The sequence below is a fragment of the Bos mutus genome, chromosome 3, assembly GCF_027580195.1.
Source record: "Bos mutus isolate GX-2022 chromosome 3, NWIPB_WYAK_1.1, whole genome shotgun sequence".
NCBI lineage: Eukaryota > Metazoa > Chordata > Mammalia > Artiodactyla > Bovidae > Bos > Bos mutus.
Window position 1 is genome coordinate 21,063,958 of NC_091619.1, and position 72,089 is coordinate 21,136,046.

The following is a 72,089-nucleotide window of genomic DNA, read 5'->3' on the forward strand; positions in this document are numbered from 1 at the left end:
GGGATCCTGAGTGGGAGGGCAGCTTGGGGAGGTGTCATAGGTCATGACAGGACCATGTGTGCGTGGAGACTTGAGGGCAGGAGGGTCACAGTAATGTAGACTAGGGGCAGTTCAGCTCAGTTCAGTTGCTCAGTCGTGTCCAACTTTTGTGACCCCATGGACTGCAGCATGCTGGGCCTTCCTGTCCATCACCAGCTCCTGGAGCTTGCTCAAATTCATGTCTATAGAGCAGGTGATGCCATCCAACCATCTCATCCTCTGTTGTCCCCTTTTCCTCCTGCCTTCAATCTTTCCCAGCATCAGGGTCTTTTCCAATAAGTCAGTTCTTTGCATCATGTGGCCCAAGTATTGGAGCTTCAGCTTCAGCATCAGTCCTTCCAATGAACACTCAGGAATGATCTCCTTTAGGATGGACTGGTTGGATCTCCTTGCAGTCCAAGGGACTCTCAAGAGTCTTCTCCAATACCACAGTTCAAAAGCATCAATTCTTCACTGCTCAACTTTCTTTATGGTCCAACTCTCACATCCATACATGACTACTGAAAAAAACCATAGCTTTGACTAGATGGACTTTTGTCAGCAAAGTAATGTCTCTGCCTTTTAATATTCTGGGTTGGTTATAGCTTTTCTTCCAAGGAGCAAGCGTCTTTTAATTTCATGGCTGCCAATTGTGTTTTATCTAAAAATGACCCCACCTTCCTTACAGGGAGGATGCCAGGGTTTCAGTGAGATAATGGATAAGAAAGCAAGAACTGGAATGCTCTCCAGTCATGTGAGGGTCCTTTCTTTTATCTCATCTGTCCCAGAGCCTGTGCCCAATCCTAGATCCTGTTCAAGTCATCATATGTCACACCACACTGGTGTGATGTCATCCTGGAGTGCAGGGCCTCAGAGAACAGAGAGGACCTGAAGGTGACCTGGGAGAGCCAGGGCAGGGGCAGCTGGAGCTGAACCTGAGCTGAGAGAGGCAGGTGTCTGCAAGAATCAAGCTTCAAATGGAGGTGTCCTAGTAGTTCTGATTCTTCTGCTTTCTCCAGTTAAATTATCTTTATGGCCTGTCTTCCTGGCTCGTGAGCCTCACTGTACACAGTAGTGAGAGGCTTCTTTTCTTCTAGATGTTGTTCACCCATTCCCTAGGGATGTAAGACAGAAGGTTCCCGCAATAGCTGGGAGACAGAGAGGCCCCAGCATGACTCACATGGGACCGATGATACTGACATGAACTGCATGGTCATTCTCCCAAAGTGCCCAGCACTACACTGGCCCCAGTTATAAATTTCCTTAGTAGGTATCATTGACCGCCTGGAAAGAGTTAAAGAGACAGCTGGGCCAGGAAAGGCAGAGGACTGGGTGTGATAGACCCAGACTTGGGGGAGGGCAGACCCAGGAGAACCAGGGCTGTGCCCAGCTCCCAGCTCCCATCTCTCATGGGTCTCTGTCCTCTCAAGACTCCTGCTGGCTCAGCTTTGCACAGTGAGTGGCTCTGTCATGGTCCCTGCGGTCCTCTTGCACTCTGTATCTGAGTCATACACAGAGTAGGGCTGGAACCTGGAGTTTGAAAACCCGTACCTTCCCCCAAAGACTGTGAACTAAGGGCCAAGACCACACCCATTATCCCCAGTGCAGAGATGTTCCTTGAGCAGCAAAATGCAGGAGAAAGTGAGCCAAGGGTTCAGTGGGGAAGGGGAGGGATCTGGGGCAGGAAGAAGTACAGCCTGCTTTTTTTCAGTCTCCATCTTCTTTCCTCTTCCACATGCCTTTCAATGGCACAGTCCACCTCCCGGGATCCACAGCACAGCCACAAGGCCCACTACGATGGCTGTCACAAGGTCAACACTGGCCTGTCCATGTGAACCTGTTTCCCTCCCACCAAGAGAATGAAGAAGCTTAAGGCAAGACAGCACTTGAGATACCCATTGCCAAGGAGAGACAGAGAGGGAATAGGTGAAAGGGTCTAAAGGGTCCTGAAGCTGAGGAGGGAGGAGGGTGGCAGGTTCATTCACTCAACCAGGTCCCAAGCTTCTGGTGCCAGGGGTACTGAGATGAACAAGACTGATCACCCATGGGAAGGCTGAGAAAACACCAAAATCTGCCAGCCAGAGAGATGGCAGTGCATAGAGGTTTGCACCTTGTACACAGGTCTTCATAGAGGGCTTTCCAGAGGAGGTGATGCATAAACCGAGCCTTGAGGGAGGAGTAGGAGTTGTTATTCAGGTGGGCACAGCCTTCCGGAAAGGACAAGCATCATGTTCAGGGAATGTCTGTGTCAGATCGTCAGCCCTGGGGGTTGCCATCACCCTGCTGCAGTGATCAGGAGAGGGACAGGGCGGGGAGGAGCCAGGCGAGGAGGATCAGAGGGAGGAAGGAGTCTTCATCCATGTCTCACTGGGTCATGCTGAGTTGAATTTTATCTGAGAGTCCAGGATGGAGCTGAGGGGAGGGTAACAGGTAACTTTAAGTGACGCTGATACGTTAGATTCTCCCAGCAAGTCTACCCAGTGGAGGATGGGTCAGAAGGGCAAGACTGTACACAGGGTACCAGGCCGTTCACTCACTTAGGGAACACTGACCATGAGCAAACTCTGCCAGAAGCTCTGCTTGGGCCACAGATTTAAAGAAGACAAGACGTGGCCTCTACCTTTAAGGGGCTCCAGGCTATGGAGGAGACAAACGCATAAACAGCATTGCTTCTCAGTGTGGGGTGGTCATGGACAGCTCCTTAAAATAGGTATGCTGAGGGCAGGATGGCTACAGAACCTGCAGGGCTGTGCAAAAAATGAGACTGAGGTTCTCTTTGTTCCAACTCTAGTAGAAGCAGAATCGTAACCAAGCCCAGGGTCCTGTGTGACTGTACTGGCCCACGTCTATGTCTCAGCTGTGACCAAGGGAAATCTTTCAACAGAAGTAAGGACGTGAAAAACTCTTGACTTGGGAGTGCTGATGGTAGAGGAAGAGCATTTATGGGGGCTCAGAAGCTTGCAATTGCAGGACACATTCAGGGAGGCCAAGCAAACAATTCAGTGTGAAGGGTGTGCGGTAAAGAATATGAGCAGAGGAGCTTCTGAGCTCTGTGTGCTAAGAGATTCCCTCAGATGATGCAGACAATTGACACAATCCAATTCACTTTTCCTAAAGACCACTCTAGACACACAACGAATGATGAATGAGTGTGGAGAGAGGTACGGGAAGGCTGCTGCCTGGACCAGCAGGGGCAAGGGGTGGAGAGGAGAGCGTGGCTGTGAGGGATGTTTAAAAGCAGAAGCAAACTGGTTGTGCTTCTCAAGATCCTCTATGGGGTGACCTGGTGGAAGGTGCTGTTAATAACGCACTGGGGAGAAAAGCCCGGAACCCATACTTCAGTGCACTGGAGCTCTGAGTGCTGCTTCCCTCTGGCAGGGGCCCTCACCATGGGAACAGACTTCCCCAAGGTCAGATGTGGCAGTTTTCTGGTCCACCAGGTTGCTGACCACCCAGGTGATGCTGGCACTGGGCTGGTTCAGGGCTGGGCTCACAGGCAGGCTCCAGGCAGCTGGTCCCAATGTCCTTCTGCACTCCAGCTCCCTGGGGTGGCCCTTGCTTTCCCAGGTCACCTTCAGGTCCTCTCTGTTCTCTGAGGCCTTGCACTCCAGGGTGACATCACACCAGTTTGGTGTGACAGATGATGACTTGGACAGGATCTGGGGAAGGGTCATGGGCTCTGGGACCAATGAGATAAAAGAAAGTAGCCTCACATGAGTGGCGAACATTCCAGTTCTTGCTTTCTTATCTATTATCTCATTGAAACTCTGGCATCCACCCTCTAAGGAAGGTGGGGTCACTTTTAGGGGAAAAAAACCCCACAATTTGCCAAAGCTAAATATATAGCAGTGACAATAAGGAAGGGAGTCACTGAGTTAAGTCCTACAAAATTTTACTAGTTTGAGCAAATCTTAAAAATATCTCACAAGAAAATAAAGCCTGGAGATCACCTATCCAAGTCTTGTTATATTTTGAAATTGGAGTCTTTCCTAGAAGGAGAAGAAGTCCAGAACAGAAGGGCTGGCCCTTGTGCTGAGATGATGCCTAGGATGTCCATTGAGAGACAGGGTGTCAGGCCAGCTCTGGGAAACCAGAGAAAGCCCATGCTTCTCAAAGTAGAGACATGTGTGGGAGATATAGTGGTAGTGACTAGGAATGACAACTCCAGGTCTGGTTAGAACTTGCCACTGAAGTTTAGGCACAGACAGGAAGAGAAGGAACAGGTTGAAAAGTTAGTCTTAGAAGTCACATGGGGACCTGAGGCTGTCAAAGTCACTTTCTTATAGCTGATATTTCCCTATGTAATAGGAGCTTTAGGGATAGAAAGAGTTGCCAAATGAAAGTCTTAAGAAGTGTTGCAGTATAAACTTTCTCCTACATCTATTCATAATTTCAGAGCTGGATCTGGGGAGTATGTGAGTGAGGCAGGTGCTGAGTGAGAGGAGAGGGGGTAGGTGAACTAACTTCACACAGATTTGAAAATATGGTAGGTGAATGCGTGCATGTGTGCTTAGCAGCTTCAGTCGTGTCTGACTCTGTGACCCTATGAAGTAGGGTCCTCCAGGCTCCTCTATCCCTGGAATTCTCTAGGCATGAATACTGGAGTGAGTTGCCATGTCCTTCTCCAGGGGATCTTCCCCACCCAGAGATTGAACCCACATCTCCGGTGCAGGCAAATTCTTTATCACTGAGCCACCAGGGAAGCCCATGATAGGTGAACACTGCTGCTGCTGCTGCTAAGTCGCTTCAGTCGTGTCCGACCCTGTGCGACCCCATAGACGGCAGCCCACCAGGCTCCCCCGTCCCTGGGATTCTCCAGGCAAGCACACTGGAGTGGGTTGCCATTTCCTTCTCCAATGCATGAAAGTGAAAAGTGAAAGTGAAGTCGCTCAGTCGTGTCCGACTCTTAGCGACCCCATGGACTGCAGCCCACCAGGCTCCTCCGTCCATGGGATTCTCCAGGCAAGAGTACTGGAGTGGGTGCCATAGGTGAATAGAGACCTCCAAATAGGTCCACGACCAATCCTCAGAAGCTGTGAATAGGTTAGGTTATATGGCAAAGGGGAATGAAGGTAACAGATGGAATGAAGTTTGCTAATCAGCTGACCTTAAAAAAGGTTTGAGCCACATTGTTCTGGGTCACCTGGATGGAACTAATGTAATCACATGAGTGCTTGGAAGTAGAAGAAGGAAGAAGAGGAGTAGGTCAGAGAGCTCCAGTGTGAGAAGGATTGATTCCACTACTGCAGGCTTTGAAGGTGGAGGAAGGTGGTCTGGAGATAATGAAAGTAGGCAGCCACTAAAAGGCGAGAAAGACAAGAAAATGCTTTCTCCCCTGGAGCCCAGCACAGGCCTGCCAACACCCTGACTTTAGCTCAGTGAGACTGTGTCTGACTGCTGACTCACAGCACAGGAAGGTAATACATTATGTTGTTTCATGCCATTAGTTTACAGTAATTTGTTATAGCAGCAATAGACAACTAATACACAAATTAAATAAAGTTAGTCCTATGAAGAAGTGTTGTGGCAAAAATTCCATCTCCCCAAATTTCCATTCTCCTCTCCCAAAATGTTTAAGTGGTTTTTATCCCTGGTGTGAATCTTAACTGGTGTGCTCTCCATTTGTGGTGAACCCACTCATTCCTAATTTCTAAGGATAAAATAGAATCTGAAAATTGGGATATAAATGAAATTCTACAAAACTGGCCTATGTGACACTTCTAGAGACAAAAGAAGGAGGGAAGCCATAGGATGGGGTGAGAGGTTGTCACTTATGATAGACAGTGAGATGGAAAACCGTTCTATTCCTCCAGTTAACCTGGATTTAGTCAGTCCTGCCCACTGTCCTCAAAGGTCAGGTTCTCAAATCTCAGGGACAAGATGTTGGGCACATGGACCCTCTGCTGGTACTTGTCTTGGAGGCTGACCCAGGTTGGGGTGTCTGCTCCAGGACCGACTCGCAGCAGGACTTTGTAGTTTGACTCTGGGCTGAAGCCCCATGGTTCAGCTTCTTGATTCTTGATCACGTGAAACAGCACAGAATCTTCTCAGATCCCCTGCAGGGAACACGGGCTCCAGAATCCTGAACTCCAGGACCAGGTGCTCCAGAACTCTTGCTCCCAGTGCTGCAGATACATTTAAGACAGTGAGTGTAAATGTTTTCTCATCAAGAATAAAGAAGAACTACAGAATCCATATCAATAACCTCAGATATGCAGATGACACCACCCTTATGGCAGAAAGTGAAGAGGAACTAAAAAGCCTCTTGATGAAAGTGAAAGAGGAGAGTGAAAAAGTTGGCTTAAAGCTCAACATTCAGAAAAAGAAGATCATGGCATCTGATCCCATCTCTTCATGGCAGATAGATGGGGAAACAGTGGAAACAGTGTCAGACTTTATTTTTTTGGGCTCCAAAATCACTGCAGATGGTGATTGCAACCATGAAATTAAAAGACGCTTACTCCTTGGAAGGAAAGTTATGATCAACTTAGATAGCATATTCAAAAGCAGAGATATTACTTTGTCAACAAAGGTCCATCTAGTCAAGGCCATGGTTTTTCCAGTGGTCATGTATGAATGTGAGAGTTGGACTGTGAACAAAGCTGAGTGCTGAAGAATTGATGCTTTTGAACTGTGGTGTTGGAGAAGACTCTTGAGAGTCCCTTGGACTGAAAGGAGATCCAACTAATCCATTCTAAAGGAGACCAGTCCTGGGTGTTCATTGGAAGGACTGATGCTGTAGCTGAAACTCCAATACTTTGGCCATCTCATGTGAAGAGTTGACTCATTGGAAAAGACTCTGATGCTGGGAGGGATTGGGGGCAGGAGAAGAAGGGGACAACAGAGGATGAGATGGCTGGATGGCATCACCGACTCGATGCACATGAGTTTGGGTGAACTCCGGCAGTTGGTGATGGACAAGGAGGCCTGGCATGCTGCGATTCATGGGGTTGCAAAGAGTCGGACATGACTGAGCGACTAAACTGAACTGAACAGAATCCATGTTTTAAATGAAATCCTTAATGCTTTCCCTAGATTTCTGAAAGGCAGCCTAGTACAATGAATTTGAAGCCATTCTGGAATGAAGTCCTGGTCCTAGTGAAGTGCAACCTTGAGTAGCACACTCCCTGGGGTGTAGGATGGACTCCTCAACATGACCCACAGAAGGTTGACTGAGAAGAGCTGGATGCTCCTGTGCTACCTGGTCCCTCTGAACAGGTCATGACACAAATGCCAAGGTCAGCAGGTCCCCACAACACAGTGCCCTATCCCTCTCTCACCAGACACAGAATTGACCCAGAGCTTGATTTTGGACTCTAGCTTACAGAATGGTGAGACAATAATTTTCTTTTTTTTTTTAGTTACCAAGTTTTGGAACATTGTTATGGTAGCCCTAGGATCCCAGGAAGGTGGCACTCGAGGACTACATGCTGACCCTATGAGAGCTTCCTGGGAGCCAGGGCTGGACTCTTGGTAAGAAAATCAGTGAGGTGTAGACTCTGGAGTGAAACAGACCTGGGTTCAAGTTCCAGATCTACATTTTACTGGCTGAGTAATACTTAGCAAGTTCCTGTATCATCTAAGCCTTGGATTCCTACATCTGAATAATGGGATGAGAATCGTGAATATTTATGGGGTTTCTGGGAGGTTAAATAAGATGATACATAAAAAGCACCCAGGAGTAAGTATTTAGTTGTTATTATCATATAATTAGGATTATTTTTAGGTGGATTTTGATGATTCCACTGTCTGGAACAAGAGGTAGCCCCTCCCCCCTTGACAAGTGATCACAACCCCCTTGTGATTCCAGTCCCTACATTTCAGCAGCCCCATCAGACACTGAGTATCTAGTCATCCTCAGGACAACCCTTTAAAGCTGGCAATTACAAGTGATTATCCCCATTTGTAGGATGAGGAAACTATATTTCAGCTACACTGAGTCGCTATTTAAATTTTAAACAGATTATACCTTCACATGGTTAAAAAAGGAGAGCAAATGAAATTGAAAATGAACTTGCATGCCTCTCTGACTCCCACTTCCCAGTTCCCTTTTCCACAGATTGGCACTATTATCGGTTTCTTGTGCACCATCCAGAGACAGTCTACACATTTATGAGCATATACAAGTATCTGCACATACATGAACACACTCAGCACACACTGTTCTGCTCCTCACCTTTTCTCATAACAGCACATGCAGGAGCCCACTCCGGGTCTGTACACTTAGACGGATCTCCTTTAATGGCTACAGATGTTCCACGTGGGGCTCTGTTTTTGGACTACTCACTGGTAGTTAAATTATTTTTTTCTGCTCCAGACAATGCTACAATGAATATCCTTGGCTTTGAGTCTTTGCACACATGTGTATATACCTCAGGATGAATCCTTAGGTGGATCTAATGGATCAAAAACATGTACATCTGAACGTTTGATGGATAGTGTTAAATTACCCTCCAAAGGGTTTCTTGTCTACATGCCTACCAATTATGCTTAGGTTTCCCAGCAACACATAATGAACAAACTTTTCCTCTTTGCCAAATTGGTAAGGGTTTTAATGAACATTTTTTATATAAATGAAGTTGATCATTGTTTCATATTATTTTCATTTTAATCTCCTTTTCTGTCAACTGTGAGCTATAATATCTGCTTAAGTCCTTTGCCATGCAGATTTTTTCCCCAATTCGTTTATAGAAAGTAGACATTTGTAGAAAATTTGTCCTGTTTCTAGTATAAGTAATAGAAATATTTTCTAGTTTGCTTTTCAGTTTTGTCCATGAATGATGTGCCATGCCAAATTGTTATATATTTTATTTTAACATATTAATATCAACCATTTTTTAAGGCTTCCTGGGTATTATATCTTGCATAAAAAGTTTGCCCCAATTCAAAGGTATGTTTTTAATTCTCTAATTCTCTCTTGTTTTCTTCTGGAACTTTAATCATTCAATGTTTATGTTTTAATCTTTGACTCATTGACATTTATTAGGTGGGAGACTAGGTGATCTAGGACATCAGAGCTGTCAAAGCTTGGACATCAGAGTCAGTGAGACTTGAGCTGAGTCCAGGACCTCCTATGTGGACTTGAGCAGTTATATAACCTTTCTGCCTTCAGTTTTCTCATCTGTGAAGTGGAGATAATAATATTCTTCTGTCATAGAATTATTATTAGAATTTAAGAAGAGGAAAGCTTACAGCACAGTTAGAAAACTTACAGTTAGACAATTGTTTCCTGTGTGTGAACTGCTCTCATCACTATGACGATGACTCCTGAGCAGGCACTCCTGGGGTCTGAACCAGGCGTTCCCACTTCCCAGGGTGTACCCTTCCCTCTCCACCAGTTGACCCTCTTAGGGGTCTCCTCCTGGCTAGAGAGATAGGCTCCATGTAGCTAGACACCCATGGGTGCAATTCCATAGAAAGCCATAGCATCCAGCCAGGGCCTCCTTCTTTACCAAAGCCCAAGACTGAAAAGAAATTCATTCTGTGTTCACAGCAGCTGGAATCCACAGCTGCTGTTGACTCCCATGTCACCTAGTACCTCAGTATATCTGCTGCCAGGGACAGTGGGAAAGATGGAGGGAAGGACAGGCTACATGTTACTCCAAGTTTGGGCTGAAAAATTTTGTGTTATTGACTCTATTTGGTGTGGGCATTATCCCTTCCTTTTCTTTGTAATTATAAACATTCTTTGTGTTCATAAAATCCAATTATATGGATTATTGAGTTGCCTCAAGTCAAAATTCTAAGTGTGCCTCCTCCCCCAAGTAAGCACTGTTCTTTATGTGTATACTTCCAGGCCTTTATCTATGTTGTCACAAATACTATAACTCATGTACACACAGGATATCTGTTTATAAATTCATTCCAGCATTTCTGTGGTGTGTGTAGGTGTGTCTTTGACTCTTCCTTAGAATGGGTTGTAACACCCTGCTGGTTCCCTTATTAACTAATGCCCAAAATAAAAGTATACTTAAGTTAGCATCATAATCATCATGGTCAGCATTAATTTAATGTTGAAATATATAATTTTGGGGATACTAACCATTAAATCAGAGAAACAGATCTTTGTTCTGATGAGGGGAGGATGCAATTGGACTTCCCAAGATACAGCATTTCAGTCTCAAATGTAGCACCTTTCTATGGGATTGTCACAAGTAATTCTGACCAAATAGTTTGTCTTACCCTTGCTTTCCCCCCCCGCCTCCCCATCCACCCCACTAGTGTTGGTAAGAGGGGGTCAGCACCATGGAAACAGGGAGAAAGAAGCTGGTATTTTCTGCTAAATAGGCAGGAACAGTAAAGCTCTGGCCAAGGCTACTAGTTAGTGGTTTCTTAACAGCTATAGTTTGCTTTCCTGAGCGTGGTTTGCAGACCAGTTTTCCACACATTGTGGGTAAGGAGATGATGTCCTTCAGCAGGTAATCTGAGGACAATGGGTCCTGAAACCACTCCCAGGAGCAGAGACAGACAAAACAGAGGGCCCGGCTGGATTCCCAAGAGGGGCTTGGAGAGGAGCACCCCTCTCTCTTTAAAGTGACTGAAGTGACTGAAGGATGGTCCTGAGTCTCTTCTTTGAAGATGTCCTAAACAGACTTACTGGCTCTCAGTCCCTGTCAGGATACAGGGGATAGGATAGGACAGGACGAAGAGTCAGAGCAGAGGCCGCGATGTCCCCATGGGACAGGGGTCCCCAACCTCCAGACCCTGGACCGGTCCCTCCTGTCAGATCAATGGTGGCGTTAGATTAGAAATAAAGTGCATGATAAATATAATGTGCTTGAAAAGTACTGAAAGCTCCCCCTGCACGTGGTGGGAATGCCCTGTCCCCACCTACTCTGTCCCCACTAGCCAGCTTCTCGGTCTCCCTCCCTCTCCCCAGGCAACTCCAGGCCCTCCCGGCCTCCTTGTTACTGTAGCAGAAGAAGCTTCACCTCCCTGGAAATGTTTTGCTTAATGTGGCCAAAGCTGTCCTAGCTCAGTGTCTCAGGTTCACTACAACCAAAAGGCCATTTTGTTCCGCCATTCACCTTGGGGCTTTAAAGCAAATGCACTGGATTTACTAAATAATTACTGAACTGTTTTGTCTTTTTGTCCACCAAAGACAAGAGACATGAAAAAGATCCTGCTTCATGCTCCCTTCAATGACCCTCCCTCCCTGGAGTCCCGTCCACTTACTGAGGAGGAGGCTGGTGAATCCCAGGAGCCAAAAAGCCCAGCAGAGGTGGGGGTCTTCTGAGCAGGGCCCCATTACAGGCTGCCTGCCAGTCTGTTCAACTGCAGAGGAAGCATCTTGGAGGAGCAGCAAGAAAGGAGGAAAAGCATCACTCAGAGGAGCACTTAGGCTCTTCTTCACCCCTTGGGCGGGGCTTGCAGGTTAATTCTGGATGAATAGTCCACCAGCCTGTAGCAAGCCCTTTGGTCATTTCCTATTACTAACACTAGCACCTACCTACAGTAGGACCTAAATAAACAATTTAGAATAAATGTATCAACAATCTGACTCTGTGACATGCCTGGCAATTTGATGGGAGGACTTGTGTCTTGCTGGATCATTGAAAAAGCAAGAGAGTTCCAGAAAAACATCTACTTCTGCTTTATGGACCACACCAAAGTATTTGATTGTGTGGATCACAACACACTGTGGAAAATTCTTCAAGAGATGGGAATACCAGACCACTTGACCTGCCTCCTGAGAAATCTGTATGCAGGTCAAGAAGCAATAGTTAGAACTGGACATGGAACAACAGACTGGTTCCAAATAGGAAAAAGAGTACATCAAGGCTGTATATTGTCACGCTGCTTATTTAATTTATATGCAGAATACATCTTGAGAAATTTTGGACTGGATGAAGCACAAGTTGGAATCAAGATTGCCAGGAGAAATATCAATAACCTCAGATATGCAGATGACACCACCCTTATGGCAGAAAGCAAAGAATTAAAGAACCTCTTGATGAAAGTGAAAGAGGAGAGTGAAAAAGTTGGCTTAAAACTCAACATTCAGAAAACTAAGATCATGGCATCTGGTCCCATCACTTCATGGCAAATAGATGGGGAAACAATGGAAACAGTGAGAGACTTTATTTTTTGGGGCTCCAAAATCACTGCAGATGGTGAGTGCAGCCATGAAATTAAGACGCTTGCTCCTTGAAAGAACAGCTATGACCAACCTCGACAGCATATTAAAAAGCAGAGACATTACTTTGCCAACAAAGGTCTGTCTAGTCAAAGCTATGGGGAAAAAATAGTTATGTATGGATGTGAGAGTTGGACTATAAAGAAAGCTGAGCACTGAAGAACTGATGCTTTTGAACTGTGATGTCGGAGAAGACTCTTGAGAATCCCTTGGACAGCAAGGAGATCCAAACAATCCATCCTAAAGGAAATCAGTCCTGAATATTCATAGGAAAGGCTGATGCTGAAGCTGAAACTTCAATACTTTGGCCACCTGATGTGAAGAACTGACTTACTGGAAAAGACCCTGATGCTGGGAAAGATTGAAGGCAGGAGGAGGAGGGGGTTCAGAGGATGAGACAGTTGGATGGTGTCACTGACTCAATGGACATGAGTTTGAGTAAGCTCCAGGAGTTGGTGATGGACAAGGAAGTCTGGCATGCTGCAGTCCATAGGGTCGAAAAGAGTCGGATACGACTGAGTGACTGAACTGAACTGAACTGAACTTGTTCTTGTGGTCACAACCAGCTTGGTGATTTCACACTCTCCACACCTATATTCATCTAAGGTAAGGAGCAGCGGCTGCCCTTTGCTGGGGCAGCCGTGAAGAGATACCCCACGTCCAAGGTAAGAGAAACCCAAGGCTCTGAGAGAGGGCATCAGAGGGCAGACAGATTGAAACTACAATCATAGACAACTAGCCAATCTGATCACATGGACCACAGTTTGTCTAACTCAATGAAACTAAGCCATGCCATGTTGGGGCCACCCAAGATGGACGGGTCATGGTGGAGAGGTCTGACAGAATGCGGTCCACTGGAGAAGGGAATGGCAAACCACTTCAGTATTCTTGTCTTGAGAACCCTATGAACAGTATGAAAAGGCAAAAATATAGGACACTGAAAGATTAACTCCCCAGGTCAGTAGGTACCCAATATGCTACTGGAGATCAGTGGAGAAATAACTCCATAAAAAATGAAGGGATGGAGCCAAAGCAAAAACAACACCCAGTTGTGGATGTGACTGGTGTTAGAAGCAGGGTCTGATGCTGTAAAGAGCAATATTGCATAGGAACCTGGAATATTAGATCCATGAATCAAGGCAAATTGGAAGTGGTCAAACAGGAGTTGGCAAGAGAGAATATCGACATTCTAGGAAGCAGCGAACTAAGATGGAGTGAAATGGGTGATTTAACTCAGATGACCATTATATCTACTACTGCGGGCAGGAATCCCTTAGAAGAAATGGAGTAGCCATCATAGTCAACAAAAGAGTCCGAAATGCAGTACTTGGATGCAATCTCAAAAACGACAGAATGATCTCTGTTCATTTCCAAGGCAAACCATTCAATATCACAGTAATCCAAGTCCATGCGCCAACCAGTAATGCTGAAGAAGCTGAAGTGGAATGGTTCTATGAAGACCTACAAGACCTTTTAGAACTAACACCCAAAACAGATGTCCTTTTCATTATAGGGGACTAGAATGCAAAAGTAGGAAGTCAAGAGATACCTGGAGTAACAGGCAAATTTGGCCTTGGAGTACAGAATGAAGCAGGGCAAAGGCTAATAGAGTTTTGCCAAGAGAATGCACTGGTCATAGCAAACACCCTCTTCCAACAACACAAGAGAAGACTCTACACATGGACATCACCAGATGGTCAACACCGAAATCAGATTGATTATATTCTTTGCAGCCAAAGATGGAGAAGTTCTATACAGTCAGCAAAAACAAGACCGGGAGCTGACTGTGGCTCAGATCATGAACTCCTTATTGCCAAATTCAGACTTATATTGAAGAAAGTAGGGAAAACCACTAGACCATTCAGGTATGACCTAAATCAAATCCCTTATGATTATACAGTGGAAGTGAGAAATAGATTTAAGGGACTAGATCTGATAGATAGAGTGCCTGATGAACTATGGAATGAGGTTCGTGACATTGGACAGGAAACAGGGATCAAGACCATCCCCAAGAAAAAGAAATGCAAAAAAGCAAAATGGCTGTCTGAGGAGGCCTTTCAAATAGTTGTGAAAAGAAGAGAAGCGAAAAGCAAAGGAGAAAAGGAAAGATATACCCATTTGAATGCAGAGTTCCAAAGAACAGTAAGGAGAGATAAGAAAGCCTTCCTCAGTGATCAGTGCAAAGAAATAGGGGAAAACAATAAAATAGGAAAGACTAGAGATCTCTTCAGGAGAAGGCAATGGCACCCCACTCCAGTACTCTTGCCTGGAAAATCCCATGGATGGAGGAGCCTGGTGGGCTGCAGTTCATGGGGTTGCTAAGAGTCGGACACGACTGAGCGACTTTACTTTCCCTTTTCACTTTCATGCATTGGAGAAGGAAATGGCAACCCACTTCAGTGTTCTTGCCTGGAGAATCCCAGGGATGAAGGAGCCTGGTGGGCTGCTGTCTATGGGGTCGCACAGAATCGGACATGACTGAGGTGACTTAGCAGCAGCAGCAGCAGATATCTCTTCAAGAAAATTAGAGATACCAAGGGAATATTTCATGCAATGATGGGCTCAATAAAGGACAGAAATGGTATGGACCTAACAGAAGCAGAAGATTTTAAGAAGAGGTGGCTAGAATACACAGAAGAACTGTACAAAAAAGGTCTTCATGACCCAGATAATCACGATCGTGTGATCACTCACCTAGAGCAAGACATCCTGGAATGTGAAGTCAAGTGGGCCTTAGGAAGTATCACAACGAATGAAGCTAGTGGAGGTGATGGAATTCCAGCTGAGCTATTTCAAATCCTAAAAGATGATGCTGTGAAAGTGCTGCACTCAATATGCCAGCAAATTTGTTCAGCAACTGAACAATAACAAAACGATAAATGGCTTTCTCAGCAGCTCCCAGTGCTAGTTATACTCTTTACACACAGGGCAATCTCCCCCTGTGCCCCACAGAAGCTAAATCACACCCAGCATTTCCTTTAAACTACTGCCAGCTCTGTCCCTGCTATTTCAGAAGGGCAGTGAGGGGGACGTATGCCATCCTCCTGGCCACAGCCTCAGCGGCCTCAGACTCACTGCCACCTACTGAGTCTCAGGCTCTGGTTTCTCTCCCCAGACTGAACACCCACAACATCTGAGAACTCTGTCCTCCCAGGCTCTAGAGAACTAACACTGTCTTCTTAACCTCTGGGAGTTCTTTCCAGAAAGATTCCACTGAGGCTTCCCCCTCAGCTGTTCAGATTTTAAGGTTGGATCTGCAGGACTGACTCAAAGACCATGCAGTCAAGGTATTTGGTTACTGCATATTAAATTCACTTTTTTGGGATGTTAAACCTAAGTCCTGAAGAGCAATGCAACCTGAAAAGTCATACAACAAATCAAGAGTCAGAGCCTGGTAGTGATGTAAATGTCATGTTTGTATGAGATGCTCTCTTTGTCTCTCTCTTTCAATCTAAAACTAGTAAAACATTCATAACTCCACAAAGGTTCTTCTGCCCAACATACCAGGATTCCAGAGATATCCACACATCTGTATACACAAAAGTGAATGCATTGGAACACATAGAGGAGGCAGAATTGGGAGACCAGCAGAAGGTCTCCCCGGAGAGATCCTAGATCCTGTGACTGATGATGTGATGATCATCACCACTGATCAATGGTGACTGAGCCTGCAGCCTCCAAGAACCTGGAGTAACAGCAGATGGTGCACATGACTCCTTCCAGCCACAGAGGCACCCATGGCCACAGGTAACTGGGCAGCAATGGCAATTGGCCCACAACTGTGGTCTTTCCAGCCTGGAAGTATCTGTGATTCTGGCCTCCCTCCCCACACCCCTGCTGTGGTGGTAGCACCCAAGAACCCAACAGCTCTGGACATGGGAGAGGTGCCTGCAATCCTGGCTCCGCTCCCCTCCCCTGCTGCAGGGATGGTGCCAATGACCCAGCAGACACCAGGTACAGCAGAGATGCCTGCCACCCTGGTGCCCCTCGTGGTGACGCCAGTGACAGCACTGACTCCAGCACCAACAAGACAGCAGCAATGATAAGGGTACTGATGAGACCTCTGGTAGAGTGTTAAAGGGTGGAAAGTGTTGACTCTCAAATACAGCTAAAGGTGGCTCAGGTAAGAGAAACCAAAACCTTTGCTATAGTGCCACCTACTGAAAAACAGAAGAAAGACTTTTTTTTCTTTTTTTTTTTTTTTTTTTACCAACCTACTGAGTTAGAATTAAAGGAAAACGGAGCTTTACCTACTGAGTTAGAATTAAAGGAAAACGGACTTTTACCTAAAGAAAATAACGGAGCTTGAAGTGTTTGCCACTTCAAATGTGCTGGTACAGGAAGAGTTCATCAAGCATCGTGGAAAACCTTGGTAATGTATCACAAAAACAAAATGACAATTCTCTAAAAACCCAAAATAAAGTTGCAGAATACTGTGATCTGATAGAGAATTCAAAATAGCTGTCATGAAAATACTCAATCACCTTCAAGAGAACTCAGAAATGAAGTTCGATAAGCTCAGGATTAAAATGAATGAATAGAAGAAATATGTTACCAAAGAGATTGAAACTCCAAAAAGGAACAAAACAAATCCTATAGCTAAAGAACTCAATAAATGAGATGAACAATGCATTAGAAAGCACTGGAAGTGGAACAGATCATATAGAAAAGAGAATTAATGGTAGAAATCTAGAAGTTATTTAGATAGACAAAAGAGAAAACTAAGGTTTAAAAAATGAAGAAATTTTATGAGGACAATCTGACTCCATTAGAAAAGACAACCTAAGGATAATAGTTATCCCCAGAGCAGAAGAGAAGGAGGTAGAGAGCTTATTTAAAAAAATGATTTTTGTTGTTGTTAAGTAGCTATGTCCGACTTTTTTGTGACCACATGGATTGTAGCCCGCCAGATTCCTCTGTCCATAGGATATTCCAGGCAAGAATACTGAAGTGGGTTGCCATTCTTTTTCCAGGGGATCTTCCCGACCCAAGGATCGAACCCACATCTCTTGCAATTCCTGCATTGTAGGTGGATTCTTTACCTCTTGAGCCACTGGGGATTATAAATATACACATATATGTATATATATTCCTATGTGTTTAGGTGGGTATAAGGATTACCTAAATGTTGGCAATTCATGAAGTCAGTAGTGGTTATCTCTCTTTTCCTGATGAATCAAAGGACATAAAAGTTTAAGGAAGATGTATTTTTTCCTGATGATAATAATCCATGTTGATTATATAAAATTTGGAGAATGATATAGAAGAGTAAAAGTCACTTATACCTCACAAAGCTAACCATCATAAACATTCATTTTTTCCCCATCTTTATTGAGGCATTGGCATACAACATAATGTATATATACAATTGGAGAAGGCAATGGCACCCCACTCCAGTACTCTTGCCTGGAAAATCCCATGGATGGAGGAGCCTGGTAGGCTGCAGTCCATGGGGTTGCAAAGAGTCGGACATGGCTGAGTGACTTCACTTTTACTTTTCCCTTTCATGCATTGGAGAAGGAAATGGCAATCCACTTCAGTGTTCTTGCCTGGAGAATCCCAGGGACGGGGGAGCCTGGTGGGCTGCCATCTATGGGGTCGCACAGAGTCGGACACGACTGAAGCGACTCAGCAGCAGCAGCAGCAGGTATACAATATGATGATTTCATACATGTTTATACTGCAATGGTGATAACTCACACCTCAACCCCCTCACATAATTATCTTTTGTGTGTGTATGTGTGATTGCTAGTAACATTAAAGATTTATTCTCTTAACAACTTTCAACGGTACAATACAGTTTCATTAGCTATAATCACCATGATGTGCACTAGATGTCCAGAACTTATTCATCTTAAAGATGGAAGTTTGTACCCTTGACTCTCATCTCCCCATATCCCCTTCTCATCACCTGACAGCCATTATTCTGATCTCTGTGTCTATGAATTCAGCTTTTTAGATTCCATATGTAAGTGAGAACATACAGTATTTGTCTTTCTAACTTATTTCAGCTAGCATAATGCCCTCAAGGCCCATCCATGTTGTTATAAAAGGCAGAATTTTCTTCTTTTTTATGGCCAAATAATATTCCAATATGTGTGCATATCATATCCATTTTATCCATCGATGGACACGTGTATTTCCGTCTTGGCTTTTGTGAATAATACTGTAGTAGAGATGGCCGTGCAGATATTTCCTTGAGATAGTGATTTCATTTACTTCAGATATATACCCTATCACCTACAAATTGGCACTTACCATCTACATCTACAAAAATTAGATTATGAGCTGTGGTAGCTGCTAACCTTCAACAGCCCTGAAAGGAGTTCAGGGTGAAGATCAGAAATGAGGAACCCTGTGCTCTAGAAAAACTGGCAGAACAGGTCCTCAGATAGGTTATTTTCAGGAGCCGATTTTATGAGCCCAATTCTTGCATCTTTTCATATCTAGAAAAGACTTCATGGTGAGTGTATGTTCTTTGTGACTAGCAGTAACCTTCATATGACTAGTAGTAGCAGAATTTTTCTGCAAAAAAGTGTGCTTAATTGCATGTACTCTCCCTTTACTAAAATTGTATGTATACTGATCTTCCTCCTTACCTCTTTGTAACAGTTTTTCAGACCTACTGAAATGCTGTCTCCCAGGCTATAATCCTTGTTTTGTCCCAAATAAAACTAAACTCACAGCTCTCACGTTGTGTGGTGACCACGGATAAGGGACCCAGAGTGGACTTCTCTCCTTTGCTTGACCTCTATGAGGAACCAGAGTTTTGGTACCTGCAGAGGCCCTTTGGGCCTGTCCACCTCCTCAGAGAGTCCAGACAGATTTGAGTGAGTCTCTCCTGGTTCTTGGCTCTCCTATGTTTTAGGAGTTTTATTTGGTGATCCTGAGTTTTATTTGGTGGTTTACAACAGGTACCTGCCTCCCCCACACCCACCCCCAAGTTGAAAGATACTGGGATTCACTCAGTTGTAAGAGACTGAGTGGCCTGGGCTGAATGATTGGATAAGAGGTGGATCTGATGCTGCTGCTACTGCTAAGTCACTTCAGTTGTGTCTTTTTGTGACCCTCCGGACTGTAGCCTGCCAGGCTCCTCTGTCCATGGGATTCTCCAGGAAAGAATGCTGGAGCGGGTTGCCATGCCTGCCTCCAGGGGATCTTCCCAACCAGGGATCGAACCTGCGTCTCTTACGTCTCCCTCATTGGCAAGCAGGTTCTTTATTACTAGTGCCCGCCTGGGAAGCCCAGTGGATCTGATGCTTTTCCTCAGTTTGGCGACCTTAATAGAATTTTCCCAGATAAAAGTGAAGATATTATTATGCATGAGAGTTTTGCTCTGAAGAAAAGGGACAAGACTCTTCCTGGTGGGTTATGGTTTTCTCAGGTGACTAAGACATTTATGGGAATGATGGAGGCAGAGTCCTCATACCATGCCTTGGTCCCATCGGGAAACACTCATTTATTAAAACACTTGCTCTTGCTCATCTGAAGGTCATGAATAAGAATTGGCCATTCAGCGATCCAGTCACCACAATGGTCTTAGACCACCGAAGGGAGAAACTCAGCCATGTAAGAGGGCTGAAATGACTCTAGGGTGACACCTAGAGAAGTTAAGCTTACAAGCAGTGCATTGGCCACCACCCAATTTCACTGGTAAATTTTATCCCTGACAAATTCAACTTTAAAATGGGAAATAGAGCCTCTCAAACACAGAAGCAAGGAGCACCAGCAAGCCAGCCTTTGACTAACACCCCAGCCAGGGTTATGTACATACAAAACTCATACTTGCAAGTACTTACTTAATTGGGAAAATTAGACTAAAGGAGATCTCAGCCTAAAATGGCCAAAGTAGGGTTCGTTACATATTCCGAAATTGATATTTTTGTGCGCACAGTTAGAAAAACTGGCCATAGGACCAAACAGACTGAATAAAATGCTTACTTTTATTGGTCCCTAGAAGCTTCTAAAAGAGGAAATGATAACTTCTTTGCAGGAAACCAACAAAAAATTTCTTGAAATGATATCAGAACTGCAAAAAAAAAAAAAAAAAAAAAGCCACTAATACTGACTCTGTCTCTCCTGCTCCTCCCATATATCCTCTTCTATCTGAATTGCCTGATCCGACACTATTGCTTTTTCTCTTCCAAGTCTTCCACCTCCTGCTGCTCCCACTTCCCCAGTAGAGATAAAAATAATAACCAGAAGTGATTATAGCTCCCTTTAAGGAGAAACCTATTATAGGGAGAAGTGAACCATCCTCAGAGCTTATCTACACACCCTGGACCTGAACAGAACTTAGAGCCTAAGGAATTTCTTGATCTAAGTCAGGAAGCATTGGAATTTGCTAAGGAATTTAAGTCAACCATCTGGACCTCTGAGCCAGGGTTTTCAGATCTATATCAATTAATACAGCTGCTGGTTTCTGAAAGCTAAGAAAGAAGTGAATAAAGAAAGCAGGATGGAAACACTCCTTAATGAATTTTGAACCACAAATTCATACTGAAAGTGAGGAATTAGCTCAGAAATTACTCGAACTTATCCCAGAGCTTTTCTCAAAAACCATAGACTGGACAAAGATGCAGCAGTGCGAGCAAAGACCAGATGAATCAATTCCAGACTATTATGGAGTTTTTTTTTTTTTTTTTTTAAACTTTGAAGCAAAATTCTGGCTTGACATCTAAATCACTCTCTAACCACCAAAATGATCCTTGCTTATCTCTGCCTTTTTAGATGGTTTAAATGAGGATTTGGCTACTCTAGTCAAAAGACACAATCTTGGTTGATCCGCGTTCCATACAAAGGCCCTTGTTATACTGGCTCACCCCTTTTCAAAACCATAAAAAAGGAAAGGGGGTATCTGTGAAAATTATGAATCTTCAATTGTACCAATTAAGTACTCAATGCCAGTTGAAGGTTAACTGACCTTTGTTTAATGCCCAACTGGTAGAGAAAGCAAGCTTGAAGGAAAAAAAAAAGTCTTATCAGAATTCTGATCCTGAGGGACCAAATTCTACCAGGAGAACTTGATTTTCTCTCCCTCTGTCTTGATACCAGAGCTTCCTGGAACATTTATCTTATCTAGACCGTCTCTAAGTTCTGAGACTCAGGAGAAAAAAGGGGAAGAAACATTAAAAAAATTTACTTATTTAAACTGTTAATTAGAAGTTAGTGAACTTTATACTGTGATATCTGATTCATGACTAAATTTAGAAAATGAAGATATGGGATCTCTCGTGTCTGTCTGTATGTTTATATGTGCATTATCTTTGTTTTTACCTTTGAATGGTATTGCCTGCAATGCGAGAGACCTGGGTTTGATCCCTGGGTTGGGAAGATCCCTTGGAGGAGAACATGGCAACCCACTCCAGTATTCTTGCCTGGAGAATCCCATGGACAGAGGAGCCTGGTGGGCTACAGTCCATGGGGTCGCCAAGAGTCAGACATGACTGAGCTACTTTCACTTTCACTTTGGATGGTATTATCAAAGTTAGTGTGTGAGCCATACTTAATTGAATTAAAGGAAGTTAAGCACTTTAATACTTTCTAAAAAAAAAATACAGAAGGTAACTGGCCAGAATTAATTTCAGGTCATGTCAACTGGGAAATATTCAGTGTTAAATTAATACCTGGTATTAAGGTTTACTTGTTGATCTAATTAATATAGACATGTCTTTTAGGTCATCAATATTAAGTGTAATACTTTTATTGCACCTAGTTTAATATAAGTTAAATAAAAATCTTATCATATCTGTTGCAAATTTGTCAGCAAGGAAAGTAACTTGATGTGAAGAAACTTTTCAGGAAAGAAAATGAAAATGAGATAAGAGATTTTAGTTAATTCCTATCAAGAATAATTATGTTTTAGAAACAGCTATTAAAATAGTCTCTGCAGATTTTCATAACTTGAAATTCTATGAGTGAGTGAGTGAGTGAATGAGTGAAGTCTCTCAGTCGTGTCTGACTCTTTGCGACCCCCTGGACTGTAGCCTACCAGGCTCCTCCCTCCATGGGATTCTCCAGGGAAGAGTACTGGAGTGGGTTGCCATTTCCTTCTCCAGGGGATCTTCCTGAGCCAGGGATGGAACCTGGGTCTCCTGCATTCCAGGCAGACGCTTTAACCTCTGAGCCACCAGGGAAGCCCGTTGTGCTAAATTAAGTTATGAAAGTTATTGAATAATAGCTACATCATTTCCAAATAAAATATGATGCTGAAACATTAACTATTGAACATTGGCTTCTTTTTACAGAGAAACTAAAGGACTGAACTTCCCTGGTAGCTTAGCTGGTAAAGAATCCGCCTGCAGTGAAGGAGACCCCAGTTCAATTCCTGGATTGAGAAGATCCCCTGGAGGAGAGAAAAGGCTACCCACTCCAGTATTCTGGCCTGGAGAATTCAATGGACTGTATAGTCCAAGGGGTCTCAGAGTCAGACATGACTGATCGACTTTGACTTTCACTTTTCAAAGGACTGAGTGACTAAGCACACACTCAGATGTATTTAGGACTGGTAATGAATATGTTTGGTGCTATTCTGCGATGTTCTCTACTAGAAAGCAAATGTTTTTTTAGAAATTATCACTGATATTTATGTTCACTGATCTTCAGAGTGCTAATGTAAAGGATAGTTCATTATTGCTTACTTCTTAGTTTTCACGGGAAATCAAGACTTTCAGAGCTGAGGACTCTAATATGAACATGTAATTAAAGTTAATAGAAATAATAAAGGAAACATGTCAGTATACAGCAGAAAGATAGGATGTATGTTTTCAGTAAAAAGGTATGAGGAATGGAATTTCATTTTATTAGAGAAAAGAAAGTTAGTGTGCTTTAGAGCTGCTTATTTCTGGATGGAAAAAATAAAGTGGTGGATACAGAAAGTCATGGAAGGTTTGTGGGAAGTGGACCCTGAGAAAAGAGTTCTGTGCATGGTCAGGAATGCTAAATTTAGAATGAATTTAAAAAAGTAAGCTGGTGGAAAACTTGAATTTGGCTTTTCTCTCTGTTAAGAGGACAAATTTTCTTAAAATATTGAACTGCCTTTGATAACAGGTTTTAAGTTCTTTACCTTTTAAGTAATCTATTCTATATTTGTCTTTGAAATATTTTATTGTCACTTTGGCTAAGTAAATAACTACTATTTCACAGTGACCTATGATTCTATCTGACTGAGTGTTCTAAATCCTTTTGATATTTTATTTTTTTGACAAAACTTCCTAGATAAATGAATAAAATTCTAATGAAGTCCCTTTGACCTCTAGCTATTTTTGGGATGCTTCAACGGGCTCCTGAAACAGCCCAAAGAGGGATATTAAACTAATTAGGTTTATTTGGTATGTTAAATTACATGGGAAGCATTATTGAATCAGTAAAAAAAAATCTTCTTATATCATATGGTAAGTGTTATTAATATAGATATTCTAGAAATTATATGGAATTCCTAAAAATCTGATATGTCCTGGTAAAATGTTATCAGTTATAATTCTAGCTATTATCTACAAGCATTGTATGTCGCAGCAGTAACCAACTTCTTTGTCAATTGCATGATAATCAAATTTTAAATGTGCCTTAAGTCTTCTGTCATTATAAATGGTTACGGTTTTATCCCGAGGCCTTTGCAAAACTGCTTCCTCTTCAAAAATTTACAGAAAGGACTTTTGGATAAATATAAATTTCTGGTTTGGAGACCATAATGCTGAGCTGAGTAAGAAATTAAAGGATTCTAATATGGCTTCATAAAACTGTTTAACAGGAAGAATTAGTTACATAGGACTGGTGAACTGGTGAATATGGTTATAATTTTATGGTAAATTATACCTCTGTAAGCAGAATTGAAAACATTTATCTTTTCTATCTGTTCCCTTGAGAGGCTGGAAATTCTTCAGTTCCAGCAGCTTTATCAAATAAATTAGGAAGGCCACTCACTAACAGGTACAGAAAGCTCACAGTATTTTGGGGACCTTGAAAAGGGAGAAAGTCATTAGATCTTATTTTACAAACAAATTAGTCTTAATTTGTTTATACTGAGTAGAAATTAGGGTAATTTTAGAGAAAAAAAGATTATGTTTCAATGAATGTTAAGTCCCAATTCTGTTAATGGAGGTCTGTATTTACTAAGACTCACTTCCCAGATAGTTCCTTATTGTTACATTATACAATATTAATGTAAAGATTAATTATTATAAGGACATTCTAAGTTTGTTTCTGAAACTTATCTCAGTATTTGGATGAAGATCAAGTGCCCCATGATCTGCAATCAGGGGATTTATGCATAGTGAAAAAGACATAATTTAATGGACTATTTCCAACTGAGATGGAAGAAACCATATCAGGTACTCTTAATTAGCTCATGCACAGTGAAACTGAAGGGAATTGACACTTGGATTAATTCCCACTTATAAAGGGCCCCTGTACCAGACTGATGTGGGTTTAAATCCTTTAAACTGTTATTTCAGCCTTGGATTTTGCACAAGTCATTTTGCTTTTCTATCCCTCAATTTCTCATCTGTAAAGTGGATATAATAATCATGGCTACCTCATAGTGTTGTTTCAGGTTTAATAAGATAATGCATCTCAAGTGCTGAATCTCAGTCTTAGCAAAGAGTAAGCATTCAGTGTTAACTGCATGAAAGATGCCAGGAAGCACCTGGCTGGGGAGAAAATGTGGAGCAGATGGCTGAGGCATGCAAGGCCTATTGGACTCCTGCAATTAAATTTTGTTAGAACAACAGATTTTAGCTTATAGTGTGGATTGCTTTAGGATATGGATCAAAACTGTTTCAAGGCTCAAAATATAGTGACAGGTGGAGCAATTAGTACTAGCTATTTTTCCAGGTTCGGGTGGGGATGCTGCTGTATTGCTTGTGCATGCTCAGTTGCTTCAGTCATGTCCAACTCTTTGCAGCTCTATGGACTGTAGCACACCAGGCTCCTTTGTCCATGGGATTCTCCAGGCAAGAAACTGGAGAGGGTTGCCATGCCCTCCTCCAGGGGATCTTCCTGATCCAGAGATCAAAGCCATGTTTCCTGCATCTCCTGCACTGCAGAAGGATTCCTTACCCACTGAGTCACCTGGGTAGCCTGCTCTACTGCTCATATTATGATAAATGGATCCTTTTTCAGTTTTTAAGTCCACTTGGGAGCATGGCATGCACTCGAATGTCCACTCCAGAGACTGCAAACCTAAGAAGACACTTACTCAATTATCCCATGTTTTCTTCTACTTCATATGAGAGTATCTGAGTGTTTTGTGACCTGTTTGTTCCTGTCCTATGGCTATATATATATATATACATAAAATCCATTTGCTTAAGATTTTTTTTTTCTGGTAAGTAAAGAATCTGCTGTATGTGTGGGTAAATGTGCTTAGAAGTACCTTCACATTTTTCTTTAACTGTAAAAGGTTTCAATAGCTCATATTTTAAAGTGCAGAAATGAGGTGGTTGAAGAAAGTACTGGGTGTCCATCATAGTTATTCAGCACCATCAGTGTTAGTCACTCAGTCATGTCTGACTGCTTGTGACCCCATGGACTGTAGCCGGCCTGGCTCTTCTGTCCATGGAATTGTCCAGGCCAGAATACTGGAGTGGGTTGCCATTTCCTTCTCCAATTCAGCACCATCAAAGACAATTTTATTTTTTAAAGAAAATAAGAAGCTGTAATGCCACAAGGGGGCGCCCCTACAACTTTGGTTGTATTAATAGTAAAACCATCACATTCATAGTGGAGGAAGTACCTCATAGATAAGGGATTCAGTTTAAAATTGGTGTTTTTGTTTAAGATCTGCCAGTGAACCTCACTGAGTGCATTCACAGAGTCCTGCTTATGAAACTCACAGACTCCCGAAGGAAGACCAATGCTGTGATAACTCCCAGGCTCAGATAAGCTCGGCAACCTGTCCAGGGTGACTCAGAGTGAAAGAGATGAGACTCAGACTTTATTCTGTCTAATTTTAAAGACCAGGCTTTCCCACAACAGCAGACATCTAGAGAGGGTTTATAACTGAAGGGCATTGGTCAATACAGAAGCAGCACTGATCAGCATTTCCCCAGGATAGGTTCACCAGCAACCTGCACCTGAGGGGTGTTCCCAGTGGGTTCAGGAAGTTTCAGGCTGTTCCTGAGTATTGGAGAAATAGCCCCCACACTGACCATCAGAGGTTTGTGCTCAGAAAGCCCCTTTGTGTTGGGAAGAGACCTTATTAATAGGAAGAGGGTGTCTTGAGTCCTTGGTTTGACACTCATCCCCAGACTGGAGGGTCCTTTATCATAAATGAGTAACTTGGGATTCTGCTTTATATATTATCTTTTCTTAGATCCATAAAGGATGGGGATTTACCATCTTAAATGGGGAAGTATTTCCCAGTTATCTGCTTCCAGTGGGGCTCTTCCTCCATTCTGTGCCCCCATGGGAGGGTCTCAAGGTTCTATAGGCACGTGGAGTGGAATGGTGTGGTATGAGTCCCTGGGGTGCGTAGAAGGTTGTGCTGGGTGTTGTGGTCTGTCCTCCCCCACTGGACGGAAGAGAGATGCTGAGAACCTGTCCAGCCAAGAACCACAAGGGAAGCCTTGTGATAAAGGTAGCCCAGTAGAAAGAGGCCCGACTGACTGTGTTCGGAGTGAGTGTCACCTACAAACTGAGGTGGGGTAGGGACCCTCCCAGGTCCTGGAGACCCTCCCAGGAGTCCCTCTACCAGGGGGGCTTTCTCCAGGTATAAAAGGTAATGCAGTTGGTGTGACTAATGGGATGGATGTTAAGGCTAAGATGAAAAGATCCTGCGAAGGCAGGATCATGAGGCTCCCTAGGAGGACATTTCACTGCCCCAGGAAGGAGGGAGGGTCCACTAGCCTGCAGCTCACAGACAGTGGGGTCCCCAGGCCCTGCTGGAAGACCAGTGAGGCTTCTCCTGCAGTCTTTGCAGGTCTGGGCTAGGCTGAAGGTGCGGGCCTGACACACGAGTGGACAGGGGGCTTCTGTGGTTGGACAAGGGCCGTCGTGGGGCTCAGACGTTGCTGAGACGCAGCCATAGGCCTTAGTTCCTCTACCTGCAGTGTGAGAGGGAGGTGGGAGGCTGCCTTGGGACAAGTCTGGCCTCGCTCTTCCTCATGTGGCTTCACAAGATCTGAAACCATTTCATGGGGAGATTCACTGCACTGAGAGGGACCTGGATCTGGAAAGACCAGTGGTTGGAGGCTAGGGCCTGCCCGAGGCCTGGCTCTGCCACACACTTAGTTTTCAAACTTTCAGTGTATTCACTAACCTCTTTAGATCCTCAGTTTTCTCATCTGAAAAATGGGAAGATAATCATGATGATAGCTATGTGGCTGTATTACAATAAAGTGCTTTGTAAAGTGGAAAGTGCTAGACAAGTGAGAGATGCTGCTGCTGGTTTAGTCGCCTGTCTGCCACTGACTGCCTGAAGATTATGGCCAGTGTCTGTTATGTAACTTCAGCAAGAACAGATGAAGCAGTATCCCAGCTTTTCTATGGATCTAACTTCTCCCATCCTTAGTCCTTCAGAATTTAGCCGTGGGCAGGGCTCTCATTTCATTTTCATAGACATGGGGGCCCATTTCAGTGATTTGAGGACAGGAAACCCCCATTGCCCATCTTTGGGGGTCCTTCTCTTCTACTGTGGTTTCTCTTTGTCCCAACCTCACAAAACAGAGTTCCTCTCCAATTGCCTCACAGAGAATGGCGTAGCTGTTTTTATTTTCACTTTTGGTACTCTAGCAAATATTTAAATAAAATATACCAGCACCTAATGGCCTTCAAAACCATCTGACTCAGACAGAAATTCCATACTTTATTTTCCTTTAGCGTCTTTCTTTCACCTTCAACTATCTTTGATATAACTCATTTATTTTAAGGTTTTTAGTTGTTCAGTACAGTATTCTCTATAGCAAGTTTCAGGAAAAAAAACTTCACTAAATATATTTTAGTTCAATGATTTTTTTTGGAGGACTGAAGAAGCAAACTCAAGCCAGAGATCCCAGAAATGACATCAGGAATCACATGGCAGAACTGGGCTGCTAAGAGATCTGTTGCCTCTGCCACTAACAAGAATCAGCAAGATCAGTAGCTGCTACATCACAGCTTTGGTATCTCTGCCAGCATCCATGCCAGAAAAACCTTACCTGCTCCTGCTGCTGCTAAGTTGCTTCAGTTGTGTCCGACTCTGCGTGACCCCATAGACGGCAGCCCACCAGGCTCCCCCGTCCCTGGGATTCTCCAGGCAAGAACACTGGAGTGGGTTGCCATTTCCTTCTCCAATGCATGAAAGTGAAAAGTAAAAGTGAAGTCGCTCAGTCATGTCCAACTCTTAGCGACCCCATGGACTGCAGTCCACCAGGGTCCTCCACCCATGGGATTTTCCAGGCAAGAGTACTGGAGTGGGGTGCCGTTGCATGCCTTCAGTTCAGTTCAGTCACTCAGTCGTGTCTGACTCTTTGCGACCCCATGAATCGAAGCATGCCAGGCCTCCCTGTCCATCACCAACTCCTGGAGTTCACTCAGACTCACGTCCATCGAGTCAGTGATGCCATCCAGCCATCTCATCCTCTGTTGTCCCCTTCTCCTCCTGCCCCCAATTCCTCCCAGCATCAGAGTCTTTTCCAATGAGTCAACTCTTCGCGTGAGGTGGCCAAAGTACTGGAGTTTCAGCTTCAGCATCATTCCTTCCAAAGAAATCCCAGGGCTGATCTCCTTCAGAATGGACTGGTTGGATCTCCTTGCAGTTCAAGGGACTCTCAAGAGTCTTCTCCAACACCACACTGCAAAAGCAGCAATTCTTCGGCGCTCAGCCTTCTTCACAGTCCAACTCTCACATGCATACATGACCACAGGAAAAACCATAGCCTTGACTAGATGGACCTTTGTTGGCAAAGTAATGTCTCTGCTGTTCAATATGCTATCTAGGTTGGTCATAACTTTCCTTCCAAGGAGTAAGCGTCTTTTCATTTCATGGCTGCAGTCACCATCTGCAGTGATTTTGGAGCCCTAAAAGTGAAGTCTGACACTGTTTCCACTGTTTCCCCATCTATTTCCCATGAAGTGATGGGACCGGATGCCATGATCTTCGTTTTCTGAATGTTGAGCTTTAAGCCAACTTTTTCACTCTCCGCTTTCACTTTCATCAAGAGGCTTTTGAGTTCCTCTTCACTTTGTGCCATAAGGGTGGTGTCATCTGCATATCTGAGGTTATTGATATTTCTCCCGACAATCTTGATTCCAGCTTGTGCTTCTTCCAGTCCAGTGTTTCTCATGATGTACTCTGCATAGAAGTTAAATAAACAGGGTGACAATATACAGCCTTGACGTACTCCTTTTCCTATTTGGAACCAGTCTGTTGTTCCATGTCCAGTTCTAACTGTTGCTTCCTGACTTGCATGCCTAGACCCCAATAAAACCCAATTTCAAATAAATATATTATATATGGGAGAATAAATGTCTTGTGTATGTCTTGGAGGAAACTGAGCCACAAGGAGTCTCAAAAATGTAGTTTCGAGCTTTTTGTCATTGCAGTGTAGGAAGGTATTCTAGATCAGGGGTGTAATGGGTTTTGGATGAGCTAATTCTTGGTATTTGCCAGTCTTGTCTTCAAAGAACTGCTTGAACTTGGTTTGCCCTCTTTTCAGGGTTTTATGCAAATCCCCCCTATAATTCCCCCGCTATGTCTTCTAAGAAAAAGAAATAAGGGAATATAGATTGGAAAGGCAGAGGGGAACCAATCATTATCTGTAGACAACAAGCTTGTCTATGTAGAAAACCTAGATCTACTAAGTAAGTTTAGCAAGATTATAAGAAAAATGTCAAACATTTCTTTTATAAAATACTTTTATATAGCAGTGGAGGACATGAACTTCAGATTAAAATGTTTGGATTCCATATTGTGGGAAGAACATTGAGGTTCTTGAAGTAATCTAAAGAATTGGAGATTAATTTGGTCAAGTTCTACAAAATGTATTGAAATGCAGGGCAGGGCACAGGTGGCACAGAGCCCTGTTAGTTTCTGTAGGTGTTATCCTGGCTTTGAGTACTTACCTCGAGTTTCGGATCCATCCTCCTTAGCAATCAGCCAAAACTGAAAATTTGAATCATTTTAAAATTCAAGTTGGGATAATTCTCAACTTGTATTCATATGCGTATTTGTCTCTGTGTGTGGCTGTGTGTATTTGTGTGTGCATGTGTGTTTGCAGAGATTAGGGATTAGGCCTGATAGATTTTCCTGGTTCCCTCTGATCTTTGGGAGTCTAACTGATGCAGATGGAACTTGCTGGCTGAGCTGGGGAGATTGAAGGGAGGAGATAGAAGAGACAGAGCTTGCCTTGTTTGAATTAAAAGATTGAACAAATAGCAGGCTTCTTTGTTTGTACAGGGGATAATGATGGTTGTGGAGACATGAAGGAGAGTGAAACTGTTGTGTAGGGGAAAAATTTCAACTTTTTTGGTTAGAAAAAGGTAAATCAGTTAATACACTAACCTCTCTCACTAGACAAAGAGTACATCCATTGCCTGATTACATATGCTATAGCTGCTTCTGCACTCCTTTCCTGTGGGAGAAGGATAATCCATCTTGTTTTTCACCAAGTTCCATATATTACAAAAAGAATACTGGAATATAGTGTGTGAGAGGGATGTAGAGAGGTACATCTCCACTGATCAAGGGCCACAGAGAAGGGTGGGGATAGAAACCTGTTTCAGGCAGTCACAAAAGGTGGAAGGAAAGCTGAGAAAAAGTATGATGACTTAGGGAACTCTGTTAAATTTCTTCCCTAATAATATTTCCTAATAAATGGAGGCAGTGGCCATTTTTCTTTTCTTGGACTCCAAAATCACTGTCAACAGTGACCACAGCCATGAATTAAAAGATTCTTGATCCTTGGAAGAAAGGGAAAGAAAGTGAAAGTGAAGCCATTCAGTCATGTCCGACTCTTTGCGACCCGTGGACTGTAGCCCACCAAGCTCCTCCATCCATGGGATTCTCCAGGCAAGAACACTGGAGTGGGTTGCCATTTCCTTCTCCAGAGGATCTTCCTGACCCAGGGATCGAACCCAGGTCTCCCACATTGCAGGCAGACGCTTTAACCTCTGCACCACCAGGAAGCCCTTAAATACAAGAATACAGTCTCTCAGAAAACCTCCTATAGAGACACAGAACTTCAGATCCAAGTACTAACATCAAAGATTTCAAGGGAGGAAAGGAAGCCAGGTTGATAGAAGAAGGGGGAGGAGGCGGGAGAGGGGGTGAAAGGGGTGGCCTTACAGACGTCTCCTGCCACCTACAGATACCCAGGTGTTATGGGACTTTTCCCTGGGCCTCCAGATAAGGGAGGACTGGAATTCGGCCCTACCAGAAATCAGACCAGACCAGAACCAGAATTCGAGTTCTCTGCCAAGAGGAGGTGATCAGTCTCCAAACCTCAGCTCAGGCTGAGGGCCCTTCGATCAGATTCCTAAATCCAGGACCGGGGAACCAGAAAAACAGGGAAGGATAGGAAGGGTTAAGGAGAGGAAAGAGAGAGGGAAGGGGAGAGAGGTCAATAAAGTCTCTTGTTCCTTACCGGTCGGGGCACTCTGGCCAGTTGTCCACGTCAGGAGGAGACCAGGGACAAATGGGTCCCAGTTGCGGCCGCTGGGTCTGGTCCATTGGCAGGCAAGCTGGCCCCTGAGTACCCTGAGTGGTCAGGATGTCAGTCTCAGAGAAGAAGAATCCCACCAGAGTCGCCATTTGTTGCAGGAAGGCAGACCCTTTCCAGGGCCCTAAACTGGGCCCTTGTCTAACACTTGAAAATGAATTGTCCGAGCAGACACATGTGCTGACAAAGCAAGAGATTTTATTGGGAAAGGGCACCCAGGTGGAGAGCAGTAGGGTAAGGAAACCCAGGAGAACTGTCTTGGAAGAAAAGCTATGACAAACCTAGACAGTGTATTAAAAAGCAGAGACATCACTTTGCTGACAAGGTCCGCGTGGTCAATCTTTGGTTTCTCCAGTAATCATGTACAGATATGAGGGTTGGACCATAAAGGAGGCTGAATGCTGAAGACTGATATTTTTGAGCTGTGGTGCTGGAGAAGACTCTTGAGAGTCCCTTGGACAACAAGGAGATCAAATAAGCCAATCCTAAAGGAAATCAACCCTGAATATTCACTGGAAGGACTGATGTTGAAGCTGAAGCTCCAATACTTTGGCCACCTGATGCGAAGAGCGGACTCATTGAAAAATACCCTGATGCTGGGAAAGATTGAAGGCAGGAGGAGAAGTGTGCAACAGAGGATGAGATGGTTAGATAGCATTGCCAACTCAATAGACACAAATCTGAACAAACTCCAGGAGATAGTGAAGGACAGGGAAGCCTGGCATGCTGCAGTCCATAGGGTGACAAAGAGTTGGACACGACTCGGTAACAGAACAAAAACAACAACAACAATAAGTGCTGATGATGATACATACAAGCTCAGTTGTGTCCGACTCTTTGTGACCCCATGGACTGTAGCTCACCAAGCTCCTCTGTCCATGGGATTTCCCAGGCAAGAATACTGGAGTGTGTTGCCATTTTCTTCTTCATGATAAGCATTGAAAGAAAGAAAAAGTTAGTCGCTTAGTAATGTCTGACTCTGCAATCCCAAGGTCTGTAGCTCGCAAGGCTCCTCTGACCATGGAATTCTCCAGGCAAGAATACTGGAGTGGGTAGCCAAGCCTTTCTCCATGGTATCTTCCCAACCCAGGGATTGAACCTGGTTTCCTGCATTGTAGGCAGATTCTTTACCGTTTGAACCACAAGGAAGACATAATAAGTATTAGGAAGAACTGAAGTTTCACTTTTTCTTTCTTCTCGCTTAAGATTGTAACAATAAAATTATTGCATATGAGATGCTTAGCCCAGGACCTGACATGTTATTTGCACTTGATTAACTGCCCTAGGTGGTGGGGGAAAAGAAAGGACCTGAAAACAAGGTCTAGGCTTCTGGGGTGGGCCATTGACTGAGAGTAGGAACACAGAAATAGGTTAGAAGCAGAAGATAATGAATGCAACATCAGACACATTGAATTGAGCCCCATTGGAGATGTCTACTAACAGAGTTGAATGCAGGGTCTAGTGCTTAGTAGAGGGTGTGTGGTGGGGAAACAGATTTGGAATTCAGTTCAGTTCAGTCATTCAGTCGTGTCCGACTCTTTGCGACCCCATGAATCACAGCATGCCAGGCCTCCCTGTCCATCACCAACTCCTGGAGTTCACTCAAACTGATGTCCATTGAGTCGGTGATGCCATCCAGCCATCTCATCCTCTGTCGTCCCCTTCTCCTCCTGCCCCCAATCCCTCTGAGCATCAGGGTCTTTTCCAATGAGTCAACCCTTCACATGAGGTGGCCAAAGTACTGGAGTTTTAACTTCAGCATCAGTCCTTCCAATGAACACCCAGGACTAGCAGCATGTGAATGATAATAGAAGCCCATGCAGTAGATGTCCCAGTGAGAGAATGAAAACTGAGATTAAATGGAGACTGTCCCCAAACCCTTGGAAGCACCAACATTTGAGGGAGGAACAGAGGTAGAGAAAGAGGAGCCAGCAAAGAAACCTGAGAAAGACAGCAAATGGGAAAGAGGGGATCTAGGGTGTTGATATTAAAGATACTGAGAGAAAAAAGATTTTAAGAAGGAAAGACAAGTCAATAGTCTCAAATACTAGAGCAGTTAGTGGGCACTTTTTGAGGTTGAAGGAATCCTGATGAAGGAAAGCTGAGGAGCGAGTGTCTTAAAGCAAGTGTACAAGTGTGACTGTGATGAGGGAGGGGAAGAATTAGGACAATAGATCAGGTATGTGGTTAAGGGTGAAGTCAAGAATTGAGTGTGCTGAGAACTCTCAAGGGCTTCAGGAAAGAAGTGAGCAAAGAGGGATCAGTTGCAGATCCCAGAGAAAGATGAACTGTAAAAGAGAGCAGTATTCCAGAAGAGGTGAGAGCAGACTGGACTTGAAGCACAGGTGAAGGTATTGACTTTCCACAATAGAAGAACAGTATCTTCTGTGGGACAAGAGAAAGTTATGATGAATATAAATCAATTCAGGACAGCTAAAATTTTGAGGGAATGATACTAAAGCTGAAACTCCAGTACTTTGGCCACCTCACGCGAAGAGTTCACTCATTGGAAAAGACTCCGATGCTGGGAAGGATTGGGGGCAGGAGGAGAAGGGGATGAGAGAGGATGAGATGGCTGGATGGCATCACCGATTTGATGGACGTGAGTTTGAGTGAACTCCGGGAGTTGGTGATGGACAGGGAAGCCTGGTGTGGTGCGATTCATGGGGTTGCAAAGAGTAGGAAATGACTAAGCGACTGAACTGAACTGAACTGAAATGAAGGCATCACTTTCTGATTTCTATTTTTCCCAGAGAAATACGTCTTGTCATTTTTCAGAATGATGGGGTGGATGGAGCATTGGGAGCATGTGAGAATTATGAAAAAGGGGACTCTGGAGCCGAACTTCCTGGTTTTGAATCCTGGTTCTGATATTCCCAGTGTGGCTTTGAGTAAGTGGCTTAGTGTTTACTATGTCTTTGTTTTCTAGTCTGTAAAATGGGGATAATGATACATATCTCACAGATTGTTTTTGATGACTGAATTAAAACATGCAAAATACTTGGAACTCAATAGATATTATCCAAATAATTGACTGCTGAATGCTTTTAAAGATTGGTTGAGGTTAGGTAGTGTGAATTTATAATGAATTTGTTTGAGAGGTTGGTGATTTTGTCAGGAAGTATGAGTTATATGCAGAGGTGGGGGACAGTTGGATCAATCCAAGGTTTATGATTAGAGTCAAAGCTTTGGTTTTTCCAGTAGTCATGTACAGATGTGAGAGCTGGACATAAAAAAGGTTGAGTGTCGAAGAATTGATGCTTTTGAATTGTGGTGCTGAAGACTCTTGACAGTTCGTTGGACTGCAAGGAAATCAAACCAGTCAGTCCTAAAAGAAATCAACTCTGATATTCATTGGAAGGACTGATGCTTTAAGCTGAAGCTCCAATACTTCGGCCATCTGATGAGAAGAGCTGAATCATTGGAAAAGACCCTGATCCTGGGAAAGATTGAGAGCAGGAGGAGAAGGGGGTGGCGGAGGATGAGATGGTTGGGTGGCATCACCGACTCAACAGACATGAGTTTGAGCAAACTCTGGGAAATGGTGAAGGACAGGGGAAGCCTGGTGTGCTGCAGTCCATGGGGTCACAAAGAGCTGGACACAACTGAGTGACTGAACAACAACAACAAAGGTTTATGAATCACTAAGTAAGTGTAACTGAGTAACAGTGAAACAAAGGCTTTTAGGAGACTGGAGTTTTTGATGAGTGACCCATGGTTTTAGCATGATAGTGAAAGAGCTGGACACGACTGAGTGACTGAACTGAACTGAAGGAATTGTGGTGGATATGGGGAGCAGGCACTCAATGAGACTCTCGTATTGCAGAGGTAGAAAAGAGAACCCCACATTATCCAGGCTTTCTGTAAAATTGGGTTCTGAATGTGATTTAAGTTTGCTTATCAGAAGTGGGGTTGGAGGATGAAAGTTAGAAGTTGTCTTTGTGTTTTCTGCTTTTTCTGTGTGAAGGCCAGTCACAGTGTCACTGGATTTTCTGCAGCAACACGGTTTCTGCAGCAACACTGTGAGCTCTCTGCATCCGTATTTTTGGGAGACAAGGGGTTTGACACTGATGTTTTTTTTTGCCAGTATGCATCTAGCAGCTGTAGGATGGCTCTGCAGCTGACAGTGCTGGGGGTGGCTTCCCAAAGTGGGTCACAGACGAAGATTTAGAGTCAATTTTGACAGTTTGTATCTTTCTAGAAGTTTGTCTATCTAGGTCACTTTTTTTTTTTTTTTTTGAGGGTGCACTTGTCTATTTGGATGTTCTATAGGTACTAAATTTACGAAGCCATCAGTGGAGGTATAATCCATGGTTCACACAGCCTTGAAGAGAGATTTCAGCTCTTCTTTAGTCACAAGGCCCCTAGGGCTCAGCTATGGTTTCAGCCCCACCTCTGCATGCGGTTGACCCATCAGCTTTCTGCTCTGGAGGCTGCTGGAACACACAAGTCCATCCAGGTGGGAGGGGGGGGGTGCAGTGCTCAGGGTGAGCTGGCCACCCAGGAGTGCGGGCGCCGTGGTGGCAATTGGGATGTGCAAGCTCATCAGGCAGGAGAGGGCTGAGGCAGGATGGGGCAAGTGGGCCACCCAGGTGGGGAGGAGGTAAAAGAGGGAGTGACGAGGATGAGGGGGAGCACGAGCCTGTGGGAGCCCTCCCTAGTGCTCAGGGAAGCAGGAGCCAAAACATGAGGACAGAGGCCGCAGCAGGGGCCCCACCCTTTGTGTGTCATTCAATAATGGTTCTTCGCTTCTGCGGCAATCTGCCCTTCCTCAACAAGCATTCTTGGTTATGAAGCTCCTTGCTCCATCACCTCAGCTCTCTACTCACAGCCAACAGTAGTCTGTTCCCTGGGTCTGCTCTCCAAACCCCATGTTCCAGCACCCAGCATTCATGCACACCAGTGGACACATGTCTCAGGCTGGGATGTGCAGGGCTGTGGCATGATTTGTTACCTAATTTTTGTTGCACAGTTGTTCACAGTATTCACTCATAATCCTTTCTCTTGCTGGGCATTATAATTGACACCTTAATTTATATAATCTTATTTGTATTAATACCAATATAATTTCAAGAGTATACAGAGTCTTTGATCTTCCATAGCTATGTTCCCCCTACCATGTGTTGTTATTGTTATACAAATTTCATTTCATATTTAGTGTGCCCATTGACACAGATTTGTAATTATAGCCTTGTTCTGGTTATACAAAATCAGGTAGGAGAAAAAACTGTCATAAACAAAAAAATGTTCAAATTGTCCTTTACATTTACATATTTAGTTACATTTGTTGGTCTTTATTTTTTGTACGGTTTTATTTACCACATAAATATTTCAGTCTGAATGACTCTTTTTAGTATTTCTCATAGGGCAGATCTGCAAGAGACAAATGTCAGTTTTTGTTTATCTGAGTATGTCTTAATTTATATTTGAAAAATGACTTTGCTGTTGTCAAATTCCTGGTTGATAGGCTTTTCCTGTCAGCACTTGGAATTTGTCACCTGGGTCTTCTGACTGCCATGGCTTCTGAAATAAGCTATAAATCTTACTGGGAATCTCTTTTATGTGATGAGTCACCTATTTCTGCTTTCAAGATTTTCTCTTTGTCTTTTAAATAATAGTTTGATTATGATAAGCCTAGGTATGAATCTCTTTGAGATCATCATATTGGGGATTTCTTTAGCTTCTTGACTGTAGATGAGGTTTCTCTTTAAAAACCTAGGTAAGGAAATTTCCTGGCATCATTTCTTTGGATATTCTCTTGCTCTTTTCTCTTTCTGGGAATCCATTATGTGTATGTTAGTGTGATTGATGGTGTCCCACAGTTTTCTAAAACTCTGTTTATTACAATTTCTTTCCATTCCACAGACTGGATTATCTAAATAGACATATCTTTGACTTGGTTCTGATTTTTTATGCTTGCTTACATATCCTATAGAGTTTCCCTAGTAATATTTTTATCTAAGTTATTGTATTTTCAACTTCAGAATTTGTACTTCATTCTTATAATATAAAATTATAATATATAATCATAATGTAATTCTTTTATAATTTTATATCTTTATTGATGTTTACTATTTGGTGATACATTGATCTTATGCTTTCCTTTTGTTCTTCATACTTGGTTTGCTTTAGCTTTCAAACATATTTAAGTATGTAAGTCTTCTACATATGAACCTTCAATTTTCGAACTTTCAAAGACGTGAACAGGTGTTCATGTGTCCAGTCATGTAAGTTAATTAATGTGTCTGGCATATATTGCCACATGCATGCATCCTTTACAAGTGGTTGAGCTTTTGTGTACTTTATTGTACAGTACTGTATAGACTATAGAGGTACAATATCTCTATTTCAAGCCCAGGATTTCTGGAAGCAAGTGTAAAAGCAGTGGTGATGTAGCTGGCAATGCTAAGAAGCAGCAAGCAGTAATGATGGAAACAAAAGTGAAAATAATTGACAGAGTGGAGTGAGGAGAAAAGATGGTAGACCTCGCTCATTCTTATAACCACTGGTGTGATTCTGAAGAACAAGGACGGGAGAACAAGGATGGGAGAACAAGATAGCGGAGGAGTAGGTGGATGTGGGGTACATCTCTCTTCACGGATACATCAGGAATACACCTTCAGACACAGAAGTGCATGCAGAACACCAACTGAGAGTGGACAGGAGTACCTGACCAGTGGAAAAGAATATACAGAACCATGCAAAACTCAGTAAGATGAAGGAACTAGGTGGAGAAACAGGAGTGTTAGTAGTACTGGGCCTGCCCTTGACTGGTCGGGGAACTGAAGCAGGGGTCCAATCCCCACACTGGGACATTTGTCTGATTCAGAGGAAAACATTTAAGACTGAGAGTGAAACAGCTGATCTGTGGCAGCCTAAATGGAATGAGAATCAGACAGCTCTTGCTGCAGCCATACATACCTTGGACAGGAATGCTCCTCCCCTGGAAGGCACAGCGGCTGGGAGTGGGAGTTTAGGGATTGTGGAGCAATCCTAGGGCATGGGCTGTTGACTGCGGAGACATGGACTGAGGGGATATGAGGGAGGAGATTGTGGTAGGAAATGCTGGTGGAGGAAAGCCAGGCAGCCATGGAAGCAAGGTGATACTGCTGAGTCATGTGTAGGGGGAGGAGCCATCACCATAGCCTCTCTCTCCCCACACCCCAGAACTGGCAGCTAAACAATAGAGAGGCTGGCCCATCAAATGCCTGATGCACTGAACTACGGAGTAGGACCCCACCCAGGGTGCCCCTTTAAGTGCCTGATGTGCTGATCTATAGAGTAGGACCTCAGCCAGGGGGCCCTTCTATGTGCCTGAATGGCAGAGGTATGGAGAAAGACTGGCCAAAGAGACCTTATGATTGCCAGCTACAAGAGGCTTGGAAAAAGACTCTGATAGGGCCATAACTCCTGCGGCTGAGGCAGTCTGTGTTCCTGAACACTTGGCACCATCAGGGTCCCTGCAAGCCAAGCAGCTGTGCCACCTGCATGCCCAACTCTCACTGGGGCAGAGCTGCCACAGGCAAAAAAAGTCCTGCTTCTATGTGTGCAGGTTTGCTTTGGTAGTGTCTGACTCTCTGCAACCCTGTAGACTGTGGCCTGCCAGGCTTCTCTATCAGGGAGGGGGCTTCTCCAGGCAAGAATACTGGAGCATACTGGCCAATACTGGTTGCCCTACCCTTCTAGAGCACTGTATTTCCTGCTGCCCTAGCTGCCAACTCCTCTGAGTACCTGGTGCTGCCAGAACCCCTGTGACCCAAGCAGCTGCACCACCTCCACACTTGGCCCTCACAAGGGCAAACTCAAATCCTCCAGGACAGCCTCAGGAGCAAACCCCAGTGGACGACCCACATGTAGAGGTGGAAATAAAACCACAATTGAAACCTGGGGGAAGTGTGGCTAAAGAAGAAGACCCAAAACCTTCCCACCAGCTGTACAAGCTGCAGATTAAATCCACATGATCAACTAGGCAGACTCTGTTTCTAGAATATATAAAAGGCCACTGAGAGCTCCCACGAAAGAAAACACACTAGTTCTGATAGCTGCGGACATTGGAGGCAAGAACACACAGGAGTAGGACCAGATTAGAATCTGACCCGCCCCCACAGCAGGTCCAGAGACCAGCACAGTGTTGGAGGACATCCTAGGCAGGTGAGGTGGACTCTGACTCCCAGAGAGGGAAAGGACTCTGACAGCAGTGAATAAAGACAAACATTTATTATTCTTATTTTTTGACTTGTTCCGCAGATTTTTTTGGATTTTTCCCCCCTGTTTTCCTTTTTACCCCCTTCTGTTGTTGTCGATTTTATTGGCACTAAGAAATCCAATTAAGCTTTTCAGCTTTTGTTTTCTCAGTCAGATTTTTTATTGTTGTTAAACCTCTGCCTCTACATTGGGCTTTTGTAGTTCTGTGGAGTTTTCCTCCCCCCACCTTTTCTTTAATTTTTTAAACCTATTATTATTTTTCTGCATTTATTCCTTTGTTTGCTTTTCCTATTGTTCTTTTCCCCTTGCAGTTAATCTTTAATGCATATAAATCTTCTTTATTTACCTCTATTTAACTTTGCATATCTATTCTTTCTTTCTTTTCTTTCTCTCCTTTCCTCTCAACATATTTGTTAGTTTTATTTTCATTGCTTTATTGGCAATTGGCATCTTGCTTTAGTTTTGCTTTCCAGTTTGTGCTTTACTTAGTTTTGTTTTGGTAGATATGATTTTTGATTTCCTTTGTTCACTGGGTCACTCTGTTGTACTTTACTTTTGTTGGACTGTTTTGATTTTGCTTACGGTTGTATATGTATATCAGTCCCACTTTTTATTGTTGTTATAAACCTCTGCCTCTATGTTGGGCTTTTGCAGTTCTGTGGGGTTTTTCTTTTTTTTTTTCCCCCCTTTTTTCTTTCTTCTTCTGTTTTTTTCTTTTCTCTTTTTTAAATTTTAATTTTTTAAAACTTATTATATTTTTTCTACATTTATTCCTTGTTTGCCTTTCCTACTCTTCTTTTCTCCTTGGAGTTAATCTTTAATGTATATAAATCTTCATCTACCACTATTTAGCTTTGTATATCTATTTCTTCTTTTCTTTCCTCTCAACATATTTGTTAGTTTTGTTTTCACTGCTTTATTCCCAACTTGGCACCTTGCTTTACTTTTGTTTTCCAGTTTGGGCTTTAGTTAGTTTTGTTATTAACTAGTAAATAAAAAATTTAATTTCCTTTGTTCTCTGAGTCAATCTACTGCACCTTATTTTGTTAGACTGTTTTGACTTTGCTCATGGGTGTATATGTATATATTCCATTATTTTAATTATTATTTGCCTGATTTGTAACTGCCATTTGTCTGGGGTTCAACTTTGGTTTCTTTTTTTTTTTTAATTTTTAATATAAATTTATTAATTTTAATTGGAGGTTAATTACTTTACAATATTGTATTGGTTTTGTGATACATCAACATGAATCCACCACAGGTATACACGTGTCCCCATCCTGAACCCCCCTCCCCCCCCCCCCATACCATCCCTCTGGGTCGTCCCAGTGCACCAAAAGTCTACAAGCAATAAATGCTGGAGGGGGTGTGGAGAAAAGGGAACCCTCTTTCACCGTTGGTGGGAATGCAAACTAGTACAGCCACTATGGAGAACAATTTGGTTTCTTTTTTTTGGATATTTGTTTTAATCTCACTTAATGCCATAGCAAACCACGTGTGGAATCTTTGTTCCTGACCAGAGATCGAGCCCTGAGACTTCAGAGTGGGAGCAGTGACTCAAAGACCCTAGACTACCAGAGAACTAACCCTAGGGAGTATCAAATAGTGAGAACTCACACAAAGGAAACCACTTGAATACAAGACTGGGCATCATCCAACCACCAGTAGCACCCTGTGCAGAACGCCTCATCTAAACAAACAAAACAAAAATACAAGCCTGTCATCAGCAGACAGGATTATCACCTCCCTCAGCCTTGCCCATCAGAGGAAAAACAAACAAACAAACAAAAACTCAGCACATATTTCACTCTATATGAAGCTTATACAAGCCACTGGACCAACCTTAGGAGGGCACAAACCAAAAGGAAGAAATAATTCAACTTTGAAGACTGGGAAAAGGAGACCTCAAACACAATAAGTTAAAAAAAATAATGAAAAGGCAGAGAAATACTACACAAATGAAGGAACAAACTAGAAAAACAGAAGTCCAAATAAATGAAGAGGAAATAAGAAAATTACCTGAAAAAGAATTCAGAATAATGTTAGTAAAGATGATCAAAAACCTTGAAAACAAAATGGAGAAAATGCAAGAATCAATTAACAAAGATCTAGAAGGATTAAAGGATAAATATACAGAGATAAACAATACAATTACTGAAATGAAAAATACTCTAGAAGCAATCAATAGCAGAATATCTGAAGCAGAAGAACGAATCAGTAAGCTGGAAGATAAAATGATGGACATAACTTCTGAAGAGCAGAATAAAGTAAAAAGAATGAAAAGAACTGAAGACAGTCTCAGGGACCTCTGGGACCATATCAAATGTACCAACGTTTGAATTATAGGGGTCCTAGAAGAAGAGAAAAAGAAAGGGTATGAGGAAATTTTTGAGAGATTATAGTTGAAAATTTCCCCAACATGGAAAAGGAAATAGTCAATCAAGTCCAAGAGGCACAAACAGTCCCATACAGGATAAATCCAAGGAGAAACATGCCAAGATACATACTAATCAAACTAACAAAGACTAAACACAAGGAAAAAATGTTAAAAGCAGCAAGGGAGAAGCAACAAGTAACATACAAAGGAAACCCCATATGCTTAACAGCTGATCTTTCAGCAGAAACTCTGCAGGCCAGAAGGGAATGGCAGGATATATTTAAAGTACTGAAAGGTAAAAATCTACAACCAAGATTACTGTACCTGGCAAGGATCTCGTTCAAAATTGATGGAGAAATAAAAAGCTTTTTAGACAAGCAAAAGTTAACAGCTTTCAGTACCACCAAACTAGCTTAACAACAAAAGTTAAAGGGACTTACTTATATAGTCAAGAAACATAACAGAAGAAACAAGATCTACAAAATCAACCCCAAACAATTAAGAAAATGGCAATAGGAACATATACATCAATAATTACTTTAAATGTAAATGGATTAAATGCTTCAACCAAAAGACACAGACTGACTGAATGTATACAAAAACAAGACCCATATATATGTTGTCTACAAGAAACCCATTTTAGATCTAAAGACACATATAGACTGAAAGTGAGAGGATGGAAAAAATATATTCCATGCAAATGGGAAGCAAAAGAAAGCTGGAGTAGCAATCCTCATATCAGACAAAATAGACCTTAAAACAAAGAAGATTAGAAGAGACAAGGAGAGACACTACATAATGATCAAGGGATAAATACAAGAAGAAGACATAAAAATTGTAAATATCTATGCACCCAACATAGAAGCACCTCAATACATAATACAAACACTAACAGACATAAAAGGGGAAACTGACAGTGACACAATAATACTAGGAGACTTTTTAACACCCCATTCACACCAATGGACAGATCATCAAAACAGAAAATTAATAAGGAAGTCTCAAATGATATATTAGATAAGATAGATCTCATTGAAATCTTCAGGACATTCCATCCAAATGCAGAAGAATACACCTTCTTCTCAAGTGCACATGGAACATTCTCCAGGATAGACCACATCTTGGGTCACAAATTAAACCTCAGTAAATTTAAGAAAATTGAAACTGTATCAAGCATCTTCTCTGACTACAATGCTATGAAACTAGATATCAATTACAAGAAAAAAAACTGTAAGAAACACAAACACATGAAAATTAAACAACACGTTTCTAAATTACCAACAGGCTACTGAAGAAATCAAAAGTGAAATAAAAAAATTTCTAGAAACAAATGACAAGGAAAACATGACAACTCAAAACCTATGGGATGCAGCAAAAGCTGTTCTAAGAGGGAAGTTTATAGCAATACGATCCTACCTCAAGAAACAAGAAAAACATCGAATAGATAACCCAACTTTACACCTAAAACAACTCGAAAAAGAAGAACAAAACCCCTCCAAAATTAGTAGAAGGAAAGAAATTATAAATATCTGAGCAGAAATAAATGAAAAAGAAAGAAAATAGTGAAGAGGAATAAAACTAAAAGCTGGTTCTTTGAGAAGATAAACAAAATTGACAAACCTTTAGCCAGACTCATCAAGAAAAAAAGAGAGAAGAATCAAATAAACAAAATTAGAAGTGAAAAAGGAGAAGTTACAGTAGACAATGCAGAAATACAAAGGATTATAAGAGACTATTATGAACAGTTCAGTTCAGTCACTCACTCATGTCCGACTCTTTGTGAGCCCATGGACAGCAGCATGCCAGGCCTCCCTGTCCATCATCAACTCTTGGAGTTTACCCAAACTCATACCCATTGAGTTGGTGATGCTGTCCAACCATCTCATCCTCTGTCGTCCCCTTCTTCTCCTGCCTTCAATCTTTTCCAGCATCAGGGTCTTTTCAAATGAGTCACCTCTTCGCATCAGGTGGCCAAAGTATTGGAGTTTCTGCTTCAACATCAGTCCTTCCAATGAACACTCAGGACTGATATCCTTTAGGATGGACTGGTTGGATCTCCTTGCAGTCCAAGGAACTCTCAAGAGTCTTCTCCAACACCACAATTCAAAAGCATCAATTCTTCAGCGCTCAGCTTTCTTTGGAGTCCAACTCTCACATCCATACATGACTACTGGAAAAACCATAGCCTTGACGAGACAGACCTTTGTTGGCAAAGTGTCTCTGCTTTTTAATATGCTGACTATTTTGGTCATAACTTTCCTTCCAAGGGGTAAGCGTCTTTTCATTTCATGTCTGCAGTTATCATCTGCAGTGATTTTGGAGCCCCCCAAAATAAAGTCTGTCACCATTTCCATTGTTTCCCCATCTATTTGCCATGAAGTGATGGGGCCGGATGCCATGATCTTAGTTTTCTGAATGTTGAGCTTTAAGCCAACTTTTTCACTCTCCTCCTTCACTTTCATCAAGAGGCTCTTTAGTTTTTCTTTACTTTCTGCCATAAAGGTGGTGTCATTTGCATATCTGAGGTTATTGATATTTCTCCAACCTTGATTCCAGCTTGTGCTTCATCCAGCCCAGCATTTTTCATGATGTAATCTGCATATAAGTTAAATAAGCAGGGTGACAATACACAGCCTTGACGTACTCCTTTTCAAAACTATTTGGAACCAGTCTGTTGTTCCATGTCCAGTTCTAACTATTGCTTCCTGATCTGCATACAGATTTCTCAAGAGGCAGGTCAACGACTATATGGCAATAAAATGGATAACTTGGAAGAAATGGACAGATTATTAGAAAAGCTCAATCTTCCAAGATTGAGCCAGGAAGAAACAGAAATTATGAACAACCCATTTACAAGCACTGAAATTGAAGCTGTGATCAAAAATCTCCCAAAAAACAAAAGCCCAGGACCAGATGGCTTCACAGGAGAATTCTATCAAACATTTAGAGAAGGGCTAATGCCTATGCTTCTAAAACTCTTTTAAAAAATTGCAGAGGAAGGAACACTTCCAAACTCATTCTACGAGTCCACCATCACCCTGATACCAAAACCAGACAAGGACAACACAAGTAAAGAAAACTACAGGCCAATATCACTGGTGAACATGGTTGCAAAACTCCTCAACAAAATTTTAGAAAGCAGAATTCAGCAACACATCAAAAAGCTCATACACCATGATCAAGTTGAGTTTATCCCAGGGATGCAAACATTCTTCAATATATGGAAATCAATCAATGTGATACACCATATTAACAAACGGAAAGATAAAAACCATATGATAATCTCAGTAGAGGCAGAAAAAGCCTTTACAAAATTTTGCACCCATTTATGATTAAAATTCTTCAAAAAATGGGCATAGAAGGAAACTACCTCAACATAGTAAAGGCCATATATGATAAGCCTGTAGCAAACATTCTCAATGGTGAAAATCTGAAAGCATTCCCCCTAAGATCAGGAACAAGACAAGGGTGTCCACTTTTGCCACTATTATTCAACAGGGTTCTGGAAGTCCCAGCTACAGCAATAAGAGAAGAAAAAGAAATAAAAAGAATCCAGATCAGAAAAGAAGTAAAGCTCTCACTGTTTGCAGATGACATGATACTGTACATAGAAAACCCTAAAGATAGTAATAGAAAATTACTAGAGCTAATCAGTGAATTTAGCAAAGTGGTAGGATACAAAATCAATACACAGAAATCATTTGCACTTCTACATACTACAATGAAAAATCAGAAAGAGAAATTAAGGAATCAATCCCATTCACCACTGCAACAAGAAGAATTAAACATGTAGGAATAAACTCACCTAAGGAAACAAAAGAACTGTACACAGAAGATTATAAGACACTGATGAAAGAAATCAAAGATAACATAAACAGATGAAGAGATATTTCATATTACTGGGTAGGAAGAATCAATACTGTGAAAATGACTATACTACCAAATGCAATCTACAGATTTAATGCGATCACTATCAAATTACCAAAGGCATTTTCCACAGAACTAGAACAAGAAATTTCACAATTCATATGGAAACACAAAAGACCCTGAACAGCCAAAACAGACTTGAGAAAGAAGAATGGAACTGGAGGAATCAAACTTCCTGACTCCAGGTTATATTACAAAGCTACAGTCATCAAGATAGTATGGTACTGGCACAAAAACAGAAATATAGACCAATGGAACAAGATAGAAAGCCCAGAAATAAACGAATGCACCTATGGGTACCTTATTTTTGACAAAAAAAGCAAGAATATACAATGGGGCAAAGACAGTCTCTTCAATAAATGGTGCTGGGAAAACTGGACAGCTACATGTAAAAGAATGAAATTAGAACACTTCCTAACACCACACACAAAGAAACTCAAAATGGATTAAAGACCTAAATGTAAGACCAGAAACTATAAAACTCTTAGAGGAAAATATAGGCAGAATGCTCAATGACATAAATCAAAGCAAGATCCTCTATGACCCACCTCCTAGAGTAACAGAAATAAAAACAAAAGTAAACAAGTGGGACCTGATTAAACTTAAAAGCTTTTGCACAGCAAAGGAAACTATAAGCAAGGTGAAAAGAAAACCCTCAGAATGGGAGAAAATAATAGCAAATGAAACAACTGACAAAGGACTAATTTCCAAAATACACAAGTAGCACATACAACTCAATGCCAGAAAAGCAGACAACCCAATCAAAAAGTGTGAAAAAGACCTAAACAGACATTTCTCCAAAGAAAACATACAGATGGCTAACAAACACATGAAAAGATGCTCAACATTGCTCATTATTAGAGAAGTGCAAATCAAAACTACAATGAGATATCACCTCACACTAGTCAGAATGGCCATCCTCAAAATGCCTACAAACAATAAATGCTGGAGAGGGTGTGGAGAAAAGGAAACGCTCTTGCACTGTTGGTGGGAATGTAAATTGATATAGCCACTAAAGGAGACAATATGGAGATTCCTTAAAAAACTAGGAATAAAACCACCATTTGACCCAGCGATCCCACTCTTAGGCATATATCCCGAAGAAACCAAAATTGAAAAAGACACATGTATCCCATTATTTGTTGCAACACTATTTACAATAACTAGAATATGGAAGCAACCTAGATGTCCATCGATAGATGAATGGATAAAGAAGTTGTGGTACATATATACAACGGAATATTACCCAGCCATAAAAAGGAATGCATTTGAGTCAGTTCTAATGAGGTGGACGAATCTAGAACCTATTATACAGAGTGAAATGAGTCAAAAAGAGAAAGATAAATATCGTATTCTAACACACATATATGGAATCTAGAAAAATAGTACTGAAGAATTTATTCACAGGGCAGCAAGATTGCTGGGAGAAATACCAATAACCTCAGATATGCAGATGATACCACCCTTACGACAGAAAGTGAAGAGGAACTAAAAAGCCTATTGATGAAAGTGAAAGAGGAGAGTAAAAAAGTTGGCTTAAATAGAACTGCCTTATGATCCAGCAATCCCACTGCTGGGCATACACACTGAGGAAACCAGAAGGGAAAGAGACACGTGTACCCCAGTGTTCATCGCAGCACTGTTTATAATAGCCAGGACATGGAAGCAACCTAGATGTCCATCAGCAGACGAATGGATAAGAAAGCTGTGGTACATATACACAATGGAGTATTACTCAGCCATTAAAAAGAATACATTTGAATCAGTTCTAATGAGGTGGATGAAACTGGAGCCTATTATACAGAGTGAAGTAAGCCAGAAGGAAAAACATCAATACAGTATATTAACACATATATATGGAATTTAGGAAGATGGTAACAATAACCCTGTATACGACACAGCAAAAGAGACACTGATGTATATAACAGTCTTATGGACTCTGTGGGAGAGGGAGAGGGTGGGAAGATTTGGGAGAATGGCATTGAAACATGTATACTATCATGTATGAAACGAGTCGCCAGTCCAGGTTCGATGCACGATACTGGATGCTTGGGGCTGGTGCACTGGGATGACCCAGAGGGATGGTATGGGGAGGGAGGAGGAGGGAGGGTTCAGGATGGGGAACACATGTATATCTGTGGTGGATTCATTTTGATACTTGACAAAACCAATACAATATTGTAAAGTTTAAAAATAAAATAAAATTTATATAAAAAAAAAAGTTGGCTTAAAGCTCAACATTCAGAAAACGAAGATCATGGCATCTGGTCCCATCACTTCATGGGAAATACATGGGGAAACAGTGGAAAGTGTCAGACTTTATCTTTTTGGGTCCAAAATCACTGCAGATGGTGACTGCAGCCATGAAATTAAAAGACGCTTACTCCTTGGAAGGAAAGTTATGACCAACCTAGATAGCATATTCAAAAGCAGAGACATTACTTTTGCCAACAAAGGTTCATCTAGTCAAGGCTATGGTTTTTCTAGTGGTCATGTATGGATGCGAGAGTTGGACTACGAAGAAAGCTGAGCACCAAAGAATTGATGCTTTTGAACTGTGGTGTTGGAGAAGACTCCTGAGAGTCCCTTGGACTGCAAGGAGATCCAACCAGTCCATTCTAAAGGATATAGGTCCTGGGTGTTCCTTGGAAGGAATGATGCTAAAGTTGAAACTCCAGTACTTTGGCCACCTTTTGCGAAGAGTTGACTCATTGGAAAAGACTCTAATGCTGGGAGGGATTGAGGGCAAGAGGAGAAGGGGACGACAGAGGATGAGATGGCTGGATGGCATCACCGACTCGATGGACGTGAGTTTGAGTGAACTCCGGGAGTTGGTGATGGACAGGGAGGCCTGGTGTGCTGCTATTCATGGGGTTGCAAAGAGTTGGATGTGACTGAGTGACTGAACTGAACTGAACTGACTGAATGGAGAAATAAACATGGAGAACAGACTTATGGACTTGGGGAGAGGGTGAGATGTATGGAAAGAGTAACATGGAAACTTACATTACCATATGTAAAATAGGTAGCCAACAGGAATTTGCTGTATGGCTCAGGAAACTCAAACAGGGGCTCTGTATCAACCTAGAGGGGTGGGGTGGGTAGGGAGATGGGAGGGACGTTCAGAGGGAGGGGACAGAGGTATACCTATGGCTGATTCATGTTGAGATTTGACAGAAAACAGTAAAATTCTGTAAAAAAAAAGATCCTTCAATAAAAAAAAAGTAGAACAAGGACAAGATCATGGAGCATGTGAAGTCTGTTGTGATGATGCTGTTGACAATGGTATTGAAGAAGCATGGAAAAGTGATGGAGGAGATGGAGAAATTTTCAGCATGTGGATGCAGGATCAATATCAGTGTCAAGTCCTCCTCAGCTTAATGCTGAATCGAAGGAAAGGTGAAAGTCTTTATGAAGACTTGAAGAAGAAATACAACGAAGAACCTGAGGGTAGATTTTTAATGCCAGCCATGGCTGGTTTCATTGGTTTAAGCCTAGAGTCAACCTCCACAGTGTAAAAGTAAGTGGTGAGGCAGTCAGTGCAAATACAGCAGCTGCCACCTTCTTATTGTAATCTCCTATGGCAGAGGCAGAGATACAGCTCTCTAGTATTTCTTCCTTGAAGGGCAATAATCTCATGATGAAGGCCCACTCTCTTGACCTCATTCAGTCCTAATTATCTTCCCAAAGTCCCATCTCCAAAGATCATCACGTTGGAAATTAGGATGTCATCATCTGATTTTAGGGGAACATAAACAAACATTCAGCACACAATACTGTTTTTATCAAGATTCAGCAATTTTTCTTGAATTTTTTCTCATGTTTCAGCAAATAATTGGTAATTTCCAGCATTCTGAAAAGTTCTCTAAAAAGTTAGTTTTCTCATTATTTTTATGGAGAAAAGAGGTCGTCTGTACTCTGGCATTTTCTACACTTCATATTTTTTGAAAGTGAAAGTCGCTCAGCAGAATCCAACTCTTTGTGACCCCATGGACTATATAGTCCATGGAATTCTTCAGGCCAGAATACTGGAGTGGGTTAGCCTTTCCCTTCTCCAGGGGAATCTTCCCAACCAGGGATAGAACCCAGGTCTCCCATATCACGTTTTTAAAAGAATTCCAAAAAACAGATAAAACTGACATACAACATTGTATAGATGTAAAACATGTAGATTTGATACATTTATATATTATGATATAATTACCACTGTCACTTTATCTAACAGCTCTCAGTTCAGTTCAGTCGCTCAGTCGTGTCTCTTTGCGACCCCATGGACTGCAGCACGCCAGGCTTCCCTGTCCATCAGCAACTCCTGGAGCTTACTCAAACTCATGTCCATTGAGTCGGTGATGTAATCCAACCATCTCATCCTCTGTTGTCCCCTTATCCTTCTGCCCTCAATCTTTCCCAGCATCAGGGTCTTTTCCAATGAGTCAGTTCTTTGCAAAAGGTGGCCACAGTATTGGAGTTTCAGCTTCAGCATCTCTTCCAATGAATATTCAAGACTGATTTCCTTTAGGATGGACTGGTTGGATCTCCTTGCAGTCCAAGGGACTCTCAAGAGTCTTCTCCAACACCACAGTTTAAAAGCATCAATTCTTCAGCGTTCAGCGTTCTTTATAGTTCAATTCTCACATCCATACATGACCACTTTTTTGCCACATAGGTTTTATTGGATGGACCGTTGTTGGCAAAGTAATGTCTCTGCTTTCTAAAATGCTGTCTAGGTTGGTCATAGCTTTTCTTCCAAGGAGCAAGCGTCTTTTAATTTCATAGCTGCAGTCACCATCTGCAGTGATTTTGGAGCCCAGAAAAATAAAGTGTCTCACTGTTTCCATTGTTTCCCCATCTATTTGCATGAAGAGATGTCATCTTAGTTTTCTGAATGTTGAGTTTTAATCATTTCTTTTTTATGGTGAGAATATGCAAGATCTAGTCTCTTAGCATTTTGAAGTATATAATGCAGCATTACTGACTATAATCGTTATGCTGTGCATTAGATCTCCAGAATTTATTCATCTGCAATTCAGTTGCAATTTCATACCCATTAACAGTATCCCCTGCCTACCCCAGCCTCTGATAATCACCGTTCCACTATCTGTTTCTATGAGTTTGACTTTTTTAGATTCCACATATAAGTGATGTAAATGATATCATACAATATTTGTCTTTCGCTGTGGGCTTATTTTACTAAGTATAATGTCCTCAAGGTCCATCCATGTCACAAAGGGCAGAAAAAATTTTCTTTTTCTCATGGCTGAGTAATATTTCACTGTGTATATATAAGTCACATCTTCTTTACTTATTCATCTATTCATGGATACTCAAGTTGTCTCCATATCTTGGTACTGTGAATAATGCTGCAATACACATGGGAGTACAGGTACCTTTTTGCTATCTGGTTTTCATTTCCTTTGGATAGCAAATAGGATTGTTGGACCATATAGTAGTAGTAGCAGCAGTAGTAGTAGTAGTATATAGTTGCTGAATTTTTAATTAAAAAATTTTTTTGAGGTGCCTTTGTATTGTTTTCTATAGTGGCTGAACAAACTGTACATGTTGAATTATTAGTTATTTCCTAATTACAGCTAAAGTTTGAAAATATTTGTGTACTTCTTCTTGAATGACCCCCTGAAGCCACCCTTCATTCTGTTATTATTTTCTAAAGCTTTAGCTCTATCTGCTTTAATAAAAAGTAAATATAACTTTAAAAAATTAAAAAAATTTACTTTTTAATTGAAGAATAATTGCTTTACAGAATTTTTTTTTTTTTCTCAAACAAGTATAACTTTTCAAAAAGCGAATAGTTGTTTGGTTGTAGAGGAGGAGGGATGGAGGAGAGAATGGGTAGTGAGGGCCAGCGGACTGTCACTCTGCATGAGCTGCTGTCTGCTTTGAGGGAGCACAGACTGGAGTCCAGATGCCTTGCTTGAAGCTACATGGTGGGCTGGGAGAAGGGCTATGGTGTTGGGAGGTTTTTTCAGAGCTCATTGTCAGGAATTCAGACTCTGGACCTTGGTTGGCTGTGTGGCCTTTATAGGTCACTTAATGACTCTAGATTCAGGCTTCACATCTGAAAAATGCATTTTATAGGCAGTACCCTGACCACATTGAGTGTATGGTCTTGGAGTCAGTCCTGCAGAACCAGAGTTTGGGTCAGAATAGCTAAGGGAGAAGCCTCAATAGGGAGGAGAAGAAGACACTGTCTGAAAGTTAGATAGATGGTGCTGCTTGCCTAGGGCTTTCCTGGTGGCTCAGGTGGTAAAGAGTCTGCAATGTGGGGACTGGGGTTCGATCCCTGGGTCGGGAAGATTCCCTGAGAAGGGAATGGCAACCCACTCCAGTATTCTTTCCTGGAGAATTCCATGGACAGAGGAGCCTGGTGGGCTACAGTCCAGGTAGGGTGTGGGATGTGATAGTTCTCAGATGTTGTGGGGTATTCAGTCTGGGAAGAAGAAACTGGAGCCTGAGCCTCAGTGAGTGGGAGTGAGTCTGAGGCAGCTGAGGTTGTGCCCAGGAGGGGAATGTAGACATCTCTCCCTGCCTCTCTGTGAAAGCAGATGCAGGGCTGGCAGAGGCTTAAGGGGAAATGGTGGGTGTGATGCAGACAAGGGCCCATTAGATTCTGTGGGGTCTGGCTTTTTTCTGTGTGTAGGGAGCATGCCCTGCACTAGTGGCAGCAGGAAAGCCATAAGGATGCAAGCAATAGGTAAATGCCTACATTTGCACTGGGGATGTAGAGAGTTGGCACTTCTCCCAGAGCTTTGCTCTTTTGTTCAGAGCTTCTTTCATATACCACTGAGGGCTGAAGTTTATGGAAAATCCAAAAGGAAATTTCACTCATTAAACTGTGTAGACAGAGGGGTGCCCAAAGCAGGAGAGGCCTAGTCCACCCTGGCTGTCATTGGGTGACTTCTGTGTTTGACCATAAGCTGATATTGATGAGCAGGACTGTCTGGGCTGAGTTGTTACTCCAGGGAAGCAAGGAAGGGTATGTGAGAACTCCAACCTGACTGTGACTCCATGGAGTGGGGTCTGCACAGCACCTTGGCAGGCACATGTTTATACATCCATCCTAAAATTATTTATTGACTGTGTAACTGTTTGTGCTGGGGATAAGATAAAAGGGTTCTCTCTAGACCAACAGGCCTGTCTTCCCAGAACTAACCTGCTGAGTAGTGGTCAAGGAGGAAATACTTTGTAAGCCCCACCCTGGGGTGAGAAGAGTTGTATAAAGGGCTCCCAGGGCTTTTCCTCTCTTTCTGCTCCTTCTAGATATTTACTCTGCAACTGCACAGGCTGACAGGCAGCCTGTGATGGAGCCCTGCTCAGAAGACACCCATCTATGCTGGGCTTCCAGGCTCCTGGGATTCACCAGCCTCCTCCTCAGTGAGTGGTCGGGGTTCTGGGAAGGGAAAGCATCTGGGTGGAGCGTGAGGCAGGGTCTCCTTTCCACATATCTTGTCTTAGGTGAACATAAAGACAAAAGAGCTCTGTGATTATTTAGCAAATGCAGTGCATTTGGTTTAGACTCTGAGGAGAGACTGGTGAGCCTGGAACCCCTGAGCTCAAGCAGCCTTGACTGCATCAGGGAACCATTTCCAGGGAGGTGAGGCTGCTCCTGCTGCAGTAACCTGGAAGCCAGGAGAGCTTCCCTGGGGTCCTGGGGTGAGGGAGGGAGATAAAGAGCATGACTCCTTGTGGCAGAGGGCAAGGGAAAAGGCTCTTCCTGGTTTGGACACAGGGGAACTGACAGCCTGTGCAGCTGTCCTTTGGAGGAGGGGGCTGACTAAGCCCCCGGTCTGAGCTGGAGGAAGCAATTTTAGTCCAAGTTTCTTGGGACTTTTCCATTAAAAAAGGAGGGTGACCACACACTCCCCACCCAGGTTAAGGGCTCAGCTGTTAGCAGATCTTCACAAAGTAGAGGGTCCTTGAAGGTCTATCTTTTATCTTAACAGAGCTCATGAAATTTGCCTTCCATCTCAGTGTCAGCTTTCATGAAAATTTAAAAAAAAATTACCTTTAGGAAAAGCAAATACTCTAGGAAGATGCCCTCTATAGATGTAAAACACAGTTTTAGGACAAAACTCTGAAAATAAAGGACATGCCTATCATTCAGAAATGACTGAACAAGATGGACAGTATCTGTACCATGGAGCATTATAAAACATTAAAAAATGCATGTACCAATTGGTTGGAAGGTATTTCCGATTTCCATAAAGTCAGATGCACGTATCTACATTAGTAAGATACAGAGAGCTGTATTTAATAAAATCCTAATTTTGTAAAGGAAACAACAGTCCTCAATATTTAAGGGAGTCTATTCTCCAAGCCAGGTTTCAGCAATATGTGAATCGTGAACTTCCTGATGTTCAAGCTGGTTTTAGAAAAGGCAGAGGAACCAGAGATCAAATTGCCAACATCGCTGGATCATGGAAAAAGCAAGAGAGTTCCAGAAAAACATCTATTTCTGCTTTATTGACTATGCCAAAGCCTTTGACTGTGTGGATCACAATCAACTATGGAAAATTCTGAAAGAGATGGGAATACCAGACCACCTGACCTGCCTCTTGAGAAACCTGTATGCAGGTCAGGAAGCAACAGTTAGAACTGGACATGGAACAACAGACTGGTTCCAAATAGGAAAAGGAGTTCGTCAAGGCTGTATATTGTCACCCTGCTTATTTAACTTCTATGCAGAGTACATCATGAGAAATGCTGGACTGGAAGAAACACAAACTGGAATCAAGATTGCTGGGAGAAATATCAATAACCTCAGATATGCAGATGACACCACCCTTATGGCAGAAAGTGAAGAGGAACTCAAAAGCCTCTTGATGAAAGTGAAAGAGGAGAGTGAAAAAGTTGGCTTAAAGCTCAACATTCAGAAACCGAAGATCATGGCATCTGATCCCATCACTTCATGGGAAATAGATGGGGAAACAGTGGAAACAGTGTCACACTTTATTTTTCTGGGCTCCAAAATCACTGCAGATGGTGACTGCAGCCATGAAATTAAAATACACTTACTCCTTGGAAGGAAAGTTATGACCAACATAGACAGCATATTCAAAAGCAGAGACATTACTTTGCCAACAAAGGTTCGTCTAGTCAAGGCTATGGTTTTTCCTGTGGTCATGTATGGATGTGAGAGTTGGACTGTGAAGAAAGCTGAGCGCCGAAGAATTGCTGCTTTTGCAGTGTGGTGTTGGAGAAGACTCTTGAAAGTCCCTTGGACTGCAAGGAGATCCAACCAGTCCATTCTGAAGGAGATCAGCCCTGGGATTTCTTTGGAGGGAATGATGCTGAAGCTGAAACTCCAATACTTTGGCCACCCCATGCGAAGAGTTGACTCATTGGAAAAGACTCTGATACTGGGAAGGATTGGGGGCAAGAGGAGAAGGGGACGACAGAGGATGAGATGGCCGGATGGCATCACTGACTCGATGGACATGGGTCTGAGTGAACTCCAGGAGTTGGTGATGGACAGGGAGGCCTGGCGTGCTGTGATTCATGGGGTCACAAAGAGTCGGACACGACTGAGCGACTGATCTGATCTGATACACTGCATGTTTATAAGAGTGTGAAGAAAATGCAGAAGGAAACATCGTAGATTGCTAATGGGGGTTAAAATGGAGAAAAAGATTGGAGGTGGAGGACAGAAATTAGAGATGATGAGGAATTAAGCGAAAAGGGAACTGAAACGAAAACAAAGAATGTCCCCCCAAAGAATGTGTAAATGCCTGTGAATTTATGAAAACTCATGTGTTTGTAACAGATAAAGAAATTAAGCAAAAGTTAACAAAGAAAGTAAGGAGGTATAGTAAATTAAAGGACTTCCCTGTAGCTCAAATGGTAAAGAATCTGCCTGCAATGCAGGAGACCAAGGTTTGATCCCTGAGTTGGGAAGATCCTCTGGAGAAGGTTATAGCAATCCACTCCAGTATTCTTGCCTGGAGAATCCCATGGACAGAGGAGCCTGGTGGGTTACAGTCCATGGGGTCGCAAAGAGTCAGACACGAACTGAGTGACTAACACACACACATAGTAAATTAAGAATTCTGACGGAAGTTTTGAAAGCTTTTATTGTTACAATTCTTTGTTTCATTAATTCTTGCCATTAAATGAACTATCAGGAAATTAAATGAAATTTCATGAATTAGAGAGTATTTGTAACTATTTGATTCAACACTGAGACTTGTAGTAAAGACTAGATTCCTTTTAACGAATAAAATGTAGCTTTCTTCTCCAATGCTATTTAACTGGAAAAATATTTATATTCAATATTACAGTTTTCTCCACAGGCCCTGGAAGATTCACAAATTAGAAAGAGAAGGAAACAGAAAGTGAGACAAAGGGAGAAAAAGAGAGAGAAACAGTTTTAATTTCTTATTTTAAGATGAGACTATTTGCATCCAGAGAAGGAAAGTGACTTTCTCAAGGTCACACAGGATCTGGGGAGGAGTGGAATTCGTTGCCACCTTAGCCCCAGCCTTCTTGGACCTAGTGAGATGGACACCTCCCATTGGAGTTTGGGCAGCCTGGGTGGACTGGAAGACGAATCCCTGGAAGGGAATGTCCTTGCTGAATTGCTTTACACATTATTACCAAAAGGTGTGTGGGGATTGGTGGCTCACTTGCTGCCCCAAAGCCAACAAAACAGGTCAGGCTGGTGGAAAGGAAAGTTTGCTTTACTTCAGATACCGGCAAGTGGGGCGGGGGCGGACATCTGTCTGAAGGCTGACTCCCCACCATGCCTGGCAACCAGTGGTGCAAGAGCTTTTATAGACAGAGGAGGGGGCTACATGCAGAAACAGCACAGTGAGGTCTGACAGTTGTCTTCAAATCAGTCATTGGTGGTTTGACCTGCCATCACCTTGACGGTTTTAGGTACAGTTAATCTTCAGTTCCAGAGTCGGACACGAGTGAGTGACTTCACTTTCACTTTTCACTTTCACGAATTGGAGAAGTAAATGCAACCCACTCCAGTGTTCTTGCTTGGAGAATCCCAGGGACGGCGGAGCCTGGTGGGCTGCCATCTATGGGGTCGCACAGAGTCGGACATGACTGAAGCGATTTAGCAGCAGCAGCAGCAACAGCAGCAATCTTCAGTTCCAGGGTCGGTTTGTTTCCATTTCTTTGAGGCCAGTTCTCAGGACTGTGGCAGCTCATGTCATGGGTACAGTCTGGTCATCATGTAACTAACTTCTCCACCTGGGGTTTCAGTATAAGTTAGCTCACAGGATATGAGCTTAAAATATTATCTATAGTCCTTGAGAAGGAACTAAAGATCCTTGAGTATGCTTAATGACTACATTATTATTACTTGGTCTCCTTTGACTGTTTTCCTTTGTTTCTGCATGTCTCATTTCTGATTAAGCATTCTTTGGCTAAAGTTTCCCACAGACAAAAGGGAGGCAGAGGATGTGGTGGGGGCAGGGGGTCAAGGACCGTAGAGTTCTGTTCCATTTCAACATGAGTTGGGGTGAGTGGGGAGGGAGTGATTCTGTGGCTGAAGCATTTGTCTTTATCACTCTTAAAATCTTTAACCATTTCCTGGGCAGAGGTTTGGAAGGAGAAATGGGAAAGGAAGCTTGAATGTGGGTTCAATTCACGCTGTCAGTTCCCAGAGATACCGAAGCTGCTGGTTAGGACAGTCCTTGTACTATGGGACCCGCTCATCACAGCAATTGGAGCATTTACTCAATGTGTTCCTGTGTCTGCTGACAGGACCTGGAGAACAAATGGCCCGTGACATCATGTGTTCTAGACAGAGACACGGAGATAGAGTAGCCAGTATGGAAATGCAGTTGGATTTGATCACTAGTTGAGAGGGAACCATTGTTTCTTAGTGTGATGATGTGGGAAGAGTCAGAAAATGTACACAATTTTATGTTGGTTGTTTTTAAATTTTATATTATTGAAATATATTTTTAAACTCAACTTACTTACATCCACACCCTCTCTGAGTGTGGTTTATTTCTTTCTGTAGGATTAGATCTTTTGTAAATGACAGAGCTCTTGCTGCCTTCCTTCTCTTTCTAAGTCTTCTTCCAACTTTACCACAACTGGTGCTCAGAATCAGCTTCTGGGTGGCTCCTTCCTGTAGCCTGAGGGCTGAGCCTCCTCTCTCCCTGGTTCCCTTCTTTTCTGGCTGGACTGCTGTTTAACCCTCCGCTGGCCAGAAGTCCCTGCTCTGCTAACTGCTTTTAAGTTCTTGCTTCCCCTTTCTCAGGAGAGGAAAGTTGGAGGATGAGCCTCCAGGAGCTGCTCAGATTCTGGTGATGAGACAGCAGTGCTGGCAGGGGAGCCTCCGGGGAGGTCAGAAACAGGGTGGGGAGCTGGTGGGAGCTCCTGCAGGGGAGAAGCCCTGGGCTGGGAGCGGGCAGGCCGGGTGCCAGGTGTGACTCTGCCCTGTGTGACCCAGGACAGGTTCACCCCCTGGGGCGTCTCCTGCTCTGTGACAGGAGGGGCCTGGGCAGATCCTTTCTAAGGTCCCTCTAATGGTGATGTTCTGGGATTCAGTGCCTCCCCCCGACAGGCCTCTCCTGTGGGGACTTCAAGGCCTCTGCTCTGGCTCTTCATCCTGTCCTGTCCTATTCCTGCGTCCTGACAGGGACTGTGAACAGGTGAGCCTGTTCAGGGCACCTTCAAAGAGAAGACCCCCAGCGGCCCTGTGGTCACTTCTCAGCCTTTCAAGGAGTGAGGAGGTGCTCCTCTTCAAGCCCCTCTTGGGAACCCAGCGTGGCCCTCTGTTTTCTCTGCCTCTGCTCCTGGGAGGTGTCTCAGGACCCAGTGCGCTCAGACCACCTGCTGAAGGACATCACCTCTTTCTTCACAGTGTGTGAAAACTTGGTCTACAAACCACCCTCAGGAAAGCAAGCTACAGCTGTGCTGTTTAGAAACCGATAATTAATGGCCTTGGCCAGACTCTTTCTGTTCCTGTCTGTTCAGCAGAAAATGACAACTTCTTTCTCCTTGTTTCCCTGGTGCTGACTCCCGCTTAAAGCTTGAGGGGAAGTAAGACGAACATTGCTTGGTTAGGGTCACTGGTGAAAATCCCTTAGGAACGAGGCACACTGGAGACTGAAATGCTCTATCCAAGTCCTAATGCACGTATGCTTATGGAACAAGGACTGTTTCTTTGAGCTCCAGATTAAACAAATACTTATGGTTAGAGCCCATGATTGTACCAAAATTGTGTATTTTAAATGTGAGATTAATTCTAAATGTCTGACTGTGTTATTAAAGAATACTTCTATTTCTCTTATTAAAGAAGAGTAGAATAAAAAATCACATTGGGAATGCTGAAAAGAATTTAAAGACAGAAATCCTGTGTTCACACAGGTTTACAGTATTCATGTTAACAGAAAGGCCTGGAAGGATAAATATCATTAACAGTGCTTACTTTTGGGAAGAAGCACACTTAGAACTTTTACTCAACTCCATATTTCATGTAATAGGTTTTTATGAACACACGACGTTTTTATAATTACAAAGGAAAGGAAGGGATAATGCCCAAACCAAATAGAGTCAATAATATAAAAATTTTCAGCCTAAGCTTGGAGTAATATGTAGCCTGTCCTTCCCTCCGTCTTTCCCACTGTCCCTGGCAGCAGATATACTGAGGTACTTGGTTACGTGGGAGTCGACAGCAGCTGTGGATTCCAGCTGCTGTGGACACAGAATGAATTTCCTTTCAGTCTCTGGGCTTTGGTAAAGAAGGAGGCCCTGGCTGGACTCTGTCTCCCTATGGCTTTCAATGGGACTCACCCGTGGGTGTCTGACTCTATGGAGCCCATTCCTGTACCTAGGAGGAGACCCCCGAGAGGGTCAGCTGGTGCAGAGGGGAGGGTCCACCCTGGGAAGTGGGAACATCTGGTTCTGACCGCAGGAGTGCCTGCTCAGGAGTCATCATCATAATAGGAAGCAACTCACATGTACGGAGCAATTATCAAACACTATGGTGTAAGCTTTCCTCTTGTTTTGTTTTTTCTTTTCATTTTAAATTGAAGTACAGTTGATTTACATTGTATTAATTTCTGCTGTACAGCAAAGTGATTAAGTTTTATAAATACATATCCCTGGTAGCTCAGCTGGTAAAGAATCCGCCTGCAATGCGGGAGACCTGGTTTTGATCCCAGGGTTGGGAAGATCCCCTGGAGAAGGAAAAGGCTACCCACTCCAGTATTCTGGCCTGGAGAATTCCATGGGATCTCAAAGAGTTGGACACAACTGAGCGACTTTCACTTAATGTACATATATAAATATACATTCTTTTTTGTATTTTTTTCCATTATGGGTTATCACAGGATATTGAATATGGTTTCCTGTATTATACAGTAGGACCTTGCTGTTTATCCATTCTATGGACATCAATTCTATATATTATATTAAAAAAAACTTTTCCAATTCTCTCTATACATATCCATTCAGTGTAAGAGTTTGCATCTGCTAATGCCAAACTCCCACTTCGTCCCTCCTCACTCTCCCCCTTAGCAACCACAGATCTGCCCTCTGTGTCCTGTGTGTCTGTGTCTGTTTGTAGATAAGTCCATTTGTGTCATATTTTGGATTCCACTTATAAGTGACATCATATGGTATTTGTCTTTCTCTTTCTAACTGAATTAGTAATTAAGTAATTAGTAACATAATCTCTATGTCCATCCATGTAGCTGCAAATGGCATTATTTCATTCTTTTCCTGGCTGAGTAGTATTCCATTGTGTGTATGGGCCACAGATTCTTGATCTGTTCCTCTATTGATGGACATTTAGGCTGTTTCCATGTTTTGGCTCTTGTGAATAGTGCTGTTATGAATATAGGGGTGTGCGTATCTTGGACAAAACTATAATTAAAAAACTTTCCTCTTCTTAAATTCTAATAATAATTCTATGATGGAAGTGCTGTTACTATTCGCATTTCACAGATGAGAAAGCTGAAGGCAGATAGGTTATATTTCTGTTCAAATCCACACAGGATGGTCTTGACTCAAGCCTTGATGACTTTAATGTCCAAGCTTTGGCCTCTCTGATATCCTAATCACCTAGTCTCACACCCAAGTAAATTTCCAGTGGATCAAAGATGTAAGCATAAATATTGATAGTCTCACACCCAAGTAAATTTCCAGTGGATCAAAGATATAAGCATAAATATAGAATCATAAAAGTACTAGAAAAAAAGAAGAGAGAATTAAGAACAAATTTTTGCAATATTTTTATATAAGATATTAAAACAATAAGCCATAAAAGATTGATATATTTGATTTTGTGAAAATAACAATTCACATGACAAATAGCCATAGAAAAAGCTGAAGAACAAACTGGAAAAAAAATTGTACCATTTATGTTAGCAATGAACTAGTTTTCTTAAAATATATCTGACTTCTACAAACTAATAGAAGAAAAATAAGTGTGGTTAAAGGACATTAGCAGACTGTTTACAGCTCACAGAAAAGGGCATAAAATGACTTAAATATCTGAAATAATGAACTATACCATTTATATAAGAAATGCTCATTAAAATTGTAATGACATATAACTTTCCCTATTAATGGCAAATGGCAACATGTTTCTTCATTATACGTTGTCTATTGGTGGGAAACCTAAACATTACTGGTAGAAGTGTAGATAGGAACACTCTTTGGAGGGTGATTTAACAGCATCCATCAAAAAAGTTCAGATGTACATGCTTCGACCTATTAGTAACAACTAAAAGATTAGTAACACCAAAATAACACACACCATGTGGGCTAAGACTCAAAGCCAAGGATGTTCACTGCAGCACTGTTTGTAGTGGAAAGAAACAACTTTATCCATGAGAAGCAGTCCAGAACATCTGCAGCTGTTGAATGAGTGGCTTCTAAGCGTAGAGGCCCGGAGTGGGCTCTTGCATGTGCTATTATGAGAAAAGGTGAGGAGCAGAACAGCATGTGCTGAGTGTGTTCATGTATGTGCAGATACACATTTGTGTTTGTAAATGCATAGACTGTCTTTGGATGGTACACAAAAAACAGGCAATGGTGCCCAACTGTGGGAAAGAGAACTGGGCAGTAAGAATCAGAGATGGGGAGAAACTTCATTTTCAATCTCGACATCTTCTCCTTTTCTAACCATATGAAGTTATAATCTGCTTACAATAAAATAAATTAAAAAACCACTCAGTGTATCTGTGATGAAATTTCCTTATCCTTCAAATGGGGATAATCATCTGTAACTGCCAGTTTTGATGGTTGTCTTGTGGATAACTAGATACTTGGTACCTGACGGGGCTCCTGAAATGTAGCGACTGGAATTGTGTTCATGGGGGAATGGGCTACCTCTTGTTCCAAGCAGTGAAAGCATCAAAATCCATCTAACAGTGATCCTGATGTAATGATAACAACAACTAAATACTTACTCCTGGGTGCTTTTTATGTATCATCTTATTTAACCTCCCAGGAACTCCAAGAATACTCATGATTCTCACCCCATTGTTCAGATGTAGGATCTCAAGGCTTAGATAGTTTAGGAAATTGCCAAAATCACTCAGCAGTAATGGGTGGGTCTGGGACTTGAACCCAGGTCTGTTTCACGCCTTATTTGCTGGTCAAGAGCCCAGCCCTGGGTCCCAAGAAGCCCTCCTAGTGCCAACATGTAGTTCCTGGGTGCCACCATTCCAGGAGGGCTGCAATAACAAAATATCAAACACTGGGCGACAAACAACAGAAACATATTTTCTCACAGTTCTGGAGGCTGACATGTTCTTGAGCAAGTTTTTGGCCAGTCTGATTTATGATGAGAGCTATCTTTTCAGCTTGTGGATAGATGCCTTCTTGCTGTGCTGACGTGACCTTTGCTCAGTGTGGAGAGAGAGACACATACACACATACACACACACACACACAGAGGGAGAGAGAGAGAGAGAGAGGGAAAGAGAGGGAAGGAGAGAGAGAGAGAGAGGGAGACAGCCCTTTGATGTCTCTTCTGATAAATGCACTTTTCCTATCAGATCAGGGCCCCACTCTTACGACCAAATTTAACCTTAATTACTGCCTTAGAGGTTCCAGCTCCAAATACAGTTACACTGGTGGTTAGGGCTTCAACATACTTCAACATATGAATTTGGAGGGCACGCAAACATTTAGTTCATAACAAAGGGAACTGTTTTTTTTGGCTGCCTCTAACTTCTAGCATTTGCTGGCAATCTTTGGCATTCCTTGGTTTGTAGACACATCACAGCAATTGTTCATCTTCACGTGGCATTTTCCCCAAGCCTCTTCACATTGTCTTCCTTCTAAAACTGTTTGTATCTGTATCCAGATTTCCTTTTTTCTTTTTTTAAAATAAGGACGCCAATTAGATAAGGGCCCACTGTAATGACTTCATCTAAACTTGACTACATGTACAGCTTGTTGTTTAATTGGTAAATCATGTCTGACCCTTTTGCGACTCTATGGACTATAGCCTGCCAGACTCCTCTGTCCATGGGATTTCCCAGGCAAGAATACTGGAATTGGTTGCCATTTCCTTCCAGGGGATCTTCCTGACCCTACAGTCGAACCCACATCTTCTGCATAGCAGATGGATTCTTTATCGCTGAGCCACCTGGGAAGCCCTTCTGTACAAGTACCCTATTGCTAAATAAGATCACATTCTGAGGTTCTGGAGGTTAGGGCCTAAATATATCATTTCTGGGGGACAGAATTCAATGCATAAAAGTTTCCCCCATTTGTCCCATGAAAAGTTGCCCTCCTGACTGAGGGACACTAGATTCTAGTTAATATGTCTGTAAACTCACCCCCATATAGCTAGGCTGCCCTGCTAGGGATAACATTTGTGTTTTCTTCTTTTTATTTATTTATTTATTTTTTGGTTTCCAGAGTTTGGCTTTATTTGCAGTACAGAAATCATTTGGAGACATCACTGAAGCAGAGGTTCTGTCAAATCAATACTGTGCTGCAGCTTGGTCCGTTGAAGAAGCCACATCTGGGATACAGAAGAAGCTCCTACATTTACCTGCTTTATGATGGGTTTCTTTCCCATCTGCACTCGTCAGTTTTAATAGGTTAAAACACCGCACACAGGCTTCCTCCAAAAGACTATCCAAGTCTGGAGTTTGGTTAGAACTGGAGGCCCATGTAAACCAAGCTTGTGGCTGGGCTGGGTGGGCACTGTCCTGACACATGACGTGAATGGAAAGGGGTGGGGAGGAGTAAGGGATGCTGTCCCCGGTTACAGACATTCAGTTCTGAACCTCCTCACTGTCAAGAGGACAAGATGGCACGCAAGCTGCACTGACCCAGCTCTTGAACAGCAGAAGCTCATAACTGCCAAGGCTACACTGATTAAAAGATACAAATACTGTATCAAGTTCTCTGTATCAGTATCACAAGGTTTTAAAACTGATCCTTCGCTAGAAAATACAAGCCAGTATTGGTTAAATTGAACAGAATGTGGGAACCTGCCAATTCAGAAGAGCCACTCCATGAAAACAAGTTAATACATGATATTAGAAAGGGGAGGAATATTTACTGGTACAGTGCTCTGCAATCTCTCAGTTTTGATGACAAAAGCAGGCCTTACAATACTGATTTCATACAATATGCATCGTTTGCCAAATTTAATTTAAGTTTGTCCTAATTAGATGATAACATGTACTGCTGTTAGTCTTCCCCATAGATGTCATTTTTCTTGCGCTTCATTTCCTCAGTCAAACTCGGATCCCATCATCCTCTTATAGATGTCCTTAATGTCATCACAGGTCGTCTCAAAGTGAGTGCATCATAGGTATGGGATATAAAGATCTGGCTTTCTGTTCCCAAATCTTTTGGTACAAGGTGGTCACTGATGCTAACGAATTTCTGCTCAGTTGGTTCCAAGAGCTCCAGGGCTGGTCTGATTTCCTTCTCCGGCTCCTTGGTCTCCACCGTTGTGCTGGCGATGGTGATGTACTTGCCTTATGTGGCCACATTGTGTGCAGAGGAGATCATGCAGAGGTAGATATCTGACTTCCGGTTGACTTGGTTCTGTGCAATAATGATCTGGCAGGAGTTGGCGGCGTCAGTGTTTTTGATGGGGTGGCTGAGGATACAGATTACTCTGATCACCTGGCCCACTTTTTCTACTTGATTTTTCACATAGCTGGGATCGCAGATGAGCTGCTTACAGCGAGCAATCTCTCCTTCAGATTTTACACCAATCACCTTTCCATTCTGAATGACTTCTTCAATTGGTTTATTCAGCATGTAGGTACCTCCATAAATAGCACTTAGCCGTGCAAATCCCTGTGGCAGTCCTCCAAGGCCATACAGTGGATAAAGGTATGGGCTTTTGCCATATCTTGCCAAAGATTCGCTGTAAAGTTTAATCCTTTTAATGGTTTCACAACATGGCTGATCTAAGTAGTCATCAGTTCTGTAAAGTGCCAGGGCATGACCAGTAAAATCTATAACATCTTGGCCCGAGTCAAATTTCTTACACACCTCCCGCATTGATGTCTTCTTAGGATCAATGCCCTCAAAAGTTCGAGGATCCTTCTCATCAAAGTCGGCAACATATATCAGGAATTTTCTGAATCGACGTTTTCGAAACAGCCCCATTAGGCTAGATGCCAGGGCTTCTGCTTCAGTGGAAGGAACCTTGTAGATCTTTCCTCTCTTATAAACAAACCTCCCTTCAGTCACTTTGAAATCCAGATAGCGAGTGACCTTCGTAAAAAGCAGCATCTTAACCACCTGACCATTTGCCATAAGGAACTTGGGGATTAAGTCAACATTCCAGTCTCTTCCTCTGCCCATGGTTGCTGGTGGAGCTCCGGGTATCTTAAATCTTTTGTATAAATCTTCAAGCGGTGTTATAGATGCACTCTCTCCTCCATAATATGGGTTTCTATCCATGTGAAGAACCTTCTTCCCATTCACTGACATTATACCTGACAGGATACATTCCTGGGGTGGAAGCGGCAGCGGCAGAGACACATTGTCTGTGTCTCCTCACACAGACAATATGGCGGCGGTGGAGGAGGAGACACACGGCTCGGCCACCAGCCGCGGGGACCAGAGCTTTCTTTTTAAATTAATACAAAATTTGTGTTTTCTTCTTCTTTTTAAATTCATACATGTTTTCAGATACATCTTTAAATAAACTAGCACAAATCACTGTGAAAGAGGTCATCAAAAAAAGATTTCCTTGTGAGTTCTCCCTTAGTTACAAAGATGTTGTGTGAGTAGTTTCCATTTTTTAGGAGAAGAAAGAGAAACAGGTCTTTAGTGTTTTGAGACACAGAAGTGTGCCTTCTTGGCGAGTACAATTGTGGATGGTGCCTGTGCTGAGCCTTGGGGAGCAGTTTAGGAGTTTGTTGTTGAGGAAGATGGGCTGGTCCAAGGTTCAGGGTCTGTGATTTGATGCCCAAGGAAGAGGCCAGGTGTAAAGAGAAACGGGGGTTTCTTCTATAGTCACTTCGGTTTTGCTAAGGATGACCTTTTCTCTACAACTCCGACAGCCACCCTCAAGACCAACTCTTCACAGATACTATCACTCTTGCGATGGAAGTCACAGTTTTATACAACCTAGTATCACTGAGTGACATCATCACGTCTGCCGCGTCTGTTCCTTAGAAGCCAGTTACTAGGTGCAGCCCACGGTCCAGGGGAGGGGGTTACACAAGGGGGAGGGACTTTAGAAGCTGCCTCTTATGGTTATACGCTGTATGTGCTTGGAAATGTACTGAGTGATATTTGATCTGTTATTTAATTCATACCGTTATCATGAGGCAGATAAGGAAACAGAAGGTTAGTAAGTTTAAGTAACATGTTCAATGTTACAATTCTCTAGAATCAGGACTTGATTCCAGAATTGCTTTAAATTCATTTTACTAATTGATTTCCAAGAATCAAGAGAAAATATTGGGTAGATTTCATTAGAAAGATGGCTTTCTCATTTTTTTTTTTAATTAAATTTATTTATTTTAATTAGAGGCTACTTTACAATATTGTATTGCTTTTCCCATACATCAACATGAGTCTGCCACGGGTGTACACGTGTTCCCAATCCTGAACCCCCCTCCTACCTCCCTCCCCATATCATCCCTCATTTGTTCTTGATTTGAAAATACTCATGTTTCCTGTTCCAAATGCCCTAGGCGTCTTCAGCACTGTGGCAAAGAGTTCTGGAGCCCACGTTCCTCTGCAGGGGATCTGAGGAGGTTCTGTGTTGATTCATGTGATTAAGAACCAAGAAGCTGAACCAGAGGAGGTCTCATGGGGCTTTGGCTCTGAGCCAAACTACAGAGTCCTGCTGCAAGTACGTCCTGGGGCAGACACTCCTACGTGGGTCAGCCTCCAGGACAAGTACCAGCAGAGGGTCCATGTGCCCAATGTAACATCCCTGAGGATTGAAAACCTGACCTCTGAGGACAGTGGGCACTACCAGGCTCGAGCCACCTTCACTGGAGGATTAGAACTTACCCAGGTTTTCCACCTCACTGTCTATGGTGAGTGACACCTCCTCACCATGGCTTCCCTACTTCTTTTGTGCTAGGAGAGTCACATAGGCCCCATTTTTCAGGATCCCTTCCAGACACCAGCTTTCATATCCTATTTTCTCTTTAGAATTAGGGTAAGTAGTTTCACCACAAATGGTGAGCAGAGCTGAGATTCATACCAGGGATAACATCACTTCAGTATCTTGGGAAAGGAGAATAAAAATTTGGAGGAAATGTATTTTTCACAACAATTATCATTCTTTGTTAGGACTTAGTTTACTTGATTTGTATATTAATTTTCTATTGCTGCTGTCATAAATGACTATAAACTAGTGGCATAAAATAACACAAATGTAGGGCTTCCCTTGGAGAGGGTTATGGCGCCCCACTCCAGTACTCTTGCCTGGAAAATCTCATGGGCGGAGGAGCCTGGTGGGCTGCAGTCCATGGGGTCACTAAGAGTCGGATACGACTGAGCGACTTCACTTTCACTTTTCACTTTCATGCGTTGGAGAAGGAAATGGCAACCCACTCCAGTGTTCTTGCCTGGACAATCCCAGGGACGGGGGAGCCTGGTGGGCTGCCGTCTATGGGGTCGCACAGAGTTGGACACGACTGAAGCAACTTAGCAGCAGCAGGGCTTCCCTGGTGGCCCAGATGGTAAAGAATCTGTCTGCAATGCAGGAGACCCCATTTGATCCCTGGGTTGGGAATATTCCCTGGAGAAGGAAATGGCAACCCACTCCAGTATTCTTGCCTGGGAAATCCCATGGAGAGAGAAGCCTGGAAAGCTACAGCTCATGGGGTCACAAAGAGCTGGACATGACTGAGCGACTGACGTGGCATAAAACAACAAAAATGTTTTATCGTACCTGGCTGTAGGTCAGAAGTTGGACACAGTCTCACAGAGCTTTTTTTTTTTTTAAATTTTATTTTTAAACTTTACAGAATTGTATTAGTTTTTCCAAATATCAAAATGAATCCGCCACAGGTATACATGTGTTCCCCATCCTGAACCCTGCTCCCTCCTCCCTCCCCATACCATCCCTCTGGATGTCCCAGTGCACTAGCCCCAAGCATCCAGTATCGTGCATCAAACCTGAACTGGCAACTCGTTTCATACATGATATTATACATGTTTCAATGTCATTCTCCCAAATCTTCCCACCCAATCCCTCTCCAACAGAGTTCATAAGACTGTTTTATACATCAGTGTCTCTTTTGCTGTCTCGTACACAGGGTTGTTGTTACCATCTTTCTAAATTCCATATATATGCGTTAGTGTACTGTATTGGTGTTTTTCTTTCTGGCTTACTTCACTCTGTATAATGGGCTCCAGTTTCATCCACCTCATTAGAACTGATTCAAGTGTATTCTTTTTAATGGAGCTTTTAAAGACAAGGTGTTAGTACATCTGTGTTCCTTCCTGGAGGCTTCAGGGCAGAAATGTTTTCTTGTTTTTTCCACTTTCTAGTGGTTGCCTACATTCCTTAGCTCGAGACAACCTTCCTCCACCTTCAAAGCTGGCAACAGTGGGACCAATTCTTCTCACATTGTATTGCTTTGAACCACTCTCTTTCCATCTTCCATTTTAAAGGACTTTTATGATTACATTGGGCCCATCCAGATAATTCAGAATGATCTCTATTTGAAGGTCAGCTCATTAACAACCTAAATGCTGTTATCTCATTCCCTTTCTGCCATCCTCACAGATTTTGAGATGTATGATGAAAGGGCGAGGACACTATTTTGCTGACCACAGTTTGGAAATTCATGTGTACCTAGAGCTTTCTGCCCTCTCTTCTCCTGAGCACCAGCCTGAGGCCAGCTTCACCCACAAGGACTCCACATGTCCAGCTCTAAAAGCCTTAATAGATAGAGGGAGAAAGCTTATTTAAGTTTATTTAAATTCAGTTGATCAAGACTTTCTTTCCATAAAGTTTTTATTGCATAGGGAAATATCTGTTATGAAAGTGACTTTTGCAGCTTTTGGTCATCATTTAATTTCTTTTTTTTTTTGGTTTTAATATTTATTTATTTGGCTGTGGTAGGTCTTACTTGTTGGGCAGGATCTTTGGTCTTCATTGCAGCACGAGAGATCTTTAGTTGTAGTATGTGAACTCTTAGTTGCTGCATGTGGGGTCTAGTTTCCTGATCAGGGATGGAACCCGCGCCCCTTGCACTGAGAGCGTGGAGACTTAGCCGCTGGACCCCCAGGGAGGCCCCCTCATTTGATTTCTAAGGCTGACTTGTCAATCAGTGACTTCTCTGCCTGTGTGGACCTCAAATTTAATGGCATGTTCTGACCACATCTGGAGCTGTCATTCGTGGTCACCACCTCTTCATCTCTCAGAAACGTCTCTGCTTCTGGCATCCTGGCACAGATGTCAGTGCTCTACAAGGGCTGTGCAGTCCCAGGCATCATCTGAGCAGGAGAAGCAGGGCCATGGTCCTGGACAGGACAAATCCTTTGTTCCCAAACCTTTCCTTTCTAGGAAACATCCCAGATTCTATAAATAATGGGTTCTAGAAGGTGAGGTTCACCATTTAGTTTTCTTATGGAAGAATTTTAAGTTTTCTTTAGTCCAGTGAGGTCACATAGGGCATACCTCAGTGGTTCCCTTCCTATGGTCATTGCCATATATTTGGGATGTGAACAAATTGTCTTTTATCTGGAAAAGGCACTCATCATTTTGACAGGGAAGATTGCAGAGCTTCAGTGAGATAATGGATGAGAAAAAGAGAAATGGAATATTTTCCACTCATGTGAGCTCCATTCTTTTGCTCCTCCCTTCCCAGAACCTGCGCCCCTTCCCCACATCCTGCTGGAGTCACCATCCATCACACCAGGCTGGTGCAATGTCACCCTGGACTGAAGGGCCCCAGGGAACACAGAGGACCTGAATGTGACCTGGGAGAGCGAGGGCCTTCCCAGGGAGCTGGAGTGGAGTGGAGTGGGACACCAGGACCAGCCCCCAGCTCCTGGAGCCTGACTGTGAACCTGTTCCTGAGCCAGCCCAATGCCAGTCTCACCTGTGTGGTCAGCAACCAGGTGGACCAGAACACTGCCACCTTAGACCCGGGGGAAGTCTGTTCCCATGGTGAGTGCACCTCCCAGAGGGAAGGGCACCTGAGAGCTCAGGTGCACTGGGGTGAGGGCTCTGGGCTTTGCCCCCACTGTGTTATTAGCACTCCTTCCACTGGGTCACCCCATATAGGAGCCTGGGAAGCAGAGCCAATTTGCTTCTGCTTTTAAATGTCCCTCACCCACGCTCTCCACCCGTTACCCCTGTTAGTCCAGGCAGCAGCCTCCCAGCACTTTTCCTCAGCCCTGTGCGTCGTCTACCGTGTGCCTGGAGTGGTCTTTTGGGAGAGAAATCAGATGTGTCATTGTTCTGTGTTGTCTGTGTGATCTGACCCAGTGCCTGCCTGTAGGACTCAGGGCTCAGAAGCTCCTCTGCCTGTGTTTCTGGCCTCACTTACACACTTCACACTGAGCGGCTTGCTTGGAGTTCTGGAACGTGTTCTGCTACTGCCGGCTTCTGAGCTCTGGAAATGCTGTTTCCTCTTCCATTAGCACCTGTACCCTTGTCCTTCACCTCCTAACTTACTCCTATTGAAGGATCTCCCTCAGGCACTGCTACTTCCTGGGCATGTGACCTGTGTTGTGACTTCAGATCTTGGACGTAGAAGGGTCCCTCTTTGGTTTAAAGCTATGCAGTTGTCATCATAAAATTTTAAGTAATTTTTAAGCCAGAGGCCCTGCATTTTCATTTTCACAGGAGCTTGCAGGTGGTGTGACCATTCTGCTCTCAGAAAGTGAAAGTGAAAGTATTAGTCACTCAGTCCTGTCTGACTCTTTCCGACCCCATGGACTGTAGCCCTCCAGGCTCCTCTGTCCATAGAATTCTCCAGGCAAGAATACTGGAGTGGGTTGCCATTCCCTTCTCCTGGTGATCTTCCTGACCCAGGGATTGTACTTGGGTCTCTTGCATTGCGGGCAGATTCTTTACTGTCTGAGCCACGAGGGAAGCCCCTCTGCTCTCAGGCATTCCCTTTTTTAAAAAGAATGTTCCATGGCCTCCCCACACTGAGTAGCAGCGCTCTGTTTATAGATTTGTCTCCTCCATAGCCTGGAACTACGCATGGGCCATGCATAGTTTTCTTTTGAATCCCTATCCCAAGAAGAGCATGTGACAAATTGGTTCATAGTATTTCACTGAATGAATGAATGAGCTGGTGACCTGTGTGCAGTCTCGCCCCTCTAACCTATCCTCCATGAGCTGCTGGGAGGGGGAGGTGATGTGTCAGCATCACTTAAAACTCCCTGC

General features: G+C 42.9%; 1 non-coding gene and 1 pseudogene across 1 annotated transcript; both read right to left on the reverse strand.

The window, feature by feature from the left end:
• Nucleotides 1–22,217: 22,217 nt before the first annotated feature.
• TRNAS-GGA (transfer RNA serine (anticodon GGA)) lies at nt 22,218–22,290 on the reverse strand. Its single transcript has one exon. It is a non-coding gene; the product is annotated as a tRNA-Ser (tRNA).
• Nucleotides 22,291–64,924: 42,634 nt separating this feature from the next.
• Nucleotides 64,925–66,218, reverse strand: LOC102272382 (rab GDP dissociation inhibitor beta pseudogene; annotated as a pseudogene).
• Nucleotides 66,219–72,089: the final 5,871 nt, after the last annotated feature.